Source organism: Phoenix dactylifera, chromosome 4 (genome assembly GCF_051530095.1).
Source record: "Phoenix dactylifera cultivar Ajwa chromosome 4, Ajwa_hap1_PhDact_Kaust_v1.1, whole genome shotgun sequence".
NCBI lineage: Eukaryota > Viridiplantae > Streptophyta > Magnoliopsida > Arecales > Arecaceae > Phoenix > Phoenix dactylifera.
This window is the reverse complement of record NC_143193.1, coordinates 40,538,014-40,610,102: the sequence shown is the minus strand read 5'-3', so window position 1 is coordinate 40,610,102 and position 72,089 is coordinate 40,538,014. Positions and strand designations below refer to the sequence as shown.

Below are 72,089 nucleotides of genomic sequence, written 5' to 3'. Positions count from 1 at the left end.
CTCGGATGCCAGGCTAACCCGATGATCATCCCGGGAGCAGACTAGCCTGAAGCCCCGACCGGTCGCCTCGGCTTGCGCCAGCCTTGGCCGACCAACGAGCGGAATTTTCCGAGGCTCGGCCCTCGGATGCCAGGCTAACCCGATGATCATCCCGGGAGCAGACTAGCCTGAAGCCCCGACCGGTCGCCTCGGCTTGCGCCAGCCTTGGCCGACCAACGAGCGGAATTTCTCGAGGCTCGGCCCTCGGATGCCAGGCTAACCCGATGATCATCCCGGGAGCAGACTAGCCTGAAGCCCCGACCGGTCGCCTCGGCTTGCGCCAGCCTTGGCCGACCAACGAGCAAAATTTCCTGAGGCCTAACCCTCGGATGCCTGGCTTAGCGCCGGAAGAATTCCCTGAGGCCTAACCCTCGGATGCCTGGCTTAGCGCCGGAAGAATTCCCTGAGGCCTAACCCTCGGATGCCTGGCCTAGCGCCAGAAGAGTTTCCTGAGGCCTAACCCTCGGATGCCTGGCTTAGCGCCGGAAGAAGTTCCTGAGGCCTAACCCTCGGATGCCTGGCTTAGCGCCGGAAGAAGTTCCTGAGGCCTAACCCTCGGATGCCTGGCTTAGCGCCGGAAGAAGTTCCTGAGGCCTAACCCTCGGATGCCTGGCTTAGCACCGGAAGAAGTTCCTGAGGCCTAACCCTCGGATGCCTGGTGAGGATGATAGTGTTATTTTGATGATTAACAAGCAATTCTCTAGAGTATGCTATAAGTTAAAATTGATACTTCATTTATAAGTTCATTGCTCTCAGTACATTTGCTTAATTGGAAATATATATATGGTCTTGTTCATTTGGATGAAACTAACCTTGAGAATGCAGCAAAGTGTGGATTGAGTCGACCCATAGGTTGATTGGGTCGACCCCGGCACATCGAGGAATCATCTGGCACACTCCTGCAAAAACAGCACAAATGAACAGTGAGTTGGGTCGACCCAAGGTAAGCAAGAGTCGACCCAACCTCCAAAGAACCTCAAAATGCAAAGGAAGAATGCTCTCTGGATTTACTGAGAGGGTCGACCCAAGAAGAAGTTGAGTCGACCCAAGTAAACCTTGAGTCGACCCAAAGAAAGGTTGAGTCGACCCAAGTGAAGAAAGGCTGAAATTCAAGGCTCTGAATTTTCTGAAGCTGACCTTGGGTCGACCCAAAGAAAGGTTGGGTCGACCCAAGGCAACAGAAGGCTGAATTTCAAGTTTCTGTGTTTTCTGAGAGGGTCGACCCAAGAAATGGTTGAGTCGACCCAAGTGAAGGTTGGGTCGACCCAAGGACAGGTTGAGCCGACCCAAACACGGGCTGAACATAACGGCTAGTTGTGCAGAAATGCTTTTTGGACTTCCAACAGCTATAAACGGCTAGTTTCTTCAATCTAATGGTCAGAAAGGACTATTTGGAGGTTGGAGAAGTATTTAAGAGGGAGTATTCATCAGAGGAAGCAAGCTTTTGGGAAAAATACATCAAGTGCATTCAAGAGAGAACCCTAGCAAGACAAGCTTCATCAAGAGCTTCATTCAAGAATCAAAGAAAGGGATTGAGCAGATTCAAAGAGGCATTAAGAGCTCCTTCCCCCATTGAAGAGTGAAGCTTCCTTGACCAAGAAGAGCAAAGCGACTTCAAAGCGATAATTTCTTTCTAACTCTTCTTGTTGTTCATATTGCTTTATATGCTCATCTAGGAGTTTAAATCTTTTCTTTTCATTTGTATAAACACTTTGTAAAGGTTCGTTGGTAAGCCCGCAAAACCAACAAAGGTTCGTTGGTAAGCCCGCAAAACCAACAAAGGTTTTTGGTGAACCCGGAAAACCAAAGTTGTATAGGTTCGTTGGTGAGCCCGCAAAACCAACAAGGTTCTTGGTGAGCCCGGAAAACCAAGTGTATAGGTTCGTTGGTGAGCCCGCAAAACCAACAAGGTTCTTGGTGAGCCCGGAAAACCAAGTGTATAGGTTCGTTGGTGAGCCCGTAAAACCAACAAGGTTTTTGGATTGTGAGCCCGGAAAACAATCCAACTGTAATCTGCAAGATTATAGTGAATTCCCAAGGGTACGCTTGGGGAGTGGACGTAGGTGCTAAGGAGAGCACCGAACCACTATATATTGGTGTGTTTGCATTGTGTTTGTGCTTTCATTTTCTCTTATTTTATCTTCTCTTCTTGCATTAGATTAACTCACTTAAATAACCTAAGAGAGCATCCATCGCACTTAATTTAGAAAGTTTTAAAAGTACCAAAAATTTAGAAGAAACCAATTCACCCCCCCCCCCCCCCCTCTTGGATTGTCACCTTGGGCAACAAGTGGTATCAGAGCAAGGTGCTCTAATAGTACCCATTGATCTCACAATCAAGAGTTAAAGATCATGACAATCCAAGTGGGATGTTCTATAGGAGAGGGACAATTAATTGATAGACCACCTCTATTTAATGGCACAAACTACACTTATTGAAAAGCTAGAATGAGGATATTCATTCAAGCTTCAAACTATGAAATATGGTACATCATTACTAGAGGCCCTCACTCACTCTCTCACACTATTAATGAAAAAGACTTAGCACAATTGAATGCTAATGCTATGAACATACTATATTGTGCTATCCATGAAACTGAATTTAATAAAATCTCTGCATGTTTATCTGCTAAGAAAATCTGGGATACTTTAGAAAATATTTATGACAATATTCTGTTTAGCTCACATATGCTTCAATTACATACTAACAGTGAGCCTGCAGAAAACGATGTTGAATCTCCCAATCCGGAAGAAAGAACAATAAATGAAGAATTCGGTGATGAAAACAAGGATCCATACCCAAACACCGAAAAATTCAAAAGCTTCCTAAAGACAAAGAAGAAGAGGAAGCAAGAAGAAAGTAAGAAAGAGATAAAAAGGAAGAAAGCCTTGACCAAGGAAGAGTCAAGCAAGAAAATAAAAGTTAGGAGCAACAATGATGATATTAGCTCCAAAGAAGTACAAGGGGTAACTAACTTGTGCTTTATGGCACAAGAAGATAAGGTACAATCTGAATCTACTCTTACATCAAATGATTTTCAAGAAGAATTTTCTTATGATGAATTATTAAATGCTTTTCATGAATTGTATTGTGAATGTAGAAAACTAGCTATGAAGAATAAAAATTCTAAGAAACTAAATCTAAAAATTTCAAAAGAAAGAAATTCTTTTGCTGAAATACAAGACAAACTAAATTCTGAAAATGAAAGCTTAAGGTTAAATTCAGAACAATTGATTCAGAAAAATCAGAATTTAATTAAAGAAAATCAAAACCTAAATGAAGAAATCAACCAATTAAAATCTTTTATTAACAAATTCACTGTAAGTTCAGAAAAATTAAAAACGATGTTTGAAAGCCAACATGCTGTTTTTGATAAATCAAGACTTGGCTGGATTCCTTTGCTCAATAATAAAACCCTAAAGAAAAAGGTTATCAATTTGCCAAGCAAACCATCAAATAAGATAACTTATTTCAAATATAAAAAGATTGGGCATAAAAACTTTATTTATGGTTCTAATTCGAATAAATCAAATGGTAAAGTTATTACGATTAAACAAATTTGGATTCCAAAAGGAACTATATGCACTAACCCTCAAGGACCCAAGCAAGCTTGGGTACCCAAAATGAAAAATATGAGGGTATAGATGTAGGTGTGCCAAGCTACCCATGGAACAAATGAAATTTTCATACAAATGGGTGCATTGACACATAATTAAAGATAAGTCTCATTTTATTCATTAAATTTAGTATAAGGTTTAACATTCTACTTCGTGTATTGAAATTATCTTTTTTATGAAATTACGATACTCTCTACATCAAAGTTTTTAAATGCCTCATATGTTAAATTTTATCTCAACGAGTTTAGCATGAAACTTTCTAGTGCTTGCATCATGATAAGAAAACAATGAATGGATATATATATAACCTTCTTCTTCAAGTTTACAAAAATCTAAATTTCCTCTCTAGTATAAACACTTGATGCTGATTTCATACCTTCATGTTAAAACTTTATTGAGCATAATACTTATGAAATCTTATTTCATTATTTGTGAAGGTATGAGTATAATTTATCATAATATCACTCATTCCTTATGTGATTATTTGAAATATATTATGATTTACTCTATAAGTCGCATGTATGCATCATATGTTTCAATCATAAATGATTAATGTGTCGTGATCATAATGAAAATTCTACTAAAAAGTTTTATAACAATGATTTTTTTTGTAATTCTCAAGACTATTCAAAAAATCTAAGATTAATAAATCTGATCTTTAAAGTGTCTCATTTAGTATAATCACTGTATCCTTGATTGAATGATTAATATCCTTACATAAAATTATCTCGAATTCTATTGATTAATGTTAACACGTCATGTTTAATCTGAGCATAAAAATATTCTAAAAGTATGAATATTAATTCCTTTGAACCATCTCCCATAAGTCAAATATAAAATCTTAATTAATCTAAAAGAAAATTGCCTATCTCTCTAAAACAAGATTATTTGTATTGAAAGCCGAATCATAACCAGAATTTTGATAGAAACAACTATTTAAAATAACTTGATTAAAACTTAACTGGTATATCTTATTGATAATTATTTTAAGCAAATAGAATCTAAGCTAAATTGCTTCTGAAAATAAAAAAAAAAATTGGTTTGACTTTGATAAATCTTCCTATTGCCTCACATGGGTGTCCTTGAACCATATTATTTAATAAAATTATTTCTTTAGTTCAAGTGACTTGTGCTTGCTTATATTTAGACAATCTCTTAAGTAAAGTGACTTAATATTCAATTATTGTCATATCTTATGTTGAGTCATCTAGCTAAAGAAATATATTGTATGAATGTTTTGTATCTTGAAGAAACTAATGACTTTCCTTCAAGAAAGAAAAAGAGTTTATTAATGATACAGGATTTATGAGCAAGAAATTTCAACTTGAAGGACACCTTGATGAAAGATACAATAAACATTCCTTTGCAAACAAAAAAAAAGAGAGAGATTTTCTTCAGCCAAGGGTGTAAAGAATCTAAAAGGTATTTGGCTTGAAGAATGCTAAATACACTGGTAATCTAAACTCTTCTCTTGTGAGTTAGTTGAGCAAAATCAATAATCTGAAATTATATGGTAGCATGATTAAACCTTTAATTGCTGATCATCTTGATATCATGCTTCATTCTCATGCTAGTGATGATTGTTTCATGGTGTGATTAAATTGAAGTTTACTTTTTCCTATATAATGCATAACCATGAAATACACAAGTTTATGCCTCAAATCTCTAATTCAAAATAACTTGTGATAAGCTATGAATCATTGGGCATAATGAAAATGTTGTTTGCATGATATATATTTATATGCAGCATATTAGATTAATTCTTTATTCTGCTCTTTCATGTAACTATTTGAAAATAACAAAAAGAGAGAGAGATAAAGAAAAAGAAAATGAACATTGCTCAGAAGAAGTAAAAGCTAAGTAAATACTCCAATCTTAAGTAAAAGCAGCACAAGCATAATATATTCAGCATATTTGTGAGACTTGTGTGAACATTCTTTTGGAAGGAATAAAATCCGTAATTAATTATATTTAAATAGGGAGAGTTTGGAGTGAATATCTTGTTGCTAAAGAGAATAGTTTAACATTTCTACATTGCTCATTATAGGGATGGTGCCAATGGAGAGGCTAGTGGTAGTACCCGGCACTATTTGACCCAACTATTCGGTGCAGGGCATATTAGGGACGGCACAAGAGGGAGGCTAGTGGTAGTACCTCGTGCCCCTTCCAACTCCACCGGATAGGGAGCAAATAGAATATAGAGCATAGAAAAGTAAAACCGAAAAATAAATGAAGATAATCAAAATGTTCATTGAATGGTTAAAGAAAGAAATTAAAAATTTGGGGAATGAATGATAAATAAATAAAAATATATAAGAAGGTTGTGAAAAATCAAATGAAGTTTGAATCACTTGAAAACACACCTTAAGGATAAAATCAGTGCTAAATTGTATTTAAATAAAGGAAATTTTATTTGAAAAGAATTGATTTTGATCCATGACATGCTTGTTATGTTTTGCATATTTTGAATTATGTGTTTTCAATATTCAAATAGCAAAGATCTTTCCTAGATATAACTTGTAATGCTTTATGCCTATAAATTTTGATTGAAACATGTTATTACCAACAACAACATCATTTTGTTTTAATGAATATATTTTGAAAAATAAAAAAAAAAATTTAATTTGAATTTGCAAATTATGCAAAATGGATTGATTCTGACATATCTTTTATCTTGCCTAACATTAGTACATAATATCCTCCAATTTGTACCAAAATTCAATATGAATTACAAAGATTCTGGATGTGCTCTAATGTTCTTGAAATATGTGTCTTCAATCTTAATAATTTAAGATGAGCTACAATGTAGAAAATGCATATCTCAAATTATAATCCTGAAAGGCTCCTTGAAAATTTTTATGAAATTCAGAATCTGATGTTGTATAAAAGCTTAAACTTAATTTAAAAATGCCTCTATCATTGTATTTTTGTAACCTTCATTATATGCTTCAATGATTGCATCATTTTGGGGAATAACTCAATATGAATTTCTAGATAAAATTACAGCTTAAGAAAAATAGAATAATTCTGATGCCTTGATTGCTTGCCCTGATACGCATATGAAACATATCATTTCTTATCTTCAAAGTGTACTAATATTGGTCTGAATGATGTGTCTTTTGATGATCTTGATTGCAAACAAATATTTTTTAATATATGATTTTATTTTGATATTAAAAAGATTTATTGTGCTTCATATATACATTGCTGAAAAACCTTGATTAAGAAATTGAGTTCTATAAATACATATACTTCAATGGTCATCTATATATTTTTTTTTCCTCTCCTACATTGTTAAAGACTTTCATCAAAATATATATGTATATATATTATTAAAAGAGTGAATGATCTCAAGTCTAGAAATATTTCAGCTCACTCAAATAATTCTTAAAAGAAAGAAAATGTAAATGCTCTTGAAAGAATTTGAGCTTCAAATGAATCATTTTCTGATTAATATTTCAGTACATTTTCTCAAAGATTAAGAGGAAGCATAACTTGTTCTTAAAAGATTAAAAAGAGTGATTGCTATAAATTTTGAATAACTCTAGATCACTCTACATTCTTGATATCATAAAGTTTCAGTTTTATTCACGTTTATCATTAAAATCTGAAATTCAACAAAAGAAAAGAAAGTTTAAAAGAAAATGCATCTTTTGAGGGGGAGCTTTAAATACTCAATCTCTTTATTGAAAATTATCTTCAAACTCTAAACTCTCAAATGGAATGATTAATTAAGGGAGAGAAAGAAAATTTCAGAGGGAGAGATCATATAGAACTTAATCGTATAAATTCGCATCTAAAGATGAGACAAAGAATACTAAATGTAAAGTGGTATTAAACTATGTGCTTTATTGAATATCTTTTGAAAGTTGGATTTCCATCTGTATTCATCGGTAAATCATTTATTTCTGAAAATTAATTGACAAGGATTCCGTCTGTCTTTGTATCGAAAATTTATCTTGAATCTACTTATGAGTTCTTATTGGCTTGCACCTTAGTGTTTCAATCCTAAGCCAATTCATTTTAATTGATTTTGATGTTATGATCTTTAAAGGAGTAAAAGAAAGTCTTTAAGAGAGCCTTAAAAGAACTTTCAAAGCCCTAAATTTAATGTATCCTACATTGCATAAATTCATGTTTTGGTATCTATGCCCCAATACTTTTATATCATGAAAGAACTTTGAAGTCATTAAGAATTAAGGATTCAACATAATCTTATATTTTTCGAGTATATAAGTTTTGATCTTTATCTGCTCTTATATTATACTCTGAAAATTAATTAGATTGCTCTCATTTTGCTATATACTTAATATATTAAAAAAAAATGTTGGATTTTCATCCGTGCCTTTCTTTGAATATTATTCTTGATACTACTTGAAATAACATGAAAAAGATTCCATCTACACTTGATTTCAAAACTATCTTTGGAATCTACATTTAGAGATCACTTCTGGCTTACATTCTAAATATCTCATTCCTAAAGCCAACCACATAGAAATAAGATATCATTTTATTAGGGATCATGTGCAAAATGGAAACATATGAACATATATGCACTGAAAAACAATTAGCCGACATATTCACAAAACCCTTGAGTGAAGATAGATTCTGTACGCTAAGGAGGAAATTAGGCATATGTGATCCGTCTTATTGAAGAGATATAAAAGGAAGCAAGCAATCTCATGATACATTCCTCTCATTTCTAAAAAACCTATGAAACATGAGTCAAACTTGTAATCTATAGATTCCTTACTCATGTATCATTGTCCCATAAAGAGTTTATAAGGATTGGAAGCAAGGAAAATATTTTAGAAGCAAAACGGAAGAGAAAAGAAAAATTCTGCACTTGGGTCAACCCAACCCAGAATAGGGTCGACCCAACGTTGAGTCGACCCAAGAAATTTCTTGAGTCGACCCAACGTCGGGACCCCACTGTTAAAAGGGGGACCCGTGAGCTATCTAGGGCACTGTTTACCCTTTGTCCTCTTCCGAAAACCCTATTTCCCACTCTCAATTAGAGTCTCCCTAGGCTGATCTTAGCATCTATATTTAGAGCCTAGGCTAGAAATCTAGTTCTCGTATGTATCTTGCCTTTTCTTATATGTATCTTGCTTTTTCCCTTATGTATCTTGTCTTTCCCTTATACCTTTAAATCTTGATTGTGGAACATTGTACTTTTCATCATTTTGAGCATTAATATATGAAAATGTTCCTATTTTGATCAATGAAGTCTGAAGTTTGTTCTTTATTGCATCTTTTCCCATATATATGTTTTTGATGATAACAAAAAGGAAGAGAAGAGAAGGAAAGAGTATATAAAGGAGAAGAGAAGGAAAGAGTATATAAAAGATAAGAGAAGGAAAGAGTATATAAAAGAGAAGAGAAGGAAAGAGTATATAAAGGGAGAAGAAAGAGTATTACTTTTGTGAGAAAGAGTGAGTAAAGAAGTTATGAAAAGAAAAGAGAAATAAATGGGCAAACAAATTGAAAATCATATAAGAAAGCTTACATATCTAAGGGGGAGCAATTTGTAACAATGAAAATCATCAAATCAAAAATTTCTATCATAATTCAGAATTTGGCACATATAAATTCAGAATTTGGCACGCTCCTTTCTCACCCCGATACATAAGCTGAAACTCTTATTTTATCTCAAATTTTTGAAGTTTCATTGCTAATGAATTATAAATGAAAGGGGGAGCCATTCAAAAAATCAAATTGGCAAATTTTGAATGATATAGGGAGAGATTTCACTTATATATATGAAAAGCTGAAATTCTGAAATTCAATCCCTTTTATAAACTGATTTTAAAGACAAGTATCAATAGGCTTATACTCTTTATTTTGTAATCATCAAAAAGGGGGAGATTGAGGATGATAGTGTTATTTTGATGATTAACAAGCAATTCTCTAGAGTATGCTATAAGTTAAAATTGATACTTCATTTATAAGTTCATTGCTCTCAGTACATTTGCTTAATTGGAAATATATATATGGTCTTGTTCATTTGGATGAAACTAACCTTGAGAATGCAGCAAAGTGTGGATTGAGTCGACCCATAGGTTGATTGGGTCGACCCCGGCACATCGAGGAATCATCTGGCACACTCCTGCAAAAACAGCACAAATGAACAGTGAGTTGGGTCGACCCAAGGTAAGCAAGAGTCGACCCAACCTCCAAAAAATCTCAAAATGCAAAGGAAGAATGCTCTCTGGATTTACTGAGAGGGTCGACCCAAGAAGAAGTTGAGTCGACCCAAGTAAACCTTGAGTCGACCCAAAGAAAGGTTGAGTCGACCCAAGTGAAGAAAGGCTGAAATTCAAGGCTCTGAATTTTCTGAAGCTGACCTTGGGTCGACCCAAAGAAAGGTTGGGTCGACCCAAGGCAACAGAAGGCTGAATTTCAAGTTTCTGTGTTTTCTGAGAGGGTCGACCCAAGAAATGGTTGAGTCGACCCAAGTGAAGGTTGGGTCGACCCAAGGACAGGTTGAGCCGACCCAAACACGGGCTGAACATAACGGCTAGTTGTGCAGAAATGCTTTTTGGACTCCCAACGGCTATAAACGGCTAGTTTCTTCAATCCAACGGTCAGAAAGGACTATTTGGAGGTTGGAGAAGTATTTAAGAGGGAGTATTCATCAGAGGAAGCAAGCTTTTGGGGAAAATACATCAAGTGCATTCAAGAGAGAACCCTAGCAAGACAAGCTTCATCAAGAGCTTCATTCAAGAATCAAAGAAAGGGATTGAGCAGATTCAAAGAGGCATTAAGAGCTCCTTCCCCCATTGAAGAGTGAAGCTTCCTTGACCAAGAAGAGCAAAGCGACTTCAAAGCGATAATTTCTTTCTAACTCTTCTTGTTGTTCATATTGCTTTATATGCTCATCTAGGAGTTTAAATCTTTTCTTTTCATTTGTATAAACACTTTGTAAAGGTTCGTTGGTAAGCCCGCAAAACCAACAAAGGTTCGTTGGTAAGCCCGCAAAACCAACAAAGGTTTTTGGTGAACCCGGAAAACCAAAGTTGTATAGGTTCGTTGGTGAGCCCGCAAAACCAACAAGGTTCTTGGTGAGCCCGGAAAACCAAGTGTATAGGTTCGTTGGTGAGCCCGCAAAACCAACAAGGTTCTTGGTGAGCCCGGAAAACCAAGTGTATAGGTTCGTTGGTGAGCCCGTAAAACCAACAAGGTTTTTGGATTGTGAGCCCGGAAAACAATCCAACTGTAATCCGCAAGATTATAGTGAATTCCCAAGGGTACGCTTGGGGAGTGGACGTAGGTGCTAAGGAGAGCACCGAACCACTATATATTGGTGTGTTTGCATTGTGTTTGTGCTTTCATTTTCTCTTGCTTTATCTTCTCTTCTTGCATTAGATTAACTCACTTAAATAACCTAAGAGAGCATCCATCGCACTTAATTTAGAAAGTTTTAAAAGTACCAAAAATTTAGAAGAAACCAATTCACCCCCCCCCCCTCTTGGATTGTCACCTTGGGCAACACCTGGCTTAGCGCCGGAAGAAATTCCTGAGGCCTAACCCTCGGATGCCTGGCTTAGCGCCGGAAGAAATTCCTGAGGCCTAACCCTCGGATGACTGGCTTAGAGCCGGAAGAAGTTCCTGAGGCCTAACCCTCGGATGCCTGGCTTAGCGCCGGAAGAAGTTCCTGAGGCCTAACCCTCGGATGCCTGGCTTAGCGCCGGAAGAAGTTCCTGAGGCCTAACCCTCGGATGCCTGGCTTAGCGCCGGAAGAAGTTCCTGAGGCCAAACCCTCGGATGCCTGGCTTAGCGCCGGAAGAAGTTCCTGAGGCCTAACTCTCGGATGCCTGGCTTAGCGCCGGAAGAATTCCCTGAGGCCTAACCCTCAGATACCTGGCCTAGCGCCAGAAGAATTTCAAGAGTCGGGAGTCAGCGAGACGCTACCAAGAGTTAAAAAGAAGAAGGACGAAAGTGAAATGAAGAAACTCTGTTTGCATTAACTTTCATTGTTTCAGGGCCGAGACCCATACAACTTGGCAAAACGCCAACACACAAAGAAAAGAACGAAAATACAGAAGGTCAGCTTGGAGGAACCCCCGGGTCGGGAACGCCGGGCACGTCCGCAGGGGGTAGGGAGACGGTTGGAGAAGCAGCAGGCAATGGCGCCGGAGGGGAGTCGAGAAGGGAGATCCCACTCAGGTCAATTTCGGGGTACTTAGCCGACACCCTTGCCAGGCCTTCCTCGAAGCCTAAGACAAAGGAGTCGGACCCCGCGTCCGACATGTCACGGACGAACTCGTCAGACTGACGATAGGCCTGTACCGCCTCCGACATATCACGGGTGATCTCGGCGGACTGACGATAAGCCTGTACCGCCTGACGCCCGATCTCCGCACTCTTCTCGGCCAGCGCCGCCTCTGCCCGCTCCATAATCTGAGCCTTCGCCTCCAAGACCTTCGCCACAATCCGGTCGTTCGCCTCGGAGGAGACCCTCAGCAGATCAGCCTGAGCCTCCTTGTGCTTCGCCTCGGCAGCAATGCGAGCAGCCTCAGCCTCCTCCAGGCGCGAATGAAGCTCCCGGTCGCTCGCGCGGGACTTCTCCAAGGCCGACTCCAATTCGCCCAGCTTGGCTTCAAGAGACCGGGTTCGGTTGCGGGCGTTGTCGGCTGACCGCTGGGCCTTCTCCCACCTCTCCCAGTAGTCGGCAGCCTTCCGGGACTGCTTCTCGGCCCGCTCCTCCGCCTTCTTGATCTCGCCCTCGAGACCCGAGGCAACCTTGAGTTGCTCCTGAGCCTCCAACAGTTGCTTTTCGAGGGTGACGAAGCCGAGTGCCCGCTCTTCGGCCACCCGGAGCCTCATCTCGAGGTCCCTGGTCGTCCTCCCTGCCGCAGCCTGACCTCCCTCCTCTACTGCCTTCAGTTGGCTCTCGGCCCTCGCCAGAAGCCTCGCCTGTTCCTCGTAGCACTCCTCCAGGCGGATCATGTACTGGGCGAGCTAAGAGATAGGAAAAACGAGGGCGTTAGGCGGGGATCAACAGAGCCTATAAATGATGAAAGCGACCGAAAGAACACTCACCGACATGAGACAGACGCAGCTGGCAGCCCCAACGTCAGGGACCCTCATCTCCCGGACCTGCCTGCGGTCCTTCTCCAGCAGTACCGTCTCGATGAGGTTTCGGGCGCCGGCGAAAGTGAAGGCCGACCCCGACTTCTCCCCGGAGTCGGACGGTGGTTCTGCAGCCTTACCCTTACCCATCGCTTGGGGAAGAGTCATGCTGACCATGCTCGGGGCGGGGACCGCCCCTGGAATTGACAGGGTCCCGCTCGGCCGGGGCCTCGGCGCGTCCCTCCTCGTATCATCCGGAGCCGACCGAGTCGAAGGCTGGGCTGGGGACCGATCACGTCCGACCCGTCCATCTCGGGCACGCCCGGGTGATGCCTCCGAAGAAACGGTAGTCTCGGCATCGGAGGGCTGATACAGCGTCAACTCCTGGTCCGCGCCCGCGGCGTCCCCCTGATCGGTGGGTCCGGACCCGTCTGTCGGCATCGGAGTCGCCTGCCGGCGGGACTTCTTTGCCGGTGGGGCCCCGCTCGGAGGAGCTCGTTTCTTCCTCCGGACTGCTTCCAGTAGGGACGTCCTACCAACAGCCGTTGCCTTGTCCGACCGCATGACGTCGTTGATCTCTGCAAAAAGGACGAGGTGGTCGGAGGTTGAGAAACTGAAGGAAAGAACGAGACGAAAGAGGAGAAAAGAGCCAAAAAAGAAATGGTGGCGGGCTCACGGTCAGTGGGGACCGAGCTCAGACCAACGTTCACCAAGGTATCCTCGAAAATAAGGCAAGCCACCGGGGGGAGCCGGCCCTCGGCAACCAACCCCTTCAAGACGGCGACGCCATCGGATTCCTCCCTCGACAACCTCGATAGGCCAATCGGGGACTTCATCGGCGTCTCCCAGGTAGCCCTGATTCTCCAAGAGGGATCTGCGTCAACGAAAAAGAAACGCTCCTTCCAGCCGTGAATGGAGGAAGGAGCCTCCTTGACGAGGCCGCACCCTCGCCGCGCCGCAAAGCACCACCACCCTTTGTCCTGGGGGTGGCCGCTCAGGCCGTAGCATTCCCAAAAGACATTCAGGGTGGCGGGAACCTCGTGCATGCGGCAGAGAACCTGGAAGGCCGTCAGGGCGCGCCATGAGTTCGGCACCAGTTGCGTCGGCGCCACTCTTAAACCCCGAAGCACCTGCACAACTAAGTCCGAGGGAGAAAAGTGAAACCCAGCCTGAAGAATGCCCTCATTGATGGCGACCTTCCCTGGAGGAGGATGGGACATCCTCTCCTCAGGCCCCGGGAGCGTAACATTGCAGGCCTCGGAAAGGTGGTATCGAGCCACGAACCTATCTAGGTCTTCAGCGACCAGCTCCGACTTAATGCGGTCTGCTCTCACTTCGCCCATCCCTAATGGCCAGTGAATCTACAGTCAGGACGGGGTCAGGAAGGGGGAAAGGACCGAAACGACTGGAGTACCCTAATACAAAAGGAGAAAGTATGGAGAGCCTTAAATTGAAAAATGGGGCAACTCACCGGAAGAGAAGGAAGAACGGCTCCGAGAGCGTCAAAGGAGGAGCAAGCGAACAGTCCGACGGCAATGACGGCAGCGCAAAGGAGAAACTCGAAGATGTCTGTAAAGAGAAAGGCGGACGGAGGAGGGCCCCCGGTTAAATAGGCGGAAAGGTGGGTGATGCCTCGGTGACGCCAGAGGACGCCTGGCTGCCGAAGGGTCGCTCGCGCCCCAAAGGCGAATCGACGCCATTAAGGAAGGATGTCCGCCGAAATCCTCAGACTGCCAGGTCAGCAACAACCGCCATACGCCATAAAGAAGGCGGGGAGCTCGAAGCGCGCGCGCCTCTCCGAGGGATGGCGGCAATCTCGAAGCATCACTCCCTTCACCCGTTCCCCTTCTGGTTCCAGGCTCGGAAGTGGGGGGCTACTGTTACGGGGGAACTTAGCCACCATGCCCCACGTGACCGGCACGCGCGCCCAGGAAGACTACGGCAGCCCCTTGATCCAGCAATCCGACCCCGAGTCGGACATCTTCGTCTCCGCAGCCCGACTCCGAGTCGGCTGCCCCTTGATCCAGCAATCCGACCCCGAGTCGGACATCTTCGTCTCCGCAGCCCGACCCCGAGTCGGCTGCCCCTTGATCCAGCAATCCGACCCCGAGTCGGACATCTTCGTCTCCGCAGCCCGACCCCGAGTCGGCTGCCCCTTGATCCAGCAATCCGACCCCGAGTCGGACATCTTCGTCTCCGCAGCCCGACCCCGAGTCGGACATCTCTCGACAACGACAGGCTATTTCCCAGAGGCACGCCGCGGCCCTCTGCTCCACTACACCCAGCAACGGTCGTATCCGGCGCTGCTCCACGATCCCCTGTAACAGCCGTACAAAGCGGAGCTCCACTACGCCCTGTCATGGCCGTACCCAGCGCTGCCCCACGACGTCCTGTAACGGCCATGTCAGTGGCAGCTCCATCGTGCTACACGATGACCAACCCCCCAAAAAGACCCCCCAGCCTGGTATATATGCGGCTGGGGGGAGAAGGGGGAGGGTAAGCAAGAACTTCCAGAGCATTCCCCTACTTGCTACTATTATCTTTCCTTCTCCTCCAATCTCCTCTGACTTGATCGTCGGAGGGCCCCCACTACCCCAGTGGTGCTGCGAGGCTTGCTTGTAGGTTTTCCTGTGGAAAGTGGAGCGCAATCAACACCAACCAAGGCAACCCAAACGGAACCCCGTTCACACCGCTGTGCCAATCGTTCTCGGTTTGGACCACCAGCAACACTACTCTTTTCATATTGTTTAATATTTGCTTGTTAAGAAGCTTTTCTTGTAACTTTTTCCAAACTATTTTCTTACTTGATTCAATCAGGAGATTGAATCAAGGGTTGTAAGGTTTGTTGGTGAGCCGAAGTTAAAACCAACGGTGTAAGGGTTCAATTGTGATCCCAGAAAAACAATCGGGTGGTTCTAGTCGGTGAGCCTGTGAAAACCGACCGAGTTCGTTGTGATCTCGCGAAAACAACAAGTTGGGTTGTGAGCTTGTAAAACAACTGGCTGTAATCCGGAGGATTATAGTGAACTCCCAAGTGAAGCTTGAGGAGTGGACGTAGGAGCAAGAGTTAGCTCCGAACCACTATAAATTGGTTTGTGTTTGTATTGGTTGCTGTTTTTTCTCTCTCTCTTCATTCACTTCATCTAGTAACTTAACTAATTTGCTTGCAATAGATTTAGTTAATTACTAATCATAGTTTTTAATTGGTCGAGAATTAATCCAAACCCAATTCACCCCCCCTCTTGGGTTGTCTTTTTGGGCAACAAGTGGTATCAGAGCTGGAGCTTTTATATTAAAAGAGTAAAAGATCAAAATGACAACCCCTTTTGGATCTTCTCTTATTGAGGGGCAATCCACCCATAGGCCTCTATTCTTTAATAGAACCGACTATACCTATTGGAAGGCTAGGATGAGGATATTTATCCAAGTCCAAGACTATGAGGTTTGGAGCATCATAGTTAATGGACCATACATTCCTTCTATTTTTGTAGATAACATTACTATACCCAAGCTTGAAAAAGATTGGGATGACAATGATAGAAGGAAGGTACAACTAAATGCCAAAGCGATGAATGTACTTTATTGTGCCTTAGACCGTAATGAATTCAATAGAGTTTCTACTTGCAATTCTGCAAAAGAGATATGGAAAAAACTTGAAGTGACCCACGAGGGCACGAATCAAGTCAAGGAATCCAAAATAAACATGCTAGTTCATAAGTATGAACTATTTAAAATGGAATCTAATGAAACTATCACGTGCATGTATACTAGATTCACTGATATTGTCAGTGGCCTAAAAAGCTTTGGCAAAAGTTATACTAATAGTGATCTTGTCAGAAAAGTTCTTCGATCTTTACCAAGGTCATGGGAAGCCAAGGTAACGGCGATCCAAGAAACCAAAGACTTGAACAAGCTGGCACTCGAGGAGCCCCTTAGATCCTTGATGACACATGAGCTCACAATGAAGCAACACAGTGAAGAAGAGTCCACCCACAAGAAAAAGGTAATTGCCCTTAAGTCTACTTCTTCTAACAAGGATCCCTCTTGCAGTAGCTGCAGTGAAGAAGAAGACAATGAGGGAGATGAAGATGAGGCTCTTCTCGTGCGAAAGTTCAGAAAATTCATCAACCGGAAGAAATCCTTTCATCAGAGGAGAGGTTCCTCAAGTTCTTACAACAAGGACAAAGGTAAGAAAAGAGAAAGTGAGGGAATCGGTTGCTATGAATGCAAGAAGCCGGGACATTTCAGAATCGACTGTCCCTTGCTGAAGAAGGGCAGCAAATACAAGAAGAAGAAAGCTCTTGTCTCCACCTTGACAGACTCCGATCAATCATCATCATCATCGGATGAGGAACAAGAGGAAAAAGCAAATTTTTGCTTCATGGCAAATGATAATGAGGTAATATCTAAAACGCATTTAGATTTTACCTTGGATGAATTGTATGATGCTTTTAATGAACTAATGGATGAATATAAGATAATAAATCTTAAAAATAAAGAATTAAAACTAACTAATCAATCTCACTCCCATAAGTACGATAAATTAATTAAGGACAAGAATTCTATCATCAAAGAAAATTTAGAACTTAAAACAAGCAACCAAATGCTAACTCAAAAAACTAATACCTTAATTAAAGATAACGAAAGACTAACTAAGGAAGTTTCAAAACTTAAAAACAGTAAACAAACTATAAAAGATAATCTTACAAAAGACTTAAACTTACTAAAAATAGAAAAACTGAAGTTAACAAAAGAACTTGAAAAATACAAACCTATTGTAGAAAAGTTTACATATAGTTCTGAAAAATTGAAGATGATCCTTATAATCAACGAGCTGTATTTAATAGAGCTGGTTTAGGGTATAAGCCTAAGAATAAGCAAAAGTTTCTTAAAATTTTTTTTGTAAAAGCTGGAAAAAGTAAAACTAAAAATATAACCTATTTTTGCTGTGGAAAAGTAGGACATAAAGTTAATGTGTGTGACCATAGAAAAGTAGAAGCTAAAAAAAAAATTAAAAAGATTTGGATTCCAAAAGGAACCAACATTACTAACCTTGAAGGATCCAAGAAAACTTGGGTACCTAAAATTGTATGATTTTCTTGTGTAGGAGTGTCTTGCAGCCAAAGTCGACAAAAACTGTTGGTACTTGGATAGTGGCTGCTCAAGACACATGACGGGTGACAAGGAGCAATTTTTCACCCTAGAGCCTAAAAAGGAAGGTGCTGTGACTTTTGGAGACAATAACCAAGGTCACATCGTTGCCATAGGTAAAGTACAAATCACCTCTTCAACCTTCGTTGATAATGTACGATTTGTAGATGGTCTTAAGCATAACTTACTTAGCGTTAGTCAATTATGTGATAGAGGTTTTGATGTTCTGTTTAAGCCATCTCTATGCATCATAACCAACTCAATTGACAATAGCTTAGTATTCAAAGGAATAAGACGTGGCAATGTTTATGTAGTAGATCTTGAAGATCTCGCCAATAATAGCCGTTGCCTAGTAGCTAGTGATTCTAAAGTCAATGATGCAAGTTGGTTATGGCACCGTAAATTAGGTCATGCAAGTATGGATACAATATCAAAATTAGTTAAAAGAGATTCTGTGATTGGTTTGCCAAAGCTAAAATGAGAAAAATAAAATTTGTGAAGCATGTCAATATGGCAAACAATCTAGAAGTTCCTTTAAATCCATAAATTGTGTCTCTACTGCTAGACCCCTTGAACTACTTCACATGGATCTTTTTGGACCAACTAGAACCACAAGCCTTGGTGGAAACAAGTATGGTCTTGTCATTGTAGATGATTTTTCTAGATACACATGGGTCATATTTTTAGCTCATAAAGATGAAGCATTTTCAGTATTTAAGAAATTTCATAAGGAAGTAACTAACTCAAGAAATGCTTTAGTTATAGCTATTAGGAGTAATCATGGAACAGAATTTGAAAATCATCTATTTGATGAATTTTGTAGTAAAAAGGGGATACCTCATAATTTCTCTGCACCTAGGACACCACAACAAAATGGAGTTGTGAAAAGAAAGAATAGAACCCTAGAGAAAATAGCTAGAACCATGTTGTGTGAAAGTAACCTCCCTAAGTATTTTTGGGGAGAAGCCATTAACACGTCATGTTATATATTAAATAGAGTTTTATCGAGACCAATTATAAAGAAAACACCTTATGAACTTTGGAGAGATAGAAAGCCCAAAGTAAACTATTTTCATGTTTTTGGGTGTAGGTGTTTCATTCATAATAATGGCAAAGATAACTTAGGCAAATTTGATTCTAAATCTGATGAAGGTATCTTTTTGGGATATTCTACATCAAGTAAAGCTTATAGAGTCTTCAACAAAAGAATCCTTGTTATTGAAGAGTCTATACATGTTGTTTTTGATGATACTAATGATGTCTCTTCTAGCAAGAGAGTAGCTCTTGATGATGATGCAGGAATACTTGAGAAAAGGATAGATGATATGACATTACAAGAGAATGAACCGAAGCAAATTGGAGAAACTTCAACAAGCCAAGAGGTAATTGTTGATCATGGGCTTACTAAGGCTTGGAGGTATGCTCATGGTCACCCTAAAGAATTAATTTTAGATGATCCATCTCAACCTGTTAGAACTAGAGCATCTCTTAGGAACTTAAATAATCATCTTGCATTTGTCTCACACTTTGAACCTAAGAATATAGAAGAAGCTGAAAGTGATGTAAATTGGATAAATGCGCAAGATGAACTTAACCAATTTATAAGAAATAAAGTATGGAACTTAGTTGAAAGACCCACTGAATACTCAATAATAGGAACTAAATGGATATACAAAAATAAACTTGATGAAAATGGAATTGTGATTAGAAACAAGGCTAGACTAGTAGCAAAGGGCTATAATCAAGAAGAAGGTATAGATTTTGATGAGACTTTTGCTTCTGTAGCTAGACTTGAGGCAATTAGATTGTTACTAGCATTTGCATGCAATAAAGATTTCAAATTATTCCAAATAGATGTAAAAAGTGCTTTCTTGAATGGGTATATTAATGAGGAAGTTTATGTAGAACAACCTCCTGATTTTGAGAATTATCAATATCCCAATCATGTTTATAAACTAAACAAAGCACTTTATGGTCTAAAACAAGACCCTAGAGCATGGTATGAAAGACTTAGCAAATTTCTATTAGACCATAAATTTTCTAGAGAAAATGTTGATACAACTCTATTTTTGAAAAAGGAAAACAAAAATATGTTGGTAGTGCAGATTTATGTAGATGATATTATTTTTGGTGCTACTAACAATCACTTTTGCGAAGAGTTTGCTGAGTTAATGCAGAGTGAATTTGAGATGAGCATGATGGGAGAATTGAACTACTTCCTCGGACTTCAAATCAAACAATCTAAGAAAGGGATTTTCATCAATCAAGCTAAATACATTAAGGAAATGCTAAAGAAGTTTGATATGGATGGAAATAAGGCAATTGGCACCCCCATGAGCTCATCATGCAAACTAGACAAAGATGAATCAGGTAAATCAGTTGATCAAAAGCTGTATAGAGGTATGATAGGATCTTTACTATATCTTACAGCAAGTAGACCTGATATTATGTTTAGTGTATGCATGTGTGCTAGATATCAATCTAATCCTAAAAAATCACACCTAATTGCAGTTAAGAGAATTTTCAAATATCTCATAGGAACAAAAAACATAGGTCTATGGTACTCTAAAGAATCAAACATAAATTTAATAGGGTACACTGATTCAGACTTTGTTAGTTGTAAACTTGATAGAAAAAGCACCAGCGGGTCTTGTCAATTTTTAGGAGAAAACTTAATTTCGTGGTTTAGCAAGAAACAAAACTCGGTTACACTATCTACGGCTGAAGCCGAATATGTTGCTGCCGGAAGTTGTTGTGCTCAAATTTTATGGATCAAGCAACAACTTGAAGATTATGGCATTAAATAAGATAAGATTTCCATAAATTGTGGTAATACAAGTGCCATAAATCTAACTAAAAATCCAATTCAACACTCAAGAACTAAACATATTGAGATAAGATATCACTTCATAAGAGATCATGTGTTAAATGGTAATGTAATGCTTGAAATTGTTTGCACTGATGATCAACTTGCTGATATCTTCACAAAAACCTTGAGTGAAGATCAATTTTGCATTCTTAGAAGAGGGTTAGGAGTGATTGATCCATTCTTGTGATACTCCCCTCTAAATGATTGATTTTGATGATTAGCTTATGTTAGATATAGGATTTTTTATCTATGGTCATCAAATCAGATCTTAAATCTTAGATATTTCCATAACTCTCTCCTATGGCACGGTAATAACAAGATTTTTTGATTATGTGCCAGAGCTCGAGTCGACTCGTGCATATTTAGGAGTCGACTCGCGACATACCAGAGTCGACTCGAGGTCGGAAATCCGAATTTTAACCCTAATCGAAACGTTTATTCCTCACTTCTATTCTCGGCCGCCACTGTTCTAAAATCCTAGAGACATCTCCAACCTCGTCTCCGACCCATTCTAGGTCCTCTCCCTCGAGTTTTCTTCCATTTCTCTTGTCCATTCCTCGATTTTTAGGTCAAAATGCCTAGGAAAGCCGTTGTCCCGAGCCGAAAGAGACCTCTCTCCGCGAGCGGCGCCGAGCGACGGTCCAAGGCACGGAACGAACCCGTGAGGCCACCACCTCCGGTTCCTTCCCCGCCTAGGCCGGTTCCCTCACGTCCGTGCGCCGGGAGGGCAGTCTCTACCGGGAGGAAAGTCAACTTTGACTTCCTCTCCCGAGAAGGGTTCATCCTAGGGCATCATCTTAGGGCTCAAGGGTTAGAGTTGTTTTGTTCTTTAGACCTCCCTACTTACCCAGGGTTAGTTAGGAAATTTTATGGGACTGTAGCCCGAAGTAGTGGTGGTATCCAGGGAACCGTAGCGGGTGTCCCTATTTTTATCTCGGAGGACTTCATTGCTCGAATCCTCCATCTCTTCCGAGATGGGATCTTTCCCACTCATTCCCAGGATAGGACTGAGGCCCTTACGGCCATTTTAGGGAGCCCACCTCAATCCCCAATAGAGGAGGTGTTTGCAAATCAGCTTTCAGCTGAAATGCGGCTCCTCTTAAGTATCATTTCTAGGACTCTCTTTCCCAAAATAGGTAGGTTTGACTTCATCTCCAAGAGAGACCTAGCACTAATGTTCCACATTCTCCGAGACACTCCCATCAACTTTCCCAAACTCATCTACAAATATATTTGTGAACCCCTAGATAAACCTAGATTGAGTCTCCCTTATGGCATGCTATTCACACTTTTCTTTAGGGAGTTAGAGGTCCCTATTCCTGAGGGGGAACTCTCTCGTTCACTTCGTAACACTGATCACATGGGTGAGGGGACTCTTCATAGAATGGGGTTCCATAAAGTAGACAATATCTGGGTTAGGAAAATCTCTTCATCCACACCATCCGACCCTACCACTCATCACTCACCTAGTCCTGATCATGACCAGGACCACTACATAGCTCCTCCCACTTTTCCTTCCACATCTGGTCTATCATTCCCATCTATTTCTGCTGGACCCTCTACAGCTCCACCACCTCAGCAACCTTTCGAAGTCCGGATCAGCACTGAGCAGCTCCGGGAGATGAGACAGGAGATTGTGAAGGAGCTGAGAGATGATCTGTTGAGAGAGATCCGAGGTCCACTCGGTGCTCCCTCCTCAGAAGTTGTTCCCTCCTTAGCAGCCGTGTCCAAGATGGTTGCAGACCTGAAGGAGGAAATCTACAACATCAGAAGCCTAGTCCAAGCTCAATATTGGAATATGAGTGACGTAAAGGATGACACGAGGAAGATGCGAGATAGCATCAGAAATGAGCTTGGTAGCCAAAGTCAAGGTGCAGAAAGGTTAGCACATGCCTTGATCTCCAAACTTGACACCCTCCAAGAAAGTCTGACCCAGTTCACCTCGATACAGTCTAGGGCCACCTCGGAGATCCTCGAACATCTAGGGAACATCAATGAGGGGTTAAGCATGGTCATCAAACACACTAGACTGAGTTCGGGAGCCACATCCTCCACTACAAAGAAAAATTAGTGTATTTTTATCTGTTTTTATGATGTACAGTCCCTTGAGGACTTTTTTGATATGTAATCACACTTGTACTCAAATTTGAATTTAATACAATGAGTAGAAATTTTCTTTCAAAATTGTGCATTCTTGAGTTCTAATACTTTTCTATGTATTGTGCCTTTTTGCTATGATGACAAAAAGGAGGAGAAAATATGATGAATTTAAATATAAAGGGAATCACTAAAAAGAAAAACCTTAAAACAAAAAGTAATTTGTTCTTAGTGGATTCGATACCTCGAGGCTCATTATCTCTCTGTTGGGGCTCCTCAAGAAGTAATCTTCAGAATCTATTCAAGGGATATTCGGAGATTAGTTGAATCATACTCAAGAACAAATTGTCAGATCTTCCCTCTGAAAGTAAGAATTTAAGATCAAAAGCTTCAAGACATTAAAAGAAAATTCAGAGAACCCAAACAAAATTGAATGCATATGTTGAGGGGGAGAATCTGAAATCTTAAGAAAGCAAATTCATTAAACACATATAAGCCAAACAATTGATTGCATGATATGAAGGCTTATATAATTCCAAATGAAAGGGGGAGCTTTAATTTCAGGATTTACTGTTTCATACCTTTCAATTTTGGATAAATTAAATGACTAGACATTTGAATTCATTTCAAAACTTTATTATAAATCTCCTTTTGTTTGAGCAATTCACTTTACAAATACTCAATGTTTTGTCATCATCAAAAAGGGGGAGATTGTGGAGTGATTGGTTATACCCCTATTTGATTTTGATGAGCTCGAAGCATTTGAGTATATTTCAAGTTGCACTAATGAATTCAATCTAGTGTTTCAGGCAAATATATGTGAATTTATCTTTAATAGCATCGAGCCTTTGTCGAAGTCATTTGGCTAAGTATTGAACTAATTTAAGCCAAAGTCTGAAGCTCGGGTCGACTCCGGAAGAGTACGAGTCGACTCTAAGTGTTTCAGAGGTTCTGGCATGAGCTCGAGTCGACTCCGGTACACTACGAGTCGACTCCGACTGAGAACAGACAGAAGGACAGAAAGATGAATTTCAGACCCTGTCACCGAGTCGACTCGAACGGTTTCGAGTCGACTCCGATGCTTACCGAGTCGACTCCCGACGGTTCCGAGTCGACTCCAAGGAGTAACAGACAGAAGGACAGAGAAGTGGTTTTTGGATCCTGTTACCGAGTCGACTCCAGAAGAATTCGAGTCGACTCCAACGTTTGGCGAGTCGACTCCTAAACAAGCAAGAGTCGATTCTCAGAGGAAAGCAGACTGAAAGGCAGAAAATCAAACAAAGTGACTCTGTGAACGAGTCGACTCCGAGAATATGAGAGTCGACCCCAAATCAGCCGAGTCGACTCCAAGATGATCCGAGTCGACTCCAAGGCAGTTCAACTCCAAAGACAGAGGATCAGTTTTTCGGGCTCTGAGAGCCGAGTCGACTCCAAGATGATCCGAGTCGACTCGAGAAATAAATGCAGAAAATTAGATCTCTGGAACCCTGAGAACGAGTCGTCTCCAGAGGGCCGAGTCATCTCCGGATACTGGCGAGTCGACTCTGACATTAAGTGTTTTCCATCTACCAAGAGTCTATTGAGAGAAAAGACAAGCAAAAGAAGGAATAACCGCATTCAATACATAACTAGAAGTCTTCCCTTCGCATTCAAGGCTCTTCCTCTGACATCAGATCTTCAGTGCATTCAAAGAGGAGACTCAGAGTTCGAGAAGCCCCTTCTTCCTCTTCCAAAATCTGTTTGAGGGCTTCTAACTCTACTCTTTTCATATTGTTTAATATTTGCTTGTTAAGAAGCTTTCCTTGTAACTTTTTCCAAACTATTTTCTTACTTGATTCAATCAGAGGATTGAATCAAGGGTTGTAAGATTTGTTGGTGAGCCGAAGTTAAAACCAACGGTGTAAGGGTTCGATTGTGATCCCGGAAAAACAATCGGGTGGTTCTAGTCGGTGAGCCTATGAAAACCGACCGAGTTCGTTGTGATCTCGCGAAAACAACAAGTTGGGTTGGGAACTTGTAAAACAACCGGCTATAATCCGGGGGATTATAGTGAACTCCCAAGTGAAGCTTGAGGAGTGGACGTAGGAGCAAGGGTTAGCTCCGAACCACTATAAATTGGTTTGTGTTTGTATTGGTTGCTGTTTTCTCTCTCTCTCTTCATTCACTTCATCTAGTAACTTAACTAATTTGCTTGCAATAGATTTAGTTAATTACTAATCATAGTTTTTAATTGGTCGAGAATTAATCCAAACCCAATTCATCCCCCCTCTTGGGTTGTCTTCTTGGGCAACAATTGTGAGCTCATGTGTCATTAGTGATCCAAGAATCTCCTCGAGTGGCAGCTTGTTCAAGTCTTTTGCTTCTTGGATTGCTGTGACCTTAGCTTCCCATAACCTTGGTAAAGAGCGAAGAATTTTTCTGACAAGATCACTGTTAGTAGAACTTTTGCCAAGGCTTTTTAAGCCGTTGACAATATCAGTAAATCTTGTGAACATACAAGAAATAGTTTCATTAGACTTCATTTTAAATAGTTCATATTTGTATACTAGCATGTTAATTTTAGATTCTTTGACTTGATTTGTGCCCTCATTGGTCACTTCAAGTCTATCCCATATTTTTTTTGCAGAATTACAAGTAGAGATTCTATTGAATTCATTAGGGTCCAAGGCACAATAAAAAACATTCATTGCTTTGGCATTTAGTTGTGCCTTCCTTCTATCATTATCATCCCAATCTTTTTCAAGCTTGGGTATAGCAATGTTATCGACATAGATAGAATGAATATATGGTCCATTAATTATGATGCTCCAAATATCATAATTTTGGGCTTGGATAAATATCCTCATTCTAGCCTTCCAATAGGTATAGTTAGCTCCATGGAACAATGGAGGCCTATTGGTGGATTGCCCCTCACTAAGAAAAGATCCAAAAGGGGTTGTCATCTTGATCTTTAATTCCTTTTAAGGATTGGAACACCAATCGATATAAGAGCACCTACTCTGATACCACTTGTTGCCCAAGAAGACAACCCAAGAGGGGGGATGAATTGGATTTTAATTAAATATTGATCAATTAAAAATATAATGAGTAATTAACTAAATCTATTGCAAGCAAATTAGTTAGTTTACTAGATACATTGAGTGAAGAGAGAGAAAGAGATAACAGCCAATACAAACACAGAAAAGTTTATAGTGGTTCGAAGCCAACTCTTGCTCCTACGTCCACTCCCCAAACCGCACTTGGGAGTTCACTATAATCCCTAGGATTACAGCCGGTTGTTTTACAAGCTCACAACCCAACTTGTTGTTTTTACGAGATTACAACGAACTCGGTCAGTTTTCACAGGCTCACCGACTAGAACCACCCGATTATTTTTTCGGGTTCACAATCAAACCCAGTTGGTTTTTCCTAGTTCACCAACCATAACCTTACACCGTTGGTTTTATCTTTGGCTCACCAACAAACCTTACAACCCTTGATTCAATCCCCTGATTGAATCAAGTAAGAAAAAAACAAAGGTTGGAAGTTCACAACGGAAGCTCTTGGATTTACTCAACGGAAGCTCTTGGTGGTTGAAATGCTTTAATGCTTAAATAGAATAGCTCTTCCTGCTCTTCTACTGTTTACTCTAACTATTTAAGTGGTTCCATTCGAAAACTAGCCGTTAGAGAGTAATTTGGAGATATTCTGTCTAGTCTGCACATCCTGACAATGTATCCGTTGGGATCGGAGTCGACTCGTGCGATCTGGAGTCGACTCGGCTATTGCTAAAGTCGACTCATGCTTTACTGGAGACAACTCGCCCACTGTTCAGGATTTGAATTAAAGTATTTGTCCCGTCCTGGAGTCGACTCGGACCAAACCTGGAGTTGACTCGCCAACATCTGGAGATGACTCGGCACTTAGAAGACGGCTCGTTCTCAGGGTTCCAGAAATTCATCTATCTGTTTTTCTTCCTCGAGTCAACTCGGGTTCTCTTGGAGTCGACTCGGCTGTCTTGGGAGACGACTCGAGATCTTCGAGAGACGACTCGCTCTCAGAGTCCGAAAAGCCGATTCTCTGTCTATTGAACTGATCTGCCTCGGAGTCGACTCGCACTCTGTTAGAGTCGACTTGGCTGACTTGGGGGTCGACTTTGGAATTCTTGGAGTCGACTTGTTCACAGGGTTTCCGAGATTGGTTCTCTGCCTTTCAGTCTGCTTTCCTCTGGGAGTCGACTCGAGCATAATTAGGAGTCGACTCGCCAAACGTCGAAGTCGACTCGCATCCTTCTGGAGTCGACTCGGTAACAGGGTCTAAAATTCATCGTTCTGTCTTTCTGTCTGTTACCCTTTGGAGCCGACTCGGAACTGTCGGGACTCGACTCGGCAAGCATCGGAGTCGACTCGAAGCCTTTTGGAGTCGACTCACTGACAGGGTCTGAAATCCATCTTTCTGTCTTTCTTTCTGTTCTCAGTCGGAGTCGACTCGTAGAGTATCGGAGTCGACTCGAGCTCGTGCTAGAAACTCTAAACTACTCGGAGTTGACTCGTAATCTTACGGAGTCGACTCGAAATTCAGACTTTGGTTCATATTGAGTCCAATACTTATCCAAATTACTTTGAACCAAAGCTCACTTAATTAGAAATACACAAATATTTGCCGAAACACTAGATTGAATTCATTAGTATAACATAAAATATACTCAAATGCTTTGAGCTCATCAAAATCAAATAGGAGTTTACTCAATTACTTCACACATGTTGAGAAATATCATGTCGCTATGGTGTGCTAATTTAATATCTAGATTTAAATAGGGAGTAGGATGGGTGTGGTCGTAGTTGTTCTAGGTCTTGAAGTTTGACAGATGCTCGATTTTAATCTTGTTCTTTTTAAAAGAAAAATTAAAAGTAGGATACCCCAAGTATAGGGTGTAGCAAAGTAATATTCTCGGTGAGTCCGAGATCAAATCCACAGGGATTTGACAGTGAACAAAAACTAAAGGCTAAATAATATTCAGATTAACAAAAAAAAAAATATAACTAAGGCATTAGGATTTAGCCTAGCACTTAATCATGCATTTCTTAAAATCATCTATTAATCAGAATAAAATAGATTTAGTTTTATGGGCAGCATTACAGTAATTCTATTTTAAACTACATGGATTTCTAAGCATCTGTTATACCCGGGGGAAATAACAAATCAAAGAAAATATATAAGTTTGAAATAATTTCTATCAATCTACTGCACCATAAATCAAATCAAAAACATTAAAATCCAATTGATGATTAAAGGAAATACATGAAGAAAATGCTAGGCTTTTCCCTAGCCTTAGCTATATTAGATTTAGCTATCCATATAAGATGCAAGCATTTTTGTAAAAAGGGATTAGTATAGAACAAATAAAATAAAGCATAAATCCCTTTTTTTTTTTTCTTTTCTTTGGTTCAGAAAACAGGGCACTCTGTTTTCTCTCCCAGCTCCCTTCTTGCCTTCACCCGATGATGCCTTCTCCCTTCCGTGGCCTGGCTGGATGGATCCGTGCGGCTGCTGGCTTCCGAATTCCTCCTCCTTCTTTCCTCCTCCGTCGCGGCTGCTGGCTTCCTCCTCTTCCGTCGGCTGTCTCCCCTCCTCTTCCGTCACGGCTGCTGGCCTCCTCCTCCTTCGCACGCTCGGCTGAGTAGATGGATCGGAAGAGGAGGTGCAGATGGCTGGCTTCCTGGTCGCCTCTCCCTCTTGTTCCGTGTCCTCCTCTCCTCCTTCTTTCCTCCTCTTCCATCGGCTGTGTAGGAATGAATCCCTTCCTTCCTCCCCCGGATCGCTCAGACTTGGATGGATCCGGCCGGCTGGTAAGATCCTCTCTTTTCTTCCCCCCTCCCGTCGGCTGGTTCTATCTCCACCAGATGGCCTTTGCTCCTCTCTCTTGAGTTCCTTTTATAGACACCTTCAGCAGTGTGGCTGGGAAGACCGAAGGATGCGTTGTGGACGCTTAGGAACTGGGAGCGGAAGAGACATGGCTTGGGACTCCTCGGCTGGGAACGTTGCAGAATTTGAGCAACTGTAGACATTGATGTTAGATTTGAATGCAAGGCTTCGTGGCTTGGAAATGATCCGTGGTTGCTTGAGATACGGGATGAAGGAAGTCGAATCGCTAAGGATTTGTCTGCTGGAACGCGTGGATGAGCTGGGAGGAAACAGGGGAAACGTCTTGGTTTCATGCTGCCATGGACGTTCACGGATGCGTGCTCGAGCGGATGGGGGATTGCTGAAGTGGAATGCAAACGGTTTGGCTTCTTTCCTTTGCTGCCGTTGATGTTTTGAGTATAGATGAATGATGGGAAGAAAGGAATGCAGCTGAATATTCTTGAAACAGGGAAATCCGAAACTATGAATGAGATGTGGCTTGAATTGAAGAGCCGGTTTGGCTTAGGTCCCTTGGGTTTGATTTAGGTTCCATGGAGGAGATGCCATGATGCTTGGAAAGCCACATGGATGGTTTTGATGATGCTAGGAAGCTCCACGATGCGGGCATTTGTGCTGGCTGAAACATGTGGTTACAGTGATATGGATTGCATGCGGATGACTGGCGACGTGAGGCTCAGATGAGACGCTAAGGATTTGTTGAGCTCGAACTACCGGGCATTGGGCTAAAATCCAGCATTATAGGGTTTTTTTGAATTATATGCACTCAGACACAGATAAAGCATTAATTAATTAATTTTATTAATAAAGATTAGCTATAATACTAATTAAGATAATATGAAAATTTTACTTTTGTACTCTCATCACACCCCCCCAACTAGCTTATTGCTAGTCTCTAGCAATTTAGTGTGAAAATAATAAAATGAGGGTGCAAAAGTATTATTTATTTTATTAATATATATATATCAATATGCATGAATTAAAATAAAGACTCACTTTCGTAGAGCATTACGATTGCACTTAGCACGTGCAACAAGCCGTTAAACTCCTAGGTTACCCTAGTGGACGAGTGTTGTCTCGTGAGGGTTTGCAGTGATGTTACCCACAAACATCGTTTTTAAGTTAGAAGATACTTTAAAACATAGCAACTCTTAAGGCAAATGTAAATGTGACGTCTCAGAATACCTATACCTCCACCACAATTGGGTACCCTTTGAGTTCTAGGTGCACTACTCAAATTCACAAGTGTTAACTACCATTTGTTAGCTTCCGACCCACTAAATTTTCCGAATATCACATGTTATTTGTCCAGAATGGTTCGCATATAAAAATGAAGCTATCAATCCCAACTAGACATCCCATGTACACAGAATTCTAAAACAATGGAGTCAAACCAGTCATCCACAAGTTACTTGGTTTTAATTTAACTAACCCACTCATGTTTATTTCAATAAATTTTTTTCTCTTTTTTTTTTTTTTTCCACACAGTGACTACAACAATCTAACTCCATTAGGCTCTAGTAAGGTCCATATAACGAGCTTTGGGTCAATGACTCTTGATTCAGTTGGCTCAAGGCATTAGGTGAAACACCCCTCAGACTTAATTACTCGAACCAGACTATGCCACGAGGTCAGACTAGTCACTTATTTCAGTCATTTTCACCTTTTAACGCGAACACTCGCTGCTTTGTAGGCAAGAGGCCCGGTTACTCAGTGAAGACAAACTGTATTATTTCTCTCTTTTTTTTTATTTTTTTTAATTTTTATATGTAACGTGACTGTATTGTGACTATAGGTCAACCAAGGTCAGAACATAAGGCACCCAGGTGATCTAGCCGGGAATTTCAAGCTCTATCTTTATGTGAAAACCAAAACATGAACTTTAGGATAAGGACACTCGTACTTCTCTTGCGAATAAGGTCAACAAACAAATAGGTAACACAAGTGAACTCCTGAGGCCTTCCTATTGTCATTGAATACTTATGTGGGGATCTAGTAATAGGTCTCTGATAAGTCATAATGCGCTCCTTGCCTTAATAGCTATACATATTTATTTCTTTGAAAAATATAGTGGTAATTAAATGCAACAAAATATATGTTTGTTATTATTATTACTATTATTATAGTTTTTTTTTTTTTTTTTGACATATATGACAATTGGTATGATATATAGAAAAATATAGTAATCTCTCCCCCCAACTTAAATTCAACATTGTCCCCAACGTTTCAACATGAATGCATTAAATATGATAGTATGAAGGATAATAAGGCTGAAGGTTAGAATTTACCTGATAGAATGACTGCACACTGTTGTTGCTCACCAATTGTCATATGAAAGAAAGAAAAATTATGTACAAACAAAGGATCTCTAGCAGATATAGAGATCAATCCTGATAAACAGGATCTCCCAGATTGGTCGATTCAACTTCTGGGATAAAGTTGTCCAAAAATAACTTCAAACGTTGGCCATTTACTTTAAAAATATTACCGGTGTTTGGATTCTCTATCTCAACAGTTCCATATGGATAAACAGTTTTAACTATAAATGGACCAGTCCACCTAGATCTCAATTTTCCTGAAAATAAATGAAGTCTTGAATTATACAATAGAACTTTCTGGGAAGGCTCAAATATTTTCCTTATAATATTTCTATCATGAAAGACTTTCATTTTATTCTTATAAATTCGAGCATTCTCATATGCTTCATTCCTGATTTCCTCTAGTTCATTAAGTTGAAGTTTGCGTAGTGAACTAGCCTTATCCATATCAAAATTAAATCTCTTAATAGCCCAGTAGGCTCTATGCTCCAATTCCACAGGCAAGTGACAAGGTTTGCCAAAAATAAGACGGTACGGAGACATACCAATCGGAGTTTTAAAAGCAGTACGATAAGCCCAAAGTGCATCAGTTAAACGCAAAGACCAGTCTTTGCGATTTGGGTTAACCGTTTTTTCCAGAATATTCTTAATTGATCGATTTGATACTTCAACTTGTCCACTTGTTTGTGGATGATAAGGGGTGGCGACTTTATGGGTGATCCCATATTTTCGCATTAAAACCTCAAAAGGCTTATTACAGAAGTGTGAACCCCCATCACTGATGATGGCTCGAGGCGTTCCAAATCTGGAAAGAATGTTTTCCTTTAAAAATTTTAGAACAGTTTTGTGGTCATTATGTTTGCAAGGAATTGCCTCAATCCATTTGGAGACATAATCCACAGCTACTAAGATGTACAAATTTCCGAATGAAGGAGGAAATGGGCCCATAAAATCTATTCCCCAACAATCAAATATTTCGATAATTAAAATTGGATTGAGGGGCATCATATTCCTACGAGTTATCCCACCTAACTTTTGACAACGCTCGCAAGCTTTGCAAAAGTTATGAGAATCTTTAAACAAGGTGGGCCAATAGAAACCGCACTGTAAAATTTTTGCAGCCATTTTCTTACCAGAGAAATGACCACCGCAAGCTTCAGAATGACAAAAGGAAATGACACTAATAAATTCGTCATTAGGTACACATCTCCTAATAATTTGGTCTGGGCAGTATTTGAAAAGATAAGGATCATCCCAGAAGAAATTTTTTATTTCAGTTAGAAATTTTCTTTTGTCCTATTTATTCCAATGACTTGGTAGTTCACCTGTGACTAGAAAATTTGCAATGTCTGCAAACCAGGGTGAAGATGTGATCTCAAACAGTTGCTCATCAGGGAAAGTGTCTTTTATGGGTGAATTGTCTAAGGAATCTGAAAGAGTCAGATGGGACAAGTGATCAGCTACTACATTTTCTACCCCCTTTTTATCTCTTATTTCTAGAAAAAACTCTTGGAGTAGAAGGATCCACCTAAGCAAACGCGCCTTAGCATCCTTTTTTGAAAGAAGGTACTTAAGGGCAGCGTGGTCAGTGTAGATAATGATTTTGGATCCAATCAAGTAAGACCTAAATTTGTCTAATGCAAATACTACGGCGAGTAGTTCCTTTTCCGTAGTGGTGTAATTCTTTTGTGCACTATTTAAAGTCTTACTTGCATAGTAGATAACATAAGGTTTCCTTTCCTTTCTTTGCCCTAGAACTACCCCAACTGCATATTCACTAGCATCACACATAATTTCAAAAGGAAGCGACCAGTCTGGTGGTTGCATGATGGGAGCAGAGGTCAGCAAGCTTTTGAGTTTATCAAAAGCTTTTTGACATTCTTCAGACCACACAAATTGGGTTTCCTTTTGAAGGAGATTACATAAGGGTTTAGATATTGAGCTAAAATCTTTAATGAATCTCCTATAAAATCCTGCATGACCCAAAAATGAGCGTATATCTTTGATAGTTTTTGGGTTGGGTAAGTTAGCAATTAAGTCAATTTTAGCCTTGTCTACTTCAATTCCTTCAGATGAAATGACATGCCCGAGAACAATTTTCCTAGTTACCATGAAATGGCACTTTTCCCAGTTTAAGATTAGATTCTTCTCCTCACACCGAATTAAGACTAGTCTTAAATGGTCCACACAGTTTTCAAAAGAGGAGCCAAAAACCGAAAAATCATCCATGAAAACTTCCAAAAAGCGCTCAACCATGTCGGAGAAAATACTGAGCATGCATCTTTGGAAGGTTGCAGGAGCATTACATAATCCAAAAGGCATTCTCTTGTAAGCAAATGTGCCAAAAGGACATGTAAAAGTGGTCTTTTCCTGATCTTCAGGATCAATTGCAATTTGGTTGTAACCTGAATAGCCATCTAGGAAGCAATAATATTTATGACCTGCTAACCTTTCTAAAATTTGATCAATAAAAGGTAGAGGAAAATGATCCTTCCTAGTGACAGAATTAAGTTTTCTATAGTCAATGCGTACACGCCAACTAGTGGGGACCCTAGTTGGAACTAATTCATTGTTGGCATTTTTGACTACAGTAACACCAGATTTTTTCGGGACCACTTGGGTTGGACTTACCCATTTACTATCTGAAATTGGGTAGATCATACCCGCATCCAGAAGTTTCAGAACTTCTGCCCTAACCACATCCTTCATGTTTGGGTTTAATCGACGTTGAGGTTGACGAGAAGGTTTGGCATCAGCTTCTAAGTGGATTCTATGAGTGCAAATTGAGGGACTAATTCCCTTGATATCAGCAATTGTCCACCCTATTGCTCCCTTATGCTCTTTGAGAATTTCCAATAACTTTAGTTCTTGACTTTGTTCGAGTTGGGATGATATGATCATAGGAAAAGTCTCTTCTTGACCAAGGTATGCGTACTTGAGCTCAGATGGCAAAGGTTTTAGCTCAAGTTTAGGTGCTTGAACACTAGATGGTAGAGGACTATTGTTGCGTGTGGGCAATTCTTCAAAACGAGATTTCCACCTATCTGTATCCAACAAAGGAGCTGAATCTAATATAGCACTGATTTCTCTAAAGTTTTGGTTGATATCTGTATTTCCGAAATGAGTTAGGCATGTTTCTAAAGGATCAGAAGAAAGAGATGGGACAAGAGCATCTTCTACAATGGAATCGATCAGATTAACTCCATGAATTTCATCATTTTCGTTATCATAATCGGGTTGTTTACAAATGTTAAATATATTAAAATCTATAGTCATATTCCCGAATGACATTTTCATTATTCCATTTCGACAGTTAATCAAAGCATTGGAAGTAGCTAGAAATGGGCGGCCTAGAATGACAGGTATTGGAGTGGTACAATTCATGACAGGCTGGGTATCTAATACTATGAAGTCGACTGGAAAATAGAATTTATCAACTTGGACAAGTACATCCTCGACTATTCCTCTTGGTATCTTTATAGATCGATCAGCAAGTTAGAGAGTAACCTCGGTGGGTTTTAGTTCACCAAGTCCTAATTGTTCATAAACTGAATAGGGCAGTAAGTTAACACTAGCACCTAAATCCAGAAGGGCTCGTTGTATCCTGAAATTTCCTATGATGCAAGATATGGTAGGACAACCAGGATCTTTATATTTAGGTGGGGTGTTATGTTTGAGAATAGCACTCACCTGTTCAGTTAGAAAAGCTTTCTTTTGTACGTAAAGTTTTCGCTTTATGGTACAAAGATCTTTTAAAAATTTGGCATAAGATGGGATCTGCTTAATGGCATCTAATAGAGGAATGTTAAATATCCAAAATTTCTTGATCAGGTACTCCTTTTTTAGCTGCAAGCAAACGCTGAGGGAATGGAGCATCTATTTTATGATGAGGTATTGGATCATCTTGTTCAGTATTATTTTCATCTCTTTTCTCAATGGATTTTTCAGGTCTGTCATCCTTCGTTGGAATTTCTTTGTTAATTATTTTTCCGCTCCAAAGGGTTGTGACAGACTTAACTTGCTCAAATTTAGGTTGGGATGAACTTGCTTCATGGACCTCATGTTGACCCTTTGGGTTAGATTGAGGTTGGGCTGGAAATGTCCCTCTTTCCCTAACATTAAGTTGAGCCTCAATTCTACCTACAGAATTTTTAAGTTCTTGGAGTGATTGCATTGTATTCTGATTTATTTGAGTCTACCCTTGCATGAAGGTTTGCAAAGTATCTTCAAGGGATCTCTTATGGGGTGGCACATAGGGTATTGAATTCCCTTGAGATTCATTGGCAGTGGGTCCATGTCTCCAACTAAAATTCGGATGGTTTCGCCAGTTAGGATTATATGTTTCAGGAAATGGTCTCTTATAAGCATTTGTGAAATTTGCTTGATCATGCAACACTTCTTGGAAGGCGGGGATTGTAGGACAATCCTTGGTTAAGTGTGCATTACTCTCACAGATTTCACAAATACTTTCATCTATAGTAGGTGCCTTTCCTGTATTGGCTCTGCTTAATTCAATGGCTTCAACCTTCCTAGTTAGATTAGCAATCTTTAAATTTACATCATTTTCTTCTATAACATGATACATTCCTCCTTTAGTATTAGTCGGTATTTTAGGTTTCTCGTTCTTATCTATTGTATCCCAAGCCTGTGCATTTTCTGCCAACAGATCAAAATAGTCCCAGGCTTCCTCTGGTTCCTTATTCATAAATTCACCATTACACATCATTTCCACGAATTGTCTCATATTGGAGGACAAACCATCATAAAAGAAACTAATGACCCTCCAAATTTCATATCCATGATGTGGGCAAGCAAGCAGAAGGTCCTTAAATCTTTTCCAACACTGAAAAAATGTTTCTCCATCTTTTTGTGCGAAGTTCATGATATTTCTTCTAAGTGTATTTGTTTTATGTGTTGGGAAGAATTTCTTTAAAAATTCTCTTGTCATTTCTTGCCAGGTAGCTATGGTCCTAGGTCTTAAAGAATGTAACCATGACTTAGCTTTTTCCTTTAAAGAAAAAGGAAATAACTTAAGCTTCACTACCTCTTCATTGATATTATTAAATTGAAGTGTTGAACACACTTCATCAAATTCTTTTAGGTGCAAGTAGGGACTTTCGGAGTCAAGTCCATGAAACTTTGGGAGTAATTGGATTATTCCTGGTTTCATGTCAAAGGCTCCCGCAGCAGTAGGAATAACCATACAGGATGGGGTACTGATCTTAGTGGGTTGTAGATAATCACGAAGCGTTCTAATAGGTAAGTCATCTTGAAATTCATTATCTCCCTGATTACTACCATTATCTTCCATTTGAATATTTGAACTTTTATCCCTTGATTCAACTCGAAATAATCTTTTCGTTTTATCCCTTTTCCACAACCGCATATACTGACCAATTAACCAGTCGACTTTTTTTATAATTATTATTATTATTAATTATTTATTTATTTATTTTGTATATATATATATTTTTTTTAGAGTTTTGGATGAGTATGAATATTACCTAAAGCTATGAATATTGACACCCTGCTACTAAAATTATTCACAATCAAACAGTGTCAAAGCATAGCACCCTTATTTCTAATGTTTTCCTAAAAATTTCTAAACAGCTCCTAACTGGTTTGAAGAGTACACTTAAGCCTCCAATCCGGTCTAATAACCTAGTCGACCAGGTAAGCTCCCAGGTAAGTGGAGGGGTCACGATGCGTATAGCAAAGGTCCCACTTAAAACCCACTTTCCTCGAACAGAAACTGTCTCCCTTCAATCACTTAGAGGGACAAAGCTTGCCTAGACATCGACCAGGGTCATAGAGCGAAATTGGTGCAACTTTCAGTGGTCTTCGTCCTATTGAGCTCGAATATCCTTAGGGGCCAACGTCTAGTTGATTTTAATTAGGCTTAGGATATTGATGCACTGGGATGATTTTTGGGCTAAGGACGAGTGATGAAATTCCGACCTTATCTTGTTAATGGGTTCAGCCCTTAGATTATTTTATGCAAATGCTTTATACTATATGCAACAATCAAGAAGATTTTTAACATTTTATGTCATGACATTAAATTGCATTTGAATAGTTGATCAAGCAAACTAGCTAAAAAAAATTTTTCTTCTTTTTATTTATTTATTATTTTTAATATTTTATTATTTTAATTAATAATAATTTTTTTTTAAATTTTTTTTTAAAAAAAAAGAGAGTAAAATTATAATCTAGGAAAAATAGGACTAGTATGAGCAAAACAGAAAAATTAATTTAAATACTCACGGCCGGAGTTCGTTCACTCCGGGAATCCAAAAATGTGATCTTGATCTTCCTCGTTACTAGTCCCGCTTTGTGTCACCCTTGAATCTGAAAAGATTTAAAATTTCAGCTGTGTTAAAAATAAAGAAAAATTGAAGAACTAAAAATAAAGAATTGAAATTTTCAGCCTTGTTCTCGTTCGCACGTTGCAAATCCCCGGCAACGGCGCCAAAAACTTGCTCGATTTTAATCTTGTTCTTTTTAAAAGAGAAATTAAAAGTAGGATACCCCAAGTATAGGGTGTAGCAAAGTAATATTCTCGGTGAGTCCGAGATCGAATCCACAGGGATTTGACAGTGAACAAAAACTAAAGGCTAAATAATATTCAGATTAACAAAAAAAAAAATATAACTAAGGCATTAGGATTTAGCCTAGCACTTAATCATGCATTTCTTAAAATCATCTATTAATCAGAATAAAATAGATTTAGTTTTATGGGCAGCATTACAGTAATTCTATTTTAAACTACATGGATTTCTAAGCATCTGTTATACCCGGGGGAAATAACAAATCAAAGAAAATATATAAGTTTGAAATAATTTCTATCAATCTACTGCACCATAAATCAAATCAAAAACATTAAAATCCAATTGATGATTAAAGAAAATACATGAAGAAAATGCTAGGCTTTTCCCTAGCCTTAGCTATATTAGATTTAGCTATCCATATAAGATGCAAGCATTTTTGTAAAAAGGGATTAGTATAGAACAAATAAAATAAAGCATAAATCCCCTTTTATTTTTTTCTTTTCTTTGGTTCAGAAAACAGGGCACTCTGTTTTCTCTCCCAGCTCCCTTCTTGCCTTCACCCGATGATGCCTTCTCCCTTCCGTGGCCTGGCTGGATGGATCCGTGCGGCTGCTGGCTTCCGAATTCCTCCTCCTTCTTTCCTCCTCCGTCGCGGCTGCTGGCTTCCTCCTCTTCCGTCGGCTGTCTCCCCTCCTCTTCCGTCACGGCTGCTGGCCTCCTCCTCCTTCGCACGCTCGGCTGAGTAGATGGATCGGAAGAGGAGGTGCAGATGGCTGGCTTCCTGGTCGCCTCTCCCTCTTGTTCCGTGTCCTCCTCTCCTCCTTCTTTCCTCCTCTTCCGTCGGCTGTGTAGGAATGAATCCCTTCCTTCCTCCCCCGGATCGCTCAGACTTGGATGGATCCGGCCGGCTGGTAAGATCCTCTCTTTTCTTCCCCCCTCCCGTCGGCTGGTTCTATCTCCACCAGATGGCCTTTGCTCCTCTCTCTTGAGTTCCTTTTATAGACACCTTCAGCAGTGTGGCTGGGAAGACCGAAGGATGCGTTGTGGACGCTTAGGAACTGGGAGCGGAAGAGACATGGCTTGGGACTCCTCGGCTGGGAACGTTGCAGAATTTGAGCAACTGTAGACATTGATGTTGGATTTGAATGCAAGGCTTCGTGGCTTGGAAATGATCCGTGGTTGCTTGAGATACGGGATGAAGGAAGTCGAATCGCTAAGGATTTGTCTGCTGGAACGCGTGGATGAGCTGGGAGGAAACAGGGGAAACGTCTTGGTTTCATGCTGCCATGGACGTTCACGGATGCGTGCTCGAGCGGATGGGGGATTGCTGAAGTGGAATGCAAACGGTTTGGCTTCTTTCCTTTGCTGCCGTTGATGTTTTGAGTATAGATGAATGATGGGAAGAAAGAAATGCAGCTGAATATTCTTGAAACAGGGGAATCCGAAACCATGAATGAGATGTGGCTTGAATTGAAGAGCCGGTTTGGCTTAGGTCCCTTGGGTTTGATTTAGGTTCCATGGAGGAGATGCCATGATGCTTGGAAAGCCACATGGATGGTTTTGATGATGCTAGGAAGCTCCACGATGCGGGCATTTGTGCTGGCTGAAATATGTGGTTACAGTGATATGGATTGCATGCGGATGACTGGCGACGTGAGGCTCAGATGAGACGCTAAGGATTTGTTGAGCTCGAACTACCGGGCATTGGGCTAAAATCCAGCATTATAGGGTTTTTTTGAATTATATGCACTCAGACACAGATAAAGCATTAATTAATTAATTTTATTAATAAAGATTAGCTATAATACTAATTAAGATAATATGAAAATTTTACTTTTGTACTCTCATCAACAGAAAAGTAAGTTTGCAAAATTGGACTGTCATGCAAGAGAACTAGAACATAATTAAATGAACAAGCCCGAAAAAAGTGGAAACCTATCACCTGTCGTGAAGTAGTCGACCAGAATCGTATGCTCATGGACTGGGGCGACGATCGGTGCACGGCGAGTCGGCTCGTCAAATGGCGTGAATCTATTCGAATCACAGCAACTCGGTAGATCTGCTAGGCTCTTAATTTGAAGAGGCTCGTGGATTTGTAGGCCTGATGGATTGGGCCTCAGAAGAGAGCAGTGGCTCGTGGGAGGGCTCGGAGGGGCCCTCGAAGGGATTACTGTGGCTGTTGAGGGGTGGAGGCGGGGTGGTGTTGCTCGGCGGAAGGAGGAGCGGCGGGCGGCGGTGAAGAAGACGAGGCGGAACGCGACGGCGTCGACTAGGACGTCGGCGAAGGCGGTCGTGGAGGAGAGCGGTGGCACGACCGGCGCGTCAGCTGGAAAGTGGCGGCAGTGGGGGAGGCCGAGGTGGCGGTGCTCTAAAGGAGAGATCACGGAGGAGGTGCTCGGGTGGCGACGGCGGCGAAGCGTGCGCAGGTGGGTGCGGCTCGGTGGGGAGCTCAGGGCGGGGCAGCACCGGCGGACACGGAGGAGACCTCGACGGCGACGGGAGGCGGCTCAGGCTTGGGCGGCGTGGCGGGAACCGAGCGGCAGAGTGGCGGTGGCGCGACGGCGAGGAAGCGACGACTGCCACGGCTCGGGGAAGACTAGAATGAGTAGTATACAAGAAAAATTGTAACGAAAAGAAAGGATGCTCTCTTGATAATGAATAAATCTTTATTTTTATTATTTGCTTCTTTATTATCTTTTAATTTACTGGTACTCTAACAGTGGTTTAGGTAGCATTCCAGTAATTAGAAGTCTTTGAAAGTTCAAGGCATTCAAACCGAGCAATTTCTCCTTCCAATTTCAGTGATAAACAAGGGGCACACCTACACAATTATCAACCTAGCTGTAGGCTTATTATCCCATCTCAATAAAAAGGTGGAACACAACTATATAATCAATTATCCATATACAGCAAAAGAACTTATAAAAAAAAAAGAAAAAAACAAAAATGACCAAGGAAAATATTTGAAATTCAAACCAAGCTAATTTGGAAACTTAGCTATGATAGAGAGGAAATTTTAAACTACTCCATTTGGTAGGCTAATTATGAAGAAAGAACATTTCTTTCTAAGGGCTTGATTGGATATTTCTTAAAGATTGGGCTGAAAATCCTATAGAATTTATGAATTGGGACATCCATTTAAGAATAGCCTTATATGAAGCAAATAGCACTTAGCCCAAATCCTATCGGAAGAAAAAAACTACCATAATTTTTTTTTCTTCCAGCAGCCCAAAGTTAGAATCTGCGTTATATTTGCATATGCACCTAGAAAATGCAGTCTGGATAGACTAATAGGCCTGATCCGTATAGAATTTTCAGCTCAACCTGAAGATGCTCTAAAAAGGTTACAAAAAAGTAAGAACCTACTTGAACTAGATTTTGTTATCTTAGGCTGCACCTATTTGAATCCATGCCTGTTTGAGTCTCACAATTCTCACTTATTGATTCCACATGTTTGAATGTGTGGTTTGGCTTTTAGAATTTCATAATGGAGAACACAACATGATGATTTTTTTTTCAAGCATTTTAACAACATATTAATATTTTTTATCCAATTAGGAATTGTGGTTGCAGTGGATTTGGCGAACTCATAGTACAAGCCATGATGCCATCTTAGAGGATCACCTTCAAGCAGAATCAACAGCAGATAAGCTAATGGTAGATATTGGTATATGAATATATTTTCTTGCCAAAGCAGTATAATCAAAATCATTAAGTTTCATATTTTTTGTAGTTTTAGATGATTATTTTAAATTTATTATTTTTAATATTTTTAGTTTATATCTTCATTATGAAGAGTCCAAATTTAGTATTAAATTCAATGTAATTTTTCATATGCCTTGAATAGAGAAAAAACATTGGGTAGGGGCTAGGGGTAAATATATAGTTATCATGTGATCGCCAAGGATGCACTAATAATGAGGCATAAGGTTGTGGAGCGAAAATGGTTATCCTGGTGCAATTATAGGATTAGCGTTCTAGCTGCAATCCTTCTTCTATGTTCCATGAATCAATTGAGAATTAATACATTGCGGCTTCTTCTACGTTTACCATAAACAAATCTCATACTTTAAATGTTACACTAAATTCACAGGCGCTGGTTATTTTTTATGGGCATACCTAAGATGCATTGTACTTAATTAAACAGATAGGCCTTTTTTTTAACAGTAGGTGAATAAATTAATGCATTTGTTTTTTATGATTACTGTATATATACAGAGGGCGATTAATGCATATTTTATTGTTAATTTAATGCTTGCATTGAATATAAAAATTATTTTTTCCTTTATTGTTTGAGTCCTTCAATAGCGGCCATAATTGGCCCAAAAGATTAAGAAGCCCCTTGATATCACAGCCACAACCGCTACCCGCAGCACCACGTAACAAGCTGGAGCTGATAGAACCTGCTAGAAGCGCGGTATCTGAACATTAGTGGCAGACCGCCATCCAAAGATTTAGCTGACAAGGGCCCCCGCAGGAGAGGAAAGCGACAGGAGCTCCTACGGAAAAGATAGAGCTCGATATTTTTGGTGGTCTATAAGAGACATCGGAATTGATGAAAGAGGCAGGTGTGATAGTCCACAAGAAATAAAGTAAAATAATAATAATTTTTTAAGATAAATAAGGGTCACCAAATATATTCTCTGATCTCAAAACTGTTGCAAAACTATTCATTATTAATAGTTTTCCACTTAAAATTTCCACCTTGAGCTTCTTTCATAATTTCCAATATTCAATTCACTTTTTCTTTTCACATATCGTCCATTTGTAAAGTTTGAAGATCTTTTTCCCGTGAAGAGAGGAAAATATTAAAGTTCTTTTCAAAAAATCACCTAATGTAGGCTAATCATTTCTAATTTTCTGATACAGAAGCATTTATAGTTTGAATTGTTCTTCTATGAAACCTTTGTTTTTTTATTTATTAATATAATTAAAATAGCTTCTTTTGCAACTTGGATCATTCTTTTTCAGCATTATATCAAAAAAATTTTCTTCCCTACTTTGGAAGACAAGAATTTTTCTTGAACCTTCCCATGTAGGATGGGCATTTCACTGCAATCTATCATTTGATGTCATCAAAAAAATTTAGCATCTTTCTCAGCTGGGATATTTTACTTGCCGAAAGGAGCTGCTCCTATATTTTAATTCCATCATGGCCTCAGCACCTCCCAAGCCCAAAGAGGCGGCACAACCAATAAAGCCAAGCAGGTCCACACGGGAGCCGGCTTTACAGTCACAAATCACATGATTCACATCAAATGCCAGAGGAATCCAGACCTCTTCTCTGACACGCTTGGGACCAATCGCCACCAATGCCACCCACCTCATCCCCTCCGTCGGAAAGCGGCCTCGAAATCACTTCAGAAACCGCACCCTTCCCTCTTTCTTGGTATGATGCCTCCGGCCCCACAATCCAGGAATCAATATTGCCGGGGTCCCACACGACCGACCAGTCAGGATCTCGTCTTCCCTTCGTCTCTACCTTTTTCATATCAAAAACTTTTTGGAGAAAATAAAAGAAATTTAAATTTTGTTGGTATATATATAAAAGAACTAGGAGGTGACAAACCATACAAAATTTCGTTTGGTATCTACATATTAAAAGAAAAAAAATTTTTGCTTTTTTCTTTTTTGCCGTTCATTTTTCCCTTCTGCATTAATCGCCCATGGATGCATAATAAAACTATCCAAGCGGGCAAGCAGTGGAGAGGAATTATGTCTACGAGCTGCGTCCAAAAATTAAAAGCCAAAAAAAATGTGAAAATAATCAACCAAAGAATAAGTATATTTTTTAAGAATATAAAATATTTATCTATATATCCTGTATTTATACCACCGCCGCTAATCAAAGTGGCATCCAGAACGTTCCGGCCATTTATTGTAACCTGCGAAGAGAGAGAAGGAAAAGGAATCAGTAAAGCAAAAGCAAATTAAAAAAACAAAAAGAAAATATCAAAAAAATAAACTAAAAATAAAAAATAAAGCAACGGACGGACGGACGGATGATAACGAACGGTGAAGACGGAGGTGACGGAGCCTAACGGAACACGGTTGCGAAGCAAAACAAACGGGGAAGAATGGGGGTAAGAATGGTGGAAAGCAGAACAAAATCCAGCAAGAGAGGTGGAACCATGGAGGAAAAAGGCCACAACAAAGAAGAATAGAGTCCCATAAATTCGTATTAAGAGTTTTTTTTTGGTTCTTTTTTTCTCTTTCTTCCATTTTATTAAAATTTAAAAGGATGGTCAATTACAGCCCCTGCTTCCGAAGAACAAAATATGCAGTTCAACTCCTCCGTTCTTTCGTTGTTTTCTTTTACCTCCTCGGTCTCGTCTTCTTTCTTTCTTGAAGTGATGTGGCGTTTTGAGACCGGAATAGCAGGCGAATTATTGGCAGTAGTTCCCCTGGTGAACGAGGAACTGGTGTGGCCTCGGATTCCCGCGATGGCGATGGTGGAAGCGGGGATCCCCGGCGGCAACGGTGCGCCGACCGGAGAGCCTGGTGGGCGTGAAGATATGGTGGACCAGCGGCTGGGCAGCGGCGGCAGAGGGTTTGGACTCGGCTGGAGTAGACGGAGGGGAGGGAGTTTTGACCGGAGGAGGGAAGAGGAAAGCCCGGATCTTTAAGGGGCCAACACGGTCGCGGCTGGCGAGGTCGTACTCCTCAAGGAGGTTGGCGAGGTCCTCGTCGGAGGTGATGGAGACGAGGGCGTCGAGGTCCTCCGTCGGCAGCTGGCACCGAAGACTCACCGCTCCCCACCCGCACATCTCCTCCAGCTTCCCCCGTAGCTCTGTTCCACAGACCACAAACCCTTCAATCTTCCCTATCTCGTCAAAACTAATCAATCTTTTCCTATTTTTATGCTTCGAATCATTGCTTCGATCTTGAGGGCGAATGGACAAATTCCAATTGAAGAATAGCTATTTTCTCATAAAAAAATTCCAATCTTTTTATTTTTCTGCTTCGAATCGTCGATTAACAAGTCAAAGAGACCAAAAGATTCGATTTTTACGAAAAACTAATAGAAGAAATTGAAACAGGGGGGGGAAGACAAACCGGAGAAGGGGAGGGAGCGGTCGATAGCGAGGACACGGGTGTGGCCACCGACGTAGCGAAGCTTGCCGTCGGGGTAACGGGGGAGGATCTTGCCGCCGTAGCTGCAGAGGAACTTGATGGTGCTGCCGCCAGCGGCGGACTTGACGGACACATCGTCGAAGGAACCAAAAGAAGCGCACGAAGAAGAGGAGGAGGAGGAGAAGGAGGAGGTGCCCACCATGCTTCGCTTCTCTTCTTCCAGGTTCAGCTCGGTTCGCTTTGGTTGGTCAAAAGGTAAAGGTGAAGTAGTTCGAAGGGAAGCTCGGAGCTCCGAGGAAAAGGAGAGAGGAGTTGCTCTGGAGACCGCTTCAAGCCTCCCCCTGGCACCCTCACCCCTTTATTTATAGGACTTGGGGCTGAGATGTTACGAAGCAGCTGCAATCAATGGTTAAAATCAAATAAGAACTAAACGTTACACCGTTACGGCAAAGAAGAAAGGAATCATAGTAGGACCTGAAGGAAAGGACCTGCAACTGACACATTATAATTGCAAGAGAGAAAAAGGTACACGCAATGGTTAGAAAGAATAAACGTTACATAAAGAGGAAAAAGAAACAAAGTAGGAGAAGGAGTAGGAGGAGTCCAATTCCACGTAATTTCTTAATTTCAATACATAACAGTGCTTTTCCACTAAGTTCTAAGGATAATAATTAACCACTGTAAAAATTAAAAAGGTAAAAAGAAGAAAAAGGAGTTGGTTAAAAGAACCAAAGAAGAGAACAAAGTCCGCCGAAGGCAAGACGCGGAGCAAACGACGGAAAACAGTTAAGAAGTGGGACCCACGGCTAGAAGAGAGAAGAAAAAAAGGTTTCCCGTATTTCTTGTTTATGGATTTTTTAATTTCTAATATCTGGTGGGAAAGTAATGTTGAAAAAATAAAATAAAGTTGAGAATTTTGGAAAATACAAGTGGGGGTGCAACTTGAGAAAGGTGATGTTCCCGCTTGCTTTGGCTCCGAGAAGCTGCTCCTTGACCATCACCAGTTCCTGTGGCAGCAGTGCTCCTACGGTTCCCACTCACTATCATGTTTTCTGGATCTCTCGGATTTTTTGGGAGGTAGCATCAAGTTAGAAATTTTTTTGCTTTTAACTTGTACAATTTCATCACAATAATAATGTTCCTATAAAAAGTATAATTGTAAATATAATTTTTATTTTTAATCTGCACGAGTTAGGTTCATCCCAATATAATAATATTAGAAATGGTCCATTGCTAAGTAGACGTTCAAAATGGACCGCCATAAAGTTGATCCTGAGAAAATACTGGATGATTGTGATATGTTATCCCTAGAGTATTAATTATCGTAAATTAATTCCAAAAACTTCCGCAAACTATCACTTATATTTTACGGCTTGATCTTAATAGCTAATTGATTTTGAATCCGGCTCTTATATACGTATCTGAATTAGATATTATTTTTGTATGAGAAGCGTTGAGCTATATAATTAGGATAAAAGACTCGTGTAAAATGGTTCATGTTAGAATTATTCTCTTATGTGGCCAAAATTATGATTGGTTAGGAAACTCCTCAACTCTATTTGAGAAAACCCTAAACCATCTAAAGATTTCCCAATCAAGTTGAAATATTATTTTTCTGGTAATATACAAAAGGAAATAAGGATCTTGTCAGAATTAGGGCTATGATGTGACTTTTAATAACAACTGTGGCCATCCAAAACCCAAGCTCCTTTGGTTCATGATGCGCCTGTTGTCCTGCACACCAAAGAAAAAAAAGCCTTGTCGGATTAGCTCCGGCCGAGTCCTCCAATGCTTAAATCAGAGGGACCTTTGGAGGAAGAGCAGAGAGACAAGCAAGAAAACTAAAGAAAATAATTGAAAAGAGAATTTGATATTTTTTTGGGTGTTGGGCTTTTTTTATATGTGAAGAGTTCTTCTTCGATGGACTCAGATTTTAGAGTCCTGAATTCGCTGGAAAGAGATCTGGACTTTTCTTATTTGGACCAACCCAAAAGATTGAATTCAAATAAAACTCCATCTCTCATGCCACGTGTCACCTTACAATAGGTGGTAATATTTTAGCCATATCATCTTTGATCTCCACTTCCAAAGCCGAGTAAGTCACCTCCTTTATGGCGCTTTAAATGAGCTCGAGTGAAGGAAGTAGATGGTCAAGCGTGCCTGGGGATTTGAAGGGTTACTCGATCTGTGTAGGTCTTTCTTTGCCGAGCTAAAAGATGGCACGTGTCGCACTATGCAGCTTGTAAATCAATCAGACGTGACTTCTCAAGTCGATTAGCGTCATTAGAACGATTATACTAGGGAGTAGTCTCCCAAAGCTTGCCCCACTTTGCAATTTGTCTTCTCTCTCTTGCTTCTTGCTCTCGAGGTTGTTTCTTTCATTTCTTACTCCTTCATCTTTTCTCATTTACTTGGTGACAATTGGTACTCCCTCAATCTCCATCTCTTTGTTTTGAAATGTCTGATGTTTGCAGCATTTCTTCTCCAACCGGATCAGCCCTTTCGGCTGGGCAATCTTCTTGTATGAGGAAGTCGAGCAGCCCACGGGCCCTAGCATTGAATTGTGTACCTTGAACACAAAAGACCTTAGATCTTCTTGAAAGTTTATTTTATTCCTCTTGGCTTTTTTCTAACGATGCCCTAAACTAACAAGAAGGTCGACTGCCTAGATACATCTGTTTGTACGTGGAATGCTTCCAAGCAAGCCTCAGGTTTTCCTTCCATCCTTTTGTTTGCACCTTTTTAAATTACTAGGGTTTAGTTCCTACTCAACTGGTCTCAATTCTTGGAGGACCAATATAGGTTTTCTAGCACATACCCTTCTGCACATCTTACATCCTTCTCTCGGGCTTTTAAGAGCTTTATTTATCATAAAAGACCATCATTCCGAGCACGAATAGTGGTACATCTCATCTTGGCAAGTGTTGCAGCTCATCAAAGGCCATCCCTCGACCATCCACGGTTGGAAAGGTTGTTTCTTTTTTATGTCGACCAACCAAACATAGCGGTTTAGCACGATTTGGGGAATGCCTAAGCTTTATTAGCCTAACAACAAATAACAAAAAGTGCTAGAGAAGTTGCACCTAGCTGAAGTTCCTCTAGTGTAGAAATTTCTAGTTGAACAAACTGATGAGAGCACAAAAGTGCGATTTACATATTGCTTAAACTAGTATTACTGCCAACATATAATGATAAATTCACTAGTTTAATATTATATTTTTGTTTGGCACAGATTATTGTAAATTAAAGTTTAAATGCGCAATTGGTACAGATTGCACAGGTCCAATCCTACCATTTGCCCCCGAGTGACTTCCCCTATTTTGCAATCAAATCTTCCTGCATCACGCGTCCGAGACCGAGGTTCCCAGCATCCCGTGCGAACGAGCTCATCACAGTCTTCCGGAGTTCTCCCACATGCAGTCCACGTGCATTTCCCCCTTTTCCAGATAGCTTCTGCACTTCGCTCGGTTTCACCAAATAATGAAGGGAGCCCTTTTCAGATCCTCTGAAGCTCTTCATCCCAATCCACATATCAGCTTCCCCCCGGCATCACGTCCAAGCCGCATCAAAATCCCACGCTGCAATCAAGCTTCTTCCATTCGTTTGCAAGGCGTGATCCCAGATGCCCATCCAGCATTACGTGTGATCCCAGCAGACGTCCGCTCCTCCCAGTAGTCCACGTTCTTCACGCGATTCCAGCGTCCGTGTTCAATCCCAACGTGCTCCCAGATTCACGCGTCCGCCCTTCATCCGAATCCAAGATATCAGCCTCCTTCCCAGCAGCCTAAGAATCCGTCGGCATTCATCTTCCGCGTCCCAGCTCCATTCCGTGATCAACGCCCCCAACGTCCTCTTCCGTTTCGATCCGCCCAAGGAGCCCGTGATCTAGCCATCTCCCATGGATTGATGCCCTCCGCCCCATCCGTTCGCATCTGCCTTCTTCTTTCATCCCAGAACTCTAGCAGCCGAGCCATTCCGTGATGCAGCAGCGCACGATCCTCCAAGCTTCTTCCGTCCGACTCCAAACGGTGATCAATTTCCACCTCCCGAGATCCCGCGCCCGTTTCTCCTCCTCTCCATGCGTAATCAAGGGCTTCAAGGTTCTAGCGAGCTATAAGAAGAGGGAAGGGGGGAGCCAAAGAACAGAGGGGAAGAGGCCATCGGCTGGTTCAAGTGAGAAAGAAAAAAACAGAGGAAGCTCTATTTTTGGGGAAGAAGAAAGATAAAGTATTAATTATTTTATGTTGAAGATCCACCGTGGGGGAGAGAGAGAGAAGAGAAGTGATTTGTTTTTCTTCCTTTGTTTTCTTTATGTTTTATTTTGTAGAAGGAGGAAGGATTAGGCTTCCAATCTTCATTTTACTTTTGTAATTGTTCTTTTATGCGATCCATTAATTTTTCTTTTATGCAATTCATGTTTTAAGTTAAGTTTAATTCCTGCAATTTATTTTATGCATTCTAGAATTCTTGTTTTAGTTGCAATATATGAAATTTTCTTTCATTTAGTCTATGTTCCAGGCTTCAATCTTCCTAAGTACTGTTTTCATCCATGCCAAAATTTTCCTTTAAATAGTTAAATATTTTATTAAATTTATAAATGTTCTTCGATTCTAAGTATCTGTCTTTTCGTTATTTTCATATGGAAAACATTCTCTGATAGACTAGAGAATCATTTAACATCCTCAAAGAAATGTTTTTATTCTACCATTCAAAAATCGATTTAAAATTCGAGGGAACATTTTAATTTTTATGCAACTCCAATCGCCTCCCTGTGGATCGACCTCTTACGACCACTATTCTTCGAGTAAAACAGGTAAGAGTAAATTAAATTTAAACTTTGTTTGTCGGTTCTAACAACGATCTGTTTAGCATATTTTTAGGTAAATAAGAATCGGCACAACACAAACCCTAATCAATGCTAGCTTTAGCCATGTGCAGTTGAGGGTAATTCCTGTTTGTTAATTTGTTCTTCACCCTTCTCATTCCATGTTAAATCGAGCTGCTAACAATATTTTTTCTGTGCAGAGATGGGGATCGACAAGTCCCTACTTAAGCACGCCAGCTAACATGCGGCTAGTGAAAGTAGCGAGAGCACTCTTGCCATGAGAAAGAAGATGATTGTGCAGGTTCCTCACAAGGCTCGCATGATTGTCCAATGGAGGCTCCTAGAGTCGAAGACCTTGAAGTTGAGGTGGTGCTAGGTCCATCTGCTCTGCATGCTCCTGCTCCTGCTCTTCTCAGTCTCAGACTCTAGAGGCTAATATCTTTAATCTTGGATTGACCGTTCAGACCATAGAGGTGGCCCTCCACAATAGCCATATCTTGCAAGAGTAGGACTAGGGGGGGCCATCCTTTTAGGTGATCGGAACAAAATAATGGGCTGGCCCTTTAGGGTGTTGTTCAATGTGGCCTTCAATGAAGCCATTAAGGTGAGCTTCTACAAACATGTGGCCCATGAATGAAGTCTTTTAATACCAACTCATCTTTACTTTTTGTAGAACGTCAACTTTTGGGTGGCCGTCGATGACCGCCACTTTGTGTTGGTCTGGGATCTTGATGACATGATGATTGAGAGGGACCAACTGAAGGAGAAAATTGACAAGCTAGAGGCTGAGCTGAAAGAAGGGCGCGATGAGAGCAGCACGCTCCGGACCATGCTGAACATGGCCAAGTGGGAGACTGCAGAGGCCAAGCATAAAGAAGCTCGGGCTATGGAGGAATACGAGGCCGCCGAGTGGTTCTAGGTGGACTTGGCATCACAAGGATTTGAAGTCTACAAAGAGGGCTTCAACTCTTGCAGACCCTAGGTTGAGCAGCTCTTCCACAGTATTGACTTGAGCAATTTGGATCCATACTTTGGGGTTGAGGATGTCATGCCAAGGCCTGGCAGTGTTGAACAGCCACCTTCAGACCTGCACGAACAATAATCTCTTAGTTATTCTCAAGTTACTTCCCAACTAGGTAGGGTAATCTAGTTTGACTGGTTTCCCTTCTTGTCTTGGATCTTGGCCTTGTCCTAAATCGTGGCCTTCTTCTCGAGTTTGAGCATGATTGTTCTCCTAGCCATTTCTTCAAGGATACAGTTCCTTAGGTTTTAGCGCAACTGACTTTTAGGTTGTTTTGTATTGTTCTTCCTTCTTTTTCTTTTTCCTAGCATCAAAGGCGGCCCTTTTTGATGTACAGCTTTGAACGCCCCTGTAAATCGTAGTTAATATTAATGAATAGTTGAACTTTTTTGTTCGATATTTACTGCTACCATGTCAAACATTTGAGAGCATCTTTCCTCTCTCCCTGCCCTCTTTTTTTTTCTTTTTTGTATGTTGTAGACCTGAGGCTCCTTTTGACTCAAAAGTCTAAGTTTTTCTCTTCATCATACTATTTCAATATCACAGTCTTTTTAAAATTCAACAATTTTGCAATGCTCAATGTTTCAACTCAGAGGGCATCGACACGCTACTTGGAATCCAAGAGACCTAGGCATTGCGTGATTTTTATCCTACTTGGTTGGTTTTCTATTTGGATCTTGGTTGAAAAGGACCACTTACATTTCGAGCCTAGCCATAGTTAGGATTTTAGAAATTGGAGGCCTGGCCATGGCTAGAATTTCACCTAAGCATAACTAGGTGTTTCTCCTACTTGGCTATTTTTCTGTTCACAGCCAAGTAGGACCACTTGCATTCCAAGCCTAGTTGTAGCAAGATTTTATTCCAGCAGAAGGTGGGGGCTTGGCAGTGGCCAGAACTTCACCTCGATGACCTAGGCATGACTAATTTTTTCTTATACTTGGCTGATTTTCTATTTGGATTCTCAACCAAACAGGACTACTTACATTCTAAGCCTAGCCATAGCCAGGATTTTACCCTTGCAGAAGTTGGAGGCTTGGCTGTGGCTAGATTTTCATCTTGATTGGTTGGTCCATATTGACAGACTTCATTTCCCAAAGTGATTAAGCTGAAATAAAACTTTTTTAATAGCAAGCATGAGAAATCATCACATTACAAATCTTACTGATAATAGATTCAAAGGTTTATCAAAATTTCATGCTCAAGATAGTAATTCTCCATCCAGTTTCTCTAGTCTATAGGTTCTTAGATAGACTATTTTGGTGATCCGGTATGTCCTTCTCAAATAGGGGCCAACTTCCTCGGTGCTTCGCGCATAATGACTTTGGCCTTCCTATCTAAAAAGTCCCCATGATAGAATAACCGCTTTCTTACACTCAAGTTATAAAACCTGGTGGCTCTTTATAGATAGGCAACTAGCCGAATTTGAGTTTGCTCTCAAGCTTCCTCAAGAAGGTCGATCCAAATAACATTTAACTTGTTCCAAACAGATCTTCAGTCCCTATAAAGTAGTATGGTTAGTTACCTCAGCTTGCCTAGGGATAACTGATAGAGCTAAATCTATGCTCTATGTTGAGCTCTGTATAGTATTCTTGAAAGCATGTGTTATCAAACTGCCTTCCATTATCAGTGATGGGAACTAGGGATATTCTAAACTTAGAGACAGTAGATTTTCAAACAAATCTCTGAGCATTCTTCTCTGTAATCCGGGTTAACAGCTCCACTCAATCCATTTAGTGAAATAATCAATAGCTACTATGAGAAACTTTCACTGCTTAGTCGCTGGTGTGGAAGTTTTCAAATAATCCATTCTCCACTATGCAAAGGACCATGGATTGCTGATTGGAGTGAGTTGTATTGCAAGTCGGTGCAAAACATGCGCGTACCTCTAGCACTTGTCATATTTTTTTACAAACTAGGCACCATCCTACTTTAATGTCGGCCAATAGTACCCTTGTTAGATTATCTTAAGGGCGAAGGCTCTCCCCCCTAAGTGATTATTGTAGATGCCTTCATACACTTTTCTCAGAATGTGAGGCTTCCATTAGGTGAAGACACCTGAGATATGGTAGGCTGAACAACATCTTATATAGCATACCATCAAACCATACGTATCGAGTTGACTTAAAACTGACCTTCCTTGCTTCTTTCCGATTTGTTAGGAACTGACCATCTTTTAGGTAAATGATGATTGGGTCTATCCAGCTCGGCTCATGATTGATTAGACATGCCTCCACTTCTTCTATGCCAGGCTTGCCCAGCTCTCCCATAAGAACAGTTTTGTTTAGGTTGGCATAGTCCAAAGCCACCAATCTGAACAAAACATCCACCTTTGTATTTTCTTCTTTGAGTAGTTGCAGTACCTCAAATTCTTCAAAGAAAGGAATAAGCTCTCTCACTTTCTGCAAATACTTCTGCATCATCAAATCTTTAGCTTCATAACCTCCTTGGACCTGATTCACAATGAGTTGAGAGTCGCTATATGCCTTTAGTCATGTCGCTTTCATCTCCTAAGCAAACTTTAATCTCACACTTAAAGCTTCATACTCTACTTCATTGTTGGAGACCTTAAAATTAAACCACAAGGCATATTTTAGGGCCACCAGGTCTGGACTAGTAAGTATATGTCCAACCCCACTTCTTTCTACACAAGTCAAGCCATCCACATAGAAGGTCCAATGATCAAGATTTTCAATCCCATCGGTGCTCAATTCATCTCCAGCATTCTCATCTATCGGCAAAGGATATCTATGAGAAATTTGGCCAATAACTGTGCTTTCACAATAGATCGAGGTTGATATTAAATATCAAACTCTCTGAGTTATGTCTTTCATTTTATCTGCTGCCTAGAAATATTAGGCTTCTGCAAGATCTGCTTGAGAGGTTGATGAGTGAGGACCACCACAATATAAGCTTGGAAGTATGGTCTTAACTTCCATTCTGAGATCACTACCACATATGCCATCTTTTCCAGAGTCTCGTACCTTGTTTATGCATCATGCAGAATTTTACTAATATAAGTGGATTGGCTTTTGCTTTCCTTCCTCTTCTCAAAAAAGGACTAAGCCCAAAGCTATGGCAGATACTGCCAAATATAAATAAATATCTTTTTCCGACTTGGATTTAGTCAACAATCGTAACGAGCTAAGATACTCCTTGAGCTGTTCAAAAGCCTTCTAGCATTCATCTATCCACTGGAAGTTCTTGATATTCTTAAGTGTTCTCAAGAATGAAGCATAACACGAAGCAACTTAGCACAGCAATCCATCCGGCAATGTGCTATCAAAGGCAACATTTCTAAAACTGCTCATATCTTTTTAGGGTTCACATCAATTTATTTTTGAGTTACTATAAAATCCAAAAACTTGCCCAAAGTTACTCCAAAAGCATATTTGCTCGGACTAGTCTTCATCTGATAGCGGTGAAGAGTTTGGAATGCTTTGTTTAAATCAACAACATGTTATTCAGCTATCAAAACTTTTACAGGCACATCATCAATATATGCATCCATGTTGTGGATGAGCTGATTCTTAAAAATCAGATTGACAAGCCTTTGATAGGTTGCTCCAGCATTTTTAAACCAAATGGCATGACCTTGTAACAATATAGCTCTCATATTGTAATAAAGGATGTCTTCTCTTCGTCAAACAAGTTCGTTCTGATGTAGTTATATCTAGAGAAAGCATCCATGAAGCTAAGAAGCTCGTCTCTCATAGTAGCATTAACAAGATGATCAATCCGAGGTACTTTGCAACATGCATTGTTCAAATTAGTAAACTTGATACACATCCTCCATTTTTCATTACCAGCACAATATTCACCAACCAATCCAGATAATGGACTTCTCGATTTCCATGCTAATGGCTTGTTGGCACTCTGGGGCAAAGTTTTCCTTCTTCTGTCGAACAGATCTATAGGTTGGATCCACATTCAACTTATGTACAATAACTACAAGATCAATTCCAGGCATGTCAGTCGTCGTTCATGTGAATATATACCTATTATTTCCTAAGTTCAACAACGACCCAATTTGCACAATTTGGTCATCTTGCTCTTTGTATTGCCACTTCAAGACTAAGCTCTCTATCTTGCTCCGAGCATTCATCCCTTCTATGTGTAGTGTTTCCATGGGCTTAGCCTATTCCTTGAGTGTGGCTATATAATATTGCCAAGCAGTGGCCAGATTACCCTAGATCTCTTGACACCATTCTTAGTAGGAAAATGCATTAAAAGATGATAAGTCAATACTATATCCTTCACAGCATTCAATCCTAGTCTCCCTAAGATGGCATTGTAGGTAGAGGGAGCCTTCACTACCAGGAAGTTAATCATAATTGTTACGTGACGAGACTCTTGACCTACCATAATGGGCAATGCGATGGCTCCTTTAATAGGTACAAAATTTTTAGAAAATCCGACCAAAGGAGAGTCCACCTTCCTCAACTGATCAGAAATGATTTGCCTCTTTTTGAAGGCTTCATAGAATAATATATTAACTAAACTCTTGTTATCGATAAGGATACGTCGGACTTGAAATTTGCCATAGTGAGGGCTACCACAATGGCATCATCACGAGGAGTTTGTACTCTTTCTATATTAGCATTTGAGAAGGAGATCAACTCCCCCATCTTCGACCCTTTCTATGGATTTTTCTTGACTCGAGCTCCCCTCCGAGCATAGGCTTTTTGAGCTACTAAGCTATCGCCACTTGCTGTAGGGCCACCAGAGATTATTGCAATTACTCCTACCATCGGCTAATTATCACTCTTTAATTTAGGGGTGTTTTTGTCATGGTCTGCTTTTCCACATCTGCTTTACCCTTCCACATATGGGCCAAGGTGTCCTCTTTGGATGTGAGCCTTAATTTCATTAGCTAATTGTTAGTAATCTTCGGTATCATGGTTGTGGTCCTAGTGGAACGTGCAATATTTACATGAGTCTCACTTTTGAGGGCTTATCCTTAGTCTTCCCACCCACTATATACCATCTCTATTCTTAATTTCCTTGAGGATTTGACTCCTTAAGGTATTAAGAGAAGCCTGAGGAGGGAACATAGCTCGGTTAGGGGGATGCTCCTCCCATCGCCGCCTCCACCTTTGCATCTAATAGGCGCCACATTCTTCACAATCTCTACGATTTCCCCATTAGCTAATCTCCATTGGATTATTTCTATGCTGCCATAGCTTCTTTGGCATTAATGTATTTCTGGGCACATGCGAGTAACTCGGACAAATCCTTCAGTGGTGTTTTTGAAGCAGAGAATTTGAAGTGAGAGTTCTTCAAGTATTTGAAATAGAGAAGCTGAAGCAAGAATTTTTTGGACCTCTGATAAGCGCAGCCATGGCCACATATCAATTTAAATCCTACACTTCAAAGGCCTCAATATTGAAGTGATTGAGGTAATCCTGAAGTGATTCATCAGGCATTTGCTTGACTACTATCGAGCTAGCCAAAGTCTTTCTACACTTCTTGGTATTGACATAAATGTGCAATGAACTGATGGCTGAGCTAATTAAAGGTGCTGATGGAGCTGAGTTGCAACCCAATATACTAGATCCCAGTATCTTTTCTTAGTGTGGCAAGGAAAGCTCAACACATTATAGCATCCAAGATGTCGTACAGTAACATAAGGGCCTTAAAACTCTCCAGATGATCCAGAGAATCTAAGGAGCCATCATACTACTTGGGTTGTGGCATCTTGAACTTTGAGGGTAATAGATCTCTCACGACTTCCTTCATGAAGGGGGGTTCAGCAATGACCCCTAGGTCATTGAGAGATCTAGCAGAGATCCTCCTAAGATTCTGCATCGTCATACCAATCTTTCGATCCATTTCTTCAAACTGCTGATTAAGGTTGTCCTCTGCATAGGATCATAGGTAGATCGGGCAGATAAGGATTCTTCAAAACTCAAGGAAGACTATGAGTGATTCTCAACTCAATTGTTTGGCCAAACTCTCCCTGGGCTATGCAGTCAAACTCGATCATCGTTCCAAGCAGGTTGGTCAAGCTAAACTATTTGCTTGCTGATTGCAGGTTCTGCATAATTAAGATTTGTGTTTACACCTATTGAATGAGCAAATTGAACTGCCCGATAGTCACCCCTTCTGCCAATTGCATAGTCTTTGCAGCATATTGAGGCTCTAAATCTCGAGGTTGTGAAGGCTTCATTTGATCATTCTGCACGGCATGCCTACTATCATCAGCTTGATTAGCTCTCCTAAACTTCATCTCTTATAGTTCTTGCCTTCTTGTTTTCCACAGATGGAACCAATCTATTGTCGTCCAAAATCTAATTGATACATTAGAGGGCTCCGATGCAAACAACACTTCTTTGGTTTAAGAGGCATCTGTTATCTTGCACACCAAAAAAAAGAAAGGCTCACTAGATTAGCTGTAGCCGGACCCTCCAATGCTTAAGCTAGTGAGAGCTTTGGAGAAACAACTGAGAGACAAGCAAGAAAATAGGAGAGAATGATGAAAAAGAGAATTCGACACCCCCTTTAGGTGTTGGGCCTTCTTTTATAAGCGAAGAGTTCTTCTTCCGATTGACTTGGACTTTGAAGTCCTAGATTTGCTAGCAAGAGATCTAGGCTTTTCTTATCTGGACCAACCCAAAAGTTTGAATTCAAATAAAACTCCACCTCTTCGAGCTATGTGTCACCTTTCGATTGGTTGTCATATTTTAGCCTTACCAACAGCTATCAATATGATGCACTAATTCCTCTCTTCTCTCTTTGAAAGAAAGTACTATAAGATGGATTCCCATCAATCCTCTCATGACAAATAGATTCAGTAATGAGAAGACTGGATCATCCTATTGGCTTCATGGTGCAAGGTATATTAACTTGCTAGTTTGTGATTTTGCATGGTTGCTTGATTATCGACTTTGTATGTACCAAGCATTGTCACATATAATAATATAGTATCAAAGCATGGGTTCTTTTTATGCAATCATAAAACTAATAAAAGTTCATAAATTTTACATAAATTTTTTGGATCAAATTTTAGTGATTTTAAGATTAAAATAATCTAAAAATAATAAATAAAGAATTTTATCATTTAAAAAAGAAAAGAAATCAATGATTTGGGGGTTTGTATTTAAGCTCATCATTGTTGGTTCAAGGAATCACTAGTATTTTGATAGTGGTGTTCGTGATAGGATTTAAAAACGATAGGAGAAAGGACTAAACTCATGGATCTATTAAAAAAAAATTTGGAGATTTTGGAATTTACCACAACCAACAATTGTCAATCTCTCCTCACTGGATTCTTATCACCAAGTCATCACTGGCTGGATTGCCAACATGGCCCCTCCCATATCTGCCACTATTAATAGCCATAGAAGAAGGAAAAATGAATGGGTATAGGGTTTTTTTGGGTTCACACTAAACCCACCACCACCCAAAAGAAGGAATAACACATGATCAAGTTGGTGGCATAGATCGAATTTGGGTTGTAGATGACCTAAAGATGACTACAATTCAATGCTAAAATAATGTAGTGCAGTGCACTATTTGAGTATATCAATTATACCCGCCCAAGATCCAAAACAAACACCAAACTTGTGAGAATAAAATAATAGTGGAAGACAAAAAATTAGGAGAGTAAATTAGTTTATTCAAAAGAACATAAATGCTAAAATAATAGATTTAGCTTCTCTCACAAAGAAGCCTCAAACCTTTCCAAAACACCTTTCCTCATCCAAAATAAGTCTCTCTAACTCTTCATATAACTCTCTTTCCCTATTTATAAAACCACACTCTCTCTCACTACAAGACAAAAACATTACCATCTACTACTAAAAGACAAAAATATTAATATTCCACTGAAACTAGAAAAACAAACTCAAATATATTAGGCCTAAAGCTCAACCTAACTTATATGGACAAGCACTAAGAGACAAACTATTCCAACTAACGTTAGAACAAAAAACAAAGATAAACTAGGAATATAATCATGATACAAAAAGCATAAGTGATGGACTTCCAATACTTCCCCTCATTGCAAAGTCTATTTGGATTTGTCAATACTGTAAAATACCACAAAAGCCATTGCTGATATTGTAGTAGTAACAGTAACATACAATAACTTATGAAACTAATTAAAAAATATAGCTTCTTCATTGGCTCAAACAATTACTCCTTTGCTGGCTTGTCCTTTTTTATGCTTGTTCTAGAGTCGGTGATATCTTCAATACTTTCTCTTAGCACTGACTCCATGGTCATTATGCTAAGATTCCACAGAATATCTAACTTATTCCAAATAAAATCAAGTTGCTAGTTATAATCACTGCTTACCAAAGTATTGGCTATTACCTGCACATCTGTGAAATCAATAGTAAAACTTTGGCTATATTCACGTACCTCTACTTGAGCAGCTTCTAGTATTGATATACAATTGGTCTACATATGAAATCAAATCCTCATGAAATGAGTCTTCTAACAACTCGAACTTTAAGGTGGCTTCAAAATTAACTAATGCACTAAAAACTTTATCGAATGCCGAGGCACAATATGAATCATCTCCATCAAGCATTTTTTCTCATTGCTTGATCTCTAAAACTACTTCAAAATTAGTCAATGTTTTGTCCTCATGGTTGACTAAAACTCTATATGAAACATCTATATATTAGATAGCTTTAGCACAACTCTTCTACATAATTTAACTCCTTAATATGAAATTCTATGATTGGATCAACTATTATATCTTTTGACTCATTGTGAATAATTTTAGAATCAATTGATCCTTTAATTATAATTTTTTCTAAACTTTATACAACATCCATATGATCAATCTCCTCCTGTCCTAGATTTTCTATTAGATTTGACTGATCCTTGAGCTAACCAATTTTGTCATACTTTGAATCTTTTGAATTTGATCTAGCCTCTAACTGATCATACTTACCCTTCTTCAAGTCTTCATCTATGAACCAGTTTTGCTCTTCTTTTAGATTTTTGAGAAAGCCTGAAACCAAAATCTACTCTTTAGGTAACATTTGTTTGAGATGTCTCACCTTAGCATATCTTGAATGGATAGTTGTAAGAATATACTATACTTTCTTCAGCTCTTTTACATCCTGAATATAGAGGTAATTTTCTCCATCAACTAAAACTTGAATAATGTGCATCATCTTCTTAAATTTTATATTACACTTTCTTCTCGCAACCTCACTGTCAAGAGTATTTCTTGATGTCATCTCTAACTCATTCAAGATATCCCACAAATTTGTCGTATCAAACAAGACTTGACAATAGACTTTCAAATTGCATCACAAGTATTATTTAACATATAGAGAGAAACAGTAGTAGTAAAAGTAGTCACATGAATATTAGTGAGGTCAGGTATGTTGAACCTATTGAGAGAGACAGTACTAGTATCAACCATAATAATTCATCTCTTGAATTTCCAAAACAAAAATCCACACGTTTGCACCACTATACAGCAAATTATTAGAAGCTCTTCAACTACACTAAGCTACAAACACAGGAGCCACCAAAACCAAATTAATGCTCCAAAAACTGTCCTTCAAATAAATTGATCGAAGCTACACATCACTTGGCTATACTTCAATCCTTGCATTGATATCACGTAGATTGGCAATCTACCTGGACTAGATTAATCGTGCCAGCCTAAGATCTAGAACTAACATCAATCACAAAAAAATTGCAGAGAATTGCAGGAAGAAAATAATAATAGAAGAAAAAAATTAGGGAGAGAAAATAAATTTACTCAAAAAAAAATAAGAATCAAAACAATGAGTTTGGCTCCTCTCACAAGGAAGCTTCAAGCCTCTCCAAGATACCTTTCCTCACCCAAAAGAAGTCTCAACATAAGTAATATGGACTAACACTACTAAAAAATAAACTATTCCAACTAATATTGTAATAGAAAACAAAGATAAATTAAGCATAGAATTTAGGTACAAAAAGGACAAGAAATGGACTTCCAACAAATAATAGCTTGGTTAACTAACTTGACCTGCTAAAATATGAGGAACCTAATGATCATTATTTGGATTCTATGTCAATATGAATGTAACAGACCGCGCAATTCTATTTTGACAGATACATTATACGCCTTTACTTAGTGATTTATGCATCAAATATTTATTGGAATAATTAGTAATCCTTAAATCACTATGTGACTTTTTACAAATTAAAGTGAACTAGTCATGTATATATTTCAGTGATATATTTAAGAAAGTGTGCAGCACTACTAAAATATTCTATTATATTATTCCATGGATTTGGTAAGCACCAAAGTGTCCTAATCATTCAAATATTGTTTTACTATATTGATAATGCTTGATTTTTCTTTTATGCATAAGAAAGGATGTATTACACATGATAGCTTGAACCATACACTACAATTAGTTTATCAAATGAATCACTAGTATGTCATCACCTTGACCCAAAGGGAGGGGTTGTAAATGCAATATATTGCTCCAATAAAAGTTAGTTTTACTTTATGTAAAATTAAAGTAATGTGAACATAGTTACCATCTTTGTACCCTGTTAGTTATTCATATGTATAAACCTATATAATAGACTTAATGGGTTTATATAAGTAAATTGATGGAAGTAGTTTGTTAATGTTAATATTCTTGGCTACTTCTTATTGATTTGATTTGCTACTAAAGCTTACTATCATTTATGATAATTTTCATGAATAAAAGGTTTATAACATTAGTAGGAGATGTTAAATTAGTAGACTCGCTTTTAAGTTACATTATCGATATAGATAATAATCATGATCAATTATCCACAAATATTAAAGCCATATTTGTAGACATGAAGGCCCATATCTACATTTTTTCTCATATTAAAGTTGTCGCCGGGATATTTATGGATTATTTTATAAAGTTTAGGTATCTTTATAATATTATCATTTAGGAGTAAACTAACACTTTATCATTTTCTTATCTTAAGTTAAGGTTAATGGCTTACAAACTAGTGTAGTCTTTAAGCATTATATAAAGGAGGGTAATATTTCTTTTTGTGATTGATATGGTTTATTGGGGTACTCTGAGTTGGTGAAGTTAAAAGACTGAGTTATGATTTGACACTCAATATTTAGATTAGTGCTCATTTTAATTTTCTTATATTCATGAACGTTATATCTTATTAATAATATTAACTAATAAAAGTCATGATTAAAGTATTTGAAAGAAGTTTAAATAGACAATTTGGATATTAAAGTTAAGTCCTTATTTAAGCAAACACCAACTATGTCAAGTTAATTTATGGTAAGATGTTATGAATGTTAAATTTGAGTGCCATAAGGGTTCTTAATCCTTAAATGGTATTTTGGAAATTATCCATGTTAAAATGATGATAAAAATAATTATTAATATTTCGACAATATTGATTCTTTCTCAAGAAGTCAAGAATTTGGCTAATCACTTAAAACCTATAAACAATATATTAAAGGATTTAAAGGATAACATGTAGTATTTGGTTACCAAGATAATTTAGTTAGGATAGAAGTATTTTGGTTAACCTTTTATACTAGAGCAAAAGGTAGGCTTGAATTGAAACTAAACTAAGAATTTCTTTTGAGAAGAATAGAATTTATAAAATATGGATTTATTTCTAGGAATGCATAGATAGATTGTGTGATAGAATGGTTATATTACACATTTAATAATGTGATCTTAAATATGGATAGAAATTATTTGATACTCTTCATAATAATTGGTGAAGCCTTCGACCATCATGCATATTTATTCCAGTTCGTCTATAAAGGATATTTATAAAATTCTTTGTGATTTATTGGCAAAGGTAAATGGATAATCAGCCCACTAAACCAAGGTTTTTGGAATCTACAAATGCCAAATGAAAGAAGAAAAAAGAAAGAAAAATAGAGAGATCGGGAGGGATACCCAAAGATACTTGGATGGCTAGATATGGGAAGAGAGAGAAATGGCTATGCTCGACCTAGGTTTTCATGGCACATTGGATATCCAAACAAAAGAAAGATGAATATAGAGAATAGTGAGAAGAAAAAATGAGAGAAGAGAATAGAAGAGAAGGGAAAAGGATTAAAAACTTGGATCAAATCTCCAACCCTTATTCTATGCCTAGGTTGCTACAATCTATAACAGCTAATCACTAAGTGATTGGGTCAAACAATCTCTCCCAACCAACTCTATTCAAAGGCTTAAACTAGCTAAACTGGTCAGGCATAGGTTTGGTTCGACTAGATCAAAAGCATCAAGCTAAAGAGCATGTTTCAGGTAGTTTTCTCAATAGGTAATTTCATCTAGTTCCAGAAAAGGACTTTTAGGGTCACCTACTAATTGATTTCGGTAACATGACAAATTTCTAAGTGTTGTTCTTCTTTAGAGCCTCCATTTCTTCTATCATGGCTTTTTTCCACTGAGGATGATTGAGGGCTTCTTCTAGGAATCATGGTGGAAGAAATCGCTGAAAGAAAAGCTTTAAAGGAAGGGCCATGTCATAAATAGGTCGACCAACTTGACCTGCTTATTAAATAGGTCTAATTATGTTTAATGTGTAACGTGTAATGTGTTAATAGTTATTAATCTGAATTCGACTTGTTTAATAAATAGGTTAGATCGGGTCAACCAATTTACAAGCTCAAGCTATTTAAACTAAATTTAAATCTATTTATTACAGTTGGTCTAGGTCGTGTTCATAGGTTGGGTCATGTTTTGCAATCCCTAGTTAGTATCTTATATTTATGTTTTGGACAACTCTATTATATGTGATAAATATTAAAGTTTCTTATCTTGGCTAGTCATAAATTGTTTATGTTAAATTTTATTTTTGTGTTAATGTAGAGACTACTAATTTATAAGATTTGGATTATGGGCTATTTGAGCTTTCACTGCAACATTTTCTTCATAAATAGCAAGAATTATGTGTGCCTATATAATATATACATTTTAGCATCTTGTTGTTGAATATAAATTTTCTCAATCATCAACTATATTTGGGTATATTAATGTCAGTTCATGATTTTTGACTCCCTTGATGATAGTTTGGTGCCAATGTCCAGTGATAAACATATTTTAGTGGGATCAATGAAATGTTAAGCTAGGCACTTGTTTGGTGAGATCTCTTTAAGTTTATATAATTTTGTTTCTTCCGTTCTACGTATGTTACAATAAATAATTAATTTATGAACAGAGGAGTCATTGATATGGGATTTTAGAAGGTTTTATAGATATGATGGTATTTGTTGCCTCTATTCTCCTTTATATAAGATTTGGCCAAGTGAAAATTGTTAGTATCATGATGCACGGAAGAGAGTTTATCACAGTGATGTATAATCTCCATGATCTGCATTGTCGAATTTCATTTAATTCAAATATAAAGGATTAATATGTAATAGATTGACTGATTGTTTTAAACTGAGCGTACTTTTTGTTGTGTCAATTTCAAAAAGTTGTGGTTCAAAAGATTTATTTTCAAATAAAATATTTTTTTATTAAAAATCAAATTAAGGGTGAGCCTTGGTTCAACCATAAGGTTGCTTTCTTGCGATCTGAGGTCACAAAGATCCCATGATAGTTGGATTTTCTAACTTCTCGTTTGTAACTTTACATGGTTGCCTGATTGTAGATATTTTTAATGTCTCAAAAAAAAATATCATAGCATGTCGGCCCACCTTGGAGTCGCCCATATCATAATATCCCTCCGAATCATTACGACCCCATGGTCAGCTTAGCGGCCAAGTCTAATTACATTGTTGTCTGACGCTCCGTCCTAAAATAATATTCCAAGCCTACAGAGGAATAATTAAAAGAAAGCTGTTCTTTAATCGATGGAGAGCCCTCTAAGGGTTTGCCTTCTCTTCCATTGGTGGCACTTTCACATCAGGGAATCTTTCCTTCCCTACCTTCCTCATTCAAAGACAGAGATAGTTATGTACCAAAAGAAAAAAAATAAAAAGAAAAAAAGGACAGGGATAGTCGTCTAAGTTATGTACCAAAGCTTGCAGCCTGCTTTCCTTGTCTCAACGCTCAAATTACCTCCCTAGGTACGTGGAGAATCTCCATGGGTCTCTCTCCTAGCTTGGGTGGACAACCGCGGCTCCTCCATCCCATCTTTTCTTACCGTTTTCTTCATTAAGTTGTCATCTTTTTTTTTTCGTTCCTTTCCCTTTTGTTTTTGTAAGGCGGAGAGTCCATCCACCATCCACCTTCTGACCTTCATCTCCTTATCCTCAGGCTAGCGTGGGAACAATGCAGCACGTCTTCCTGCGCCTAATCGCCATCGCATGTCGTCTTCTCGCAAGTGCCGCCATTTGCGTTGCACTCAGACGTGGTTTTGTCGATGCCCAGCGTCCACTTCTCTCTCCCCTCTCCCCTCTCCGCACGCCACCTTTCTTTCTATGTTACGTCCGCCGTCACGCCAATTGGGAGAGTAGATATCTCTTCTCGTGTGGCCTCACACGTATGGCGTTCCATGAGCGGCATGGTCCAGAGAGGACAGCGTCGGCTGCCGAGCCAAACACCAATCATACATGCCGACTTTGGCAGGGGCTGTCGTGGTTTCAGATAACTAAAATTAATGCCTTGGGGCACAATCTTGGTCCCAAGAAAAGTTTGAGAGCAAGAAAGTTAATGTCATCCATTCTTGGGTTAAATCAATCCTGTGTATCGTGCCAATTCTCTATTATGCATGGTACTTCAATTATGAAGAGCTTTTTTCCTGAAATAGGTAGGCCATTTGATTTTCTATTGGACAGTATATATTTTGTAAGAAAAAATTGATTCTTTCTGAGGCCATGACTACAATGTCATTTAGGAAATAGGAGTCATTGAGCTGAAAGTTAATTTGCAATTCCTCACTTTTGTCTCTATTTAATTTTCTTCCTCATACATATACATACATACACACATGCATATATATAATGAATTTATCTCTTCTTCTTTTTTGGGAGGTTGTTTCCAAAGTGTAGTATTTTGGGAGCTAAACATATTTATCAATTCCCTCAAATATCTACATGTGATTCGTAGCTAGAATTCCTTCCTCCTCTGCTATGGCAGCATGTAGTACTGCAATTGTTTGGAATTGTCACCCAGTTCAAAGGAATGCATGCATGGTAAACCAGAAAGAGACCACAGTGAAATTTCCATGCTTGTGTCCACATATGAGGGAAAGCCTTGCCCATTTGAAGGCAACTTGGCGCCACTAAGATGGTAGCTTGGTGGTAAGGAGGCTTGGGCTCCATCCGAATTGTCCAGGTTCGAAACACGTGAACGTCAATTAAATCAGGAGATCGCATGCCCCACGCCCGAATGGCTTTGTGTGGATATGCTTTTCTTCCATCAGTACTGAGGTGGCGCTGGGGTGATGTACTCACACGTAGGTGGCTCAATGGGGTTTTCCACAGGTTGGGGAGGGCATGCGGAAATTTACAACCCGCATCGAACATTCTCTGGTGGAAGGAGGACTCAGTGGAGACTGCTACGCGGGTGGGGTTCTGCCCCTCCCCCTCCCCTCCCCTCCCCTCCTATCATGTACCAAAAAAAAAAAAAAAAGCCAACTTGGCTAACCCACATCTCCATGGGTCCAAACAGCACGTAACCGTATAAAGCCTTACTGAGCTAGAAAGCTTGTCCAACAGCTCCAGCGGATAAGAAGCCACTCTATGAACTTGGACCCCACCTACCAAGTGGTATCTCCAGGATAAAGTGGTGACACAAAACTAGGAAAAGTGCACTGTATCCAATTTTGTCCACATTACTAGGAGGACTCATGATGGCCCGAACTAGGTCAAGGATTAGGGCGTCGTATGGAGCTTGACACGAAGTGGGTCCTCTCCGTTACACGTTAGCCCCAGCTTCCGCGTTCTTTTGTTGGCTCTCTAAAGGAATTACTCATCTTGCTCTCATTTCATTGCTTTTTCTGCTGGAGTATATGTTGGTTTGGGTGGATCGGTCGACCTAAAAACGGGAGAAAGTGTCCACAGGGTTAGCGTGTGGGTTGAGATGGAGAAAAATAATGGGAAAAGAGTCCGTCTCTTGGTCAGCATGGGTCGAATATTCGGGAATTGGTCATTGGTTCCACTACGATTCTTTCTTTCAATGTTTTTTTTTTTCCGTTTTTTTAATGTTTTTTTAATACATCCGGGGTCCGAAAACCTCAATTTCTTTCAAGGTTCGAAGCACCAGCGTTACAATTTCTTAGTGGGAAGATTAAAGCGCTACAGGACAAAGAGGTCCTCCCTTCTCGGGTGCTTGTCAAGAAGGTGACAGCCCTCGTGGTGAAGTCTCTCGAAAGAGCATCAAGGGATACGACTGTCAAAATGAGCAAGTTCATCTTCTTCTTCATATAGCGTATGTACGAATATATCCAATAAAATCAAAAAATACTAGCTCGCGAAGTACTTGTGGCAGCTCTCCCTTCTCTGATCAGAGGGTGTACCCAAAATAATGGGTCGTGTAGGCAGCCATCCAATCGGCCGCCCCGTTGGTTTCTCTGAATACATGTTTGGCCTGGAAGGCCACCCCATCCCTCATCATCATCCTAATGTCCTAGATCAGGGGGTGGTCCATGCTCTCACCCCTCGGCTCCTCCGAATCTACTCGATAACCGTGATCGAATCACCCTCTAGAATGATCGAACTGGCCTGCAGCACCAGCTACGCATGTGAAGACCAGCACAGGCAGCTCGCAACTTTGCCCCCAGAACCGACGTGTCAAACAATTAGCAGCCACCCGCTGCCACCATCCTGGAGTGCGGGCCCCGTATAATAAAGCCCAAGTGTTCCGAGTTGTCAAAAGTTTATCTGAAGAGGGGGTGGGCCTGATCTCCGTCGTCTGTACTCGAACGAACTCCGCAACAAACTTCGATGACACCCTGTGCTCGCCGAAAGTATGAGCATTCCTTGCCAGTTAGATCTGATGTGCTGTGCAAGTCGCTCTGATGACCTCCTGACATATCCGCGAACTAGCCAACCACTGGCGTATCACCTGTAGGAACTGTAGCCTCTCACTCCAGGCCTCCTGCGGGATCCCTGTCCACTACCATGTCGACCTCGCCCATGTACACTGAAATAGCACATGGTCCACCAACTCCTCAACACCACGTGTCTCGCATTCTGCGGGGATCCCCCAGCCACGCCTACTCAACATTGCTCTCGTCGGAAGGCGGTCCCACATCACCTTCCATAAGAAGAATGCTGCCCTCGGGTGAAGCCTGGACCTCCAGATCCAAGTACAATCCGGCCCCGGCTTATGCTTCTGCTGAATAACATGGGAGAGGTCTCCCAATCTAACACTAGCCCTGCACGAGGTACCCCAAACCTTGACAACTGGCCCCGCACATCCTGATACCAGAAGGGACCGGATCCTCTCACCTAGGTGTACCCCGAACAACTGTCGTAGTCTAGCCTCATCCCACTCTAGCTCACCTGGCACTAGGAGGTCGCATATCCGCAACCCCTCCACTGCCTCAGTATCAACTATGGTCGGCCAGCACCTCAGAGGAAGGGTATCCCCCACGGATCTCCTAGCCACGCCTACTCAACATTGCTCTCGTCGGAAGGCGGTCCCACATCACCTTCCATAAGAAGAATATTGTCCTCGGGTGAAGCCTGGACCTCCAGATCCAAGTACAATCCAGCCCCGGCTTATGCTTCTGCTGGATAACACGAGAGAGGTCTCCCAATCTAACACTGGCCCTGCACGAGGTACCCCAAACCTTGACATCTGGCCCCGCACATCCTGATACCAGAAGGGACCAGATCCACTCAGCTAGGTGTACCCCGAACAACTATCGTAGTCTAGCCTCATCCCACTCTGGCTCACCTAGCACTAGGAGGTCGCACACCCGCAACCCCTTCATTGCCTCAGTATCAACTATGGTCGGCCAGCACCTCAGGGGAAGGGTAACCACCAACGGATCACCAGTCATATTGATGCTCCGTCCATCGCCTATCAGCCATCTGGTGTTTGCCGACGCAGTTGACAAGTACCTTCCGATCTCGCACCACATGAAGGAGACTCGATGACCACTCCGTGCCACCTCTGAGCCCTCTCGACCATATCTAGCTGCCATCACCTGACTCCAAAGCCCATGTGGCTCTAACATGAACCGAACTGCATGTCGAGCAATGAAAACCTCGCGCCTCTCTAGGAGGGACTGCACCTCTAGACCACCCTCACTGGTGGGAAGGCAGACATGCTCCCAAGCCACTAGATGCACCCCATGGCCTCCATCGTGTGACCCCCGAAGCTCCTAAGAAGTCGCTCGATCCTCAACAGAGTCGTCTTCGGCACCACAGTGTTGGCCATGAGATAAACTGGCATGGACCTCAACACCGATTTGACAACTGTCAATCTCCCCATCATATATAGGGATGACGCCCTCCATCCCTCCAACCTGCTCTGGACCCGTTGCACTAAATCCGAACACCACCACCCGTAGTCTCCGACCAGTGATGGGGACACCCAGGAAGGTCAGTGTCCCCTCTGCTGAGTTACGCCCCGTTCGATGCGACATTCGCCGCGAAATTCGAACGGGACGTCGTTCATTGCATGAACGCACCTCGGATCGTAGAATTCAAAAAATTTTCTGGATCCAAATCCAGAAGATCTTTGATCATTAGGGAGGGAAGATTAGGATCTGATGAAGGTTGATTAAGATTCATAAAATTGAAACTAAAATTAGAAGAAATTAATTTGAAGATCTCATCTTTAAAAATTCTGCAGATGAAGAACATCGCAGCCTGATGATCTATCTAGGTTCCTATTTGAGCCACACAATTGTCCGGCCTCTACAGGTATCCACACGAGGATCTAATCATCTGAGATAGGATCTTACCGGAGTGCTAGCTCCTTGCAAAGACCTCTCATGACTATTATATAGATTAGAAGATAAAAATCTGCAACATACCTCCTTAAAGAAGAACCCTTTCTTCTTCAACCTTGCTCGTGATGGAGGAAGAGAAAGGAGGAACCTTACACGAGGATCTTCCTTGCCTTGCTACCATGGAAGAAGAGAAGGATGAAGATCCCTTGCTGCCGTGGAGAAGGAGGAAGAAAGAAGAGGAGGCGTGGAGAGGAAGTGGAGAGAATTAATTCATAACTTCTCCCTTGCTACCTTTTTATAGATTGGGTTTAGGGCTCCTCTTAATCTTATTAGGAGTATGGGACTATAACCCACCCTTGGATTAATGCCAAGTGTCCAATCCTTGTGCTCATAGATGCATGACATGTGTCTATTTAATCAATTGATTAATTTTCTAATCATATTAAAATTTTTAATCTTATTAGGAAAATTAATTGATTTGGGAGCATGCATCCTACGATGCCATATGGACTTTAAAGTCCGCATAGTGTGAGCATGACTTAAGTCATATTCATCCTACGACGACATGTGATCTTTAAAATCCGCACAAACCTTGATTTAATCTAATTGACCCAATCATGAACCCAAATTAATTTGGGTCGAACCCAATTTGGGTCGAACCTAATTTTATTTGGCTCATTAAATCAGCCCAATTGCAATCCAATTGCAATCAATTCCACTTAATTCTTCTTCCATTAACTCACTAACACTTAGTGGGTTAATTCAATCACCAATCATATTGATGATTGATTTGTATTATGATTTCAAATCACAATTATGATAGTCTGACTAATTAAATCCTCTATGTGTGTGACTCCGCAGGTTCTATTCTAATTGGTAGTGAGAAATATTGAGATCTCCATCTCAATATCACTGAAACTCTTTTCAGTGGAGTGAAACGATTTTAGTTCTACTCTTAGGGTTCACTGATCACCAAGTGAATGCCTTCGAGTCTCACAATCCACTAGTGACACCTAGCAGTATGTGGTGGCAACCCAGCAGAATTGAATATCTGAATCTCTTGGTGCAGTTAGCGTATGATACAGTCCCTCTATCATGGATTCCAACGTGACGGAGGTCATGGATATCTCGTCAAAACCCATCGTCTGTCATATGTCAAATTTATACGACTTCAAGTTCGAGATATGGAAAACTCTTTTTCCAAAATACCTGGCCAGAAATTTATCGAACTCAGTCTCATAAATCACATAGGATCACTCCTAATCTATCAAGGTCGATAGATCCCATCTAGATGCAACTCTATTCCAAAATGAACCTACTGCAGCCAATTCGCACTACAAAGACTCGAATGACTAGGGCCCAAGTTCACGTGCTTGTCAAACTACAGCAACCTCACAGTGAATAGCTGAGGCATCGCAGGTCAAAGGACCAGTCATACAACTGCAGCATAAGTAGTCACTGACGAGTGGAAAGATATCCATGTGACTACTATCTTTGGTCACGCTCAGTACCTTGTTCTCTAACAAGTACTTGCATAATCACTCCAGTGTTTTTACACCGTGGACTCGAGACTCGTCCATCTGTCTAAGTGATCTGTGCACTAATCTCAGCGGATCGATCACCGTCCCTCGTAATGGATCCATCGATCAGGAGCATTTAGAAATTAATCCCTAATGACACATGCCTCAAATTCTCAACTTCTTGAAATTATGTGTCATCATATATTAATTTCTTGGATGATTCATGGACACATACAAACATGAATGAAAAATAAATTGCCCAATCTTATTTATTAATAAGTATCAAATTACAAATTTATGCCCCAGATTACAAATATGCGTCAACCACGTTGGCTTCTACGGCATACTTCTAACAATCTCCCATTTGCACTAAAGCCAATCAGACATATATTTAAGTCCCATTTTTTCAAGATGGACTTCTAATTTCTTCTAACTCAACTGCTTAGTAAATGGGTCCGCCACATTATCAAAGGAGTCTACTTTCTACACCTCTACATACTTCTTTTCGAGGTAGTCGCGAATTAGATGAAATTGCCGCTCTATGTGTTTGGACTTCTGGTGAGACCTTGGCTCCTTAGCCAGTGCTATAACACCGTTGTTGTCGCAGAAAAGGATTATGGCATCTGATGACATGACTCCTAGCTCTTCGACAAACTTTTTGTACCAGAATGCTTCCTTCGCAGCATCCGATGCAGCAATGTACTCTGCTTCCATGGTAAAATCTGCAATAATCAGTTGCTTGAAACTCTTCCAATTTACCGATCCTCCATTGCATAGGAATACATATCCTGATGTAGACTTTCTATCATCAGGGTCAGTCATGAAGTCTGAATCAGTATATCCTTCTACCTTTAACTCTGTGCCTCCCCCAAAGACCAAAAACAGATCCTTAGTCCTTCTTAAGGACTTAAGGATATTTTTCACTGCTATTCAGTGCTCCTCGCCTGGATTTGACTGATATCTGCTTGTGACACTCACAGCATGTGCTATATCAGGTCGAGTACATAGCATGGCATACATGAGGCTCCCTATTGCTGATGCATAAGGGATTCTACTCACGCGCTGAATCTCTTCAAATATTTTGGGGTACATCTTTTTGGAGAGATTTATCCCATGCCTTAGGGGTAACAATCCCCTCTTAGAATTTTTCATGCTAAACCTCTTCAGCACTTCCTCTATGTACATTTTCTCTGATAGGCCAAGCATCCTCTTAGATCTATCTCTATAGACCTTAATTCCCAAAATATAAG

At 40.1% G+C, this 72,089-nt stretch overlaps 1 protein-coding gene, 1 non-coding gene and 1 pseudogene across 4 annotated transcripts; 1 reads left to right on the top strand and 2 right to left on the bottom strand.

The window, feature by feature from the left end:
- Positions 1–34,763: 34,763 nt before the first annotated feature.
- LOC148714067 (uncharacterized) lies at positions 34,764–36,597 on the bottom strand (annotated as a pseudogene).
- LOC149767788 (small nucleolar RNA R71) lies at positions 35,862–35,968 on the top strand. Its single transcript, XR_016409329.1, has one exon. It is a non-coding gene; the product is annotated as a small nucleolar RNA R71 (small nucleolar RNA).
- A 6,034-nt stretch (positions 36,598–42,631) lies between the features above and the next one.
- Positions 42,632–45,216, bottom strand: LOC103697973 (RAF-like serine/threonine-protein kinase 20). Of its 3 annotated transcripts, XR_015977132.1 has the most exons (4): positions 45,165–45,216; positions 44,673–45,086; positions 43,936–44,406; positions 42,632–43,501 (listed from the first exon to the last, which is right to left on the bottom strand). XR_015977132.1 is itself a non-coding variant. In XM_088719862.2 (2 exons), exons 1-2 carry the CDS (start codon positions 44,890–44,892, stop codon positions 44,003–44,005), a joined length of 624 nt encoding a protein of 207 aa, XP_088575988.1. In that variant the 5' UTR covers positions 44,893–45,121; the 3' UTR covers positions 43,792–44,002. The 3 variants fall into 3 exon arrangements, 1 of the variants encoding a protein (XP_088575988.1); XR_015977131.2 differs by lacking the exon at positions 45,165–45,216 and having other exon boundaries at positions 44,673–45,121; XM_088719862.2 differs by lacking the exons at positions 42,632–43,501; positions 45,165–45,216 and having other exon boundaries at positions 43,792–44,406; positions 44,673–45,121.
- Positions 45,217–72,089: the final 26,873 nt, after the last annotated feature.

What these genes read in the sequence shown, in the direction of transcription:
- LOC103697973 (XM_088719862.2), bottom strand. Translation starts at nt 44,892, where the DNA reads ATGGTGGGCACCTCCTCCTTCTCCTCCTCCTCCTCTTCTTCGTGCGCT. An exon ending in CCGCTCCCTCCCCTTCTCCG is followed by an intron (nt 44,407 to 44,672) that starts GTTTGTCTTCCC and finishes TCTGTGGAACAG; the next exon opens with AGCTACGGGGGAAGCTGGAG.